We start from the raw sequence: 72,089 nt of genomic DNA on the forward strand, positions 1-72,089 counted from the left end.
TTTCTGTTATTCCTGTGAAGGCCTTGTGGTCTGAGTACTTTTCCATTGTTTTTGGGATCTGAGGAAATCTGCACATTTTGTGAGACTTCCATGTTAAGCTGTTTTGTAAAAATCTGTGCCTCATGTCAGAAGTCTGTGAGAGTAAAAGTGCAGGCATTGGGGTTTGGTTCACATATTTCAGAAAGTCCAAGGACAAAGGTTTCTTCTTCATAATTTTCAGTCCTATGATTTCAAATGTGATCCTGCAAAAAAATTGGAAAAAAAATTATCAGAGCCCAAAGCACCTTAGCACATATGATAAAGTTGAATCTTCTATTTCACTTTATTCTTTTTTTCATCTCTGGTAATGTAGGTCAAAATGTTTTCTTTCCCTTAGTAGAAACTAACTTAGAAATGTGAACTCTCTATGCCAAACGTCTCACCTGTGGAATAGTTTATTGTATCTACTCATCTCAAAGAAATTTTAAAGAACTTGATGCCATAGAAAAACTTGGAAACTTGCGAGGAATAGAACAAATTCTTAATTGTCACATGATTTCTTAATGAGTTATTTTATTAATTAATCTTATATGAAGCTTAGTGAGACTGTGATCTGTACGTTTTCCCTGTCCTGTTTTTGTGTATGTCAAATTAGCCTGTAATTTTAGCTTCGGGGGTTTCAGAATAGCATACTTGAATTTATGTGTTATACAGAAAGTGAAGTAGATAGTATGCACATCACATTAAGAAAAGTTTTAGTTTGTGTCTAAGTTCACTGCATAGAAAAACTTATCATTAGTGTTTCCATTTACTTTCCTCAACATCTATCTGAATGATAGTATAATTTATTTCTAATTGCTTATTATATTGTAGTGTTCCACAGCATATTTTACAATATTCATGTTTTTCCCATATGTAAAAATGTAAGGCTTTTCTTTGCTTTTATAAAAATAAATTATTGGCCAGTGCTGTGTCTCATGCTTGTAATCCCAGCACTTTAAGAGGCCGAGATGGGTGGATCACAAGATCAGGAGTTCAACACCAGCCTGGCCAACATGGTGAAATCCCGTTTCTACTAAAACTACAAAAAATATAGCCGGCCAGGTGCGGTGGCTGAAGCCTGTAATCCCAGCACTTTGGGAGGCCGAGACAGGTGGATCACAAGGTCAGAAGATCAAGACCTTCCTGGCTAACATGATGAAACCCCATCTTTACTAAAAATACACAAAAACTTGCCAGGCGTGGTGGTGGGCACCTGTAGTCCCAGCTACTCAGGAGGCTGAGGCAGGAGAATGGCGTGAACCCAGGAGGCGGAGGTTGCAGTGAGCCGAGGTCTCGCCACTACACTCCAGCCTGGGTGACAGAGCGAGACTCCGTCTCAAAAAATTAAATAAATAAATAAATAAATAAATAAATAAATAAATAAATAAATTATAGCCTTTGCATTTGTATAAAAAGAGGAGTAATAAATATATTAAGAATATAATAAAAAGTGTCTCTAATATCATTGAAATCTCTATTAAAATTTTCTTCTAAATGCTCTTTATGGGAGATTATAATGTATTTGTTGTGCAATTTTGTTACTCTAACCATATGCTAATAATTCAAAATCTGATCTTTCTGGGTGCCCAGTTATGGTTGAACATGCTAGTTACCTAGAAAGAGTCTTCTTCCGTTGTATGCTTTGTTTATTCAGTATTTCACAGGTTAATGTTTATTTAATTTTATTTTCTAATATTATATATTCTTGTATTTCCTTGTTAGGATAGGCTGCCTTACATCATTTGTGTTTTTAGATTCTGCCTATATATTATAATTTTGCACGACTATATTCAACTGTGTACAGTTTCAAAGAGTGTAGAAAATAAGTCAAATGTGAATCAACCATATGTCTATTGCCAACATAATTCTCTGTTCATTTGCCTGTATAAACTTTACTCATACTTTATTTATGACTTGTGTATTTGTTTTATTAGTTGGTGGTCAATTACTTTTTTAATCCTCTCTGGGTGCGTAGTTGTGGAAATTGTCTTAATTTCCACTTCTATGTATTAATGATTCTATATTACTTTTGTGTGAAGGAAACACTTCTGTGATTTGAAGGTAATTTTTTTTGACCTCTGAACTTTTTACTGGCCTCCTGCTCCCCAAAGGGACCTTGCTTCTGCTGGCTCAGCACCTCAAAACGTCGGTGTTACTGGTCTCAGACACCACTTTGCCGTCCATTATCCTGCAGGGGTGTTCTTTTGGATGTTTTTCAGGTATTTGTTGCTGTCCAGAGCATCGCCAAGATTGAAGTTCTCCCCGTCTTCTAGCAGGCGGCAGTAGGTGGCAATCTCAGCCTCCAGCTCGACCTTGATGTTCCACAGGTCCTCGTGCTCTTGGGCCTGGTGCCTCTCTTCCCGGGTTTGGGTCAGCTCTGACTCCAGGTGCAGCAGGATCCTGTTGAGCTCCTCCATCTGCATCTACCTCCCTCAGGCTGTTCTCCAAGGTGGCCTTCAGATATCTCATTGAGTCCAGGTCTATATCCAAGGACTGGACTGTACATCTCAGCTCCCTGAGCATCCTCTCGGCAGCTCCGATCTCAGTGGACAGCACGGTGAATACTGTGGTGCTCTCCTCAGTCTGCCGGCACCAGTACTTGTCCAGCTCCTCTCGGTTGTTCTCAGCCATCTCGTCATATTGGGCCTGGATGCCTGCCATGATCTTGCCAAGGTCCTGAGACTTGGGGACATCTACCTCCATGGTCAACCAAGAGCTGGAAATCAGGTATTATAAACCTTTGACTTCCTCCTCATGATTCTTCATGAGGAGCAGCTCTTCCTTGAGGGCCTCCATCTCTGTCTCCAGCAGAGGCTGAGTGATACTGGTGTTATCAGTAATGTCGCTCTCCACAAACTGGCATATGGCCAGCTCTGTCTCACACTTTAAAGTCATCAGCAGCAAAATGATCATTTTCAGTCTGCAGGATGATGCAGGCACTGTCTGCAGAATTGGCAAAGATTTTTTTATTAGTCTAGTTTTCTGTCTTTATGCCAGTAACAAACGATTTTGATTACTGTAGATTTCTAACATGTCTTGAAATCAGGAATTGTAATGCTTCCAACTTTTTTATGTGGTCCCCTGAAATTCCGTATACTTTGGGGAGTCACATTCTCTGTTTCTGTCAAAAATAATCTTAAGAATTTCATAGGGATTGTATTAAATCTGTAGCTCACCTTGGGTGTTATAGACACGTTCAAAATACTAAATTTTCTAACTCTTGAACAAAAACATGTTGAAGAGTAAATTGTTTAATTTTCATGTATTTGTGAATTTTATGAATTTTCTTCTGTTATTGATTTCTAGTTTTAATCCATTTTGGTCAGAAATTATAGTCTGTAACCTTCAGTTTTTATTATACTTTAAGTTCTAGGGTACATGTGCGGAACATACAGGTTTGTTACATAGGTATACATGTGCCATGTTGGTTTGCTGCACCCATCAACTCATCATTTACATTAAGTGTTTCTCCTAATGCTATCCCTTTCCTAGCCCCCCACCTCCAAACAGGCACTAGCATTTGATGTTCCCTGCCCTGTGTTCATGTGTTCTCATTGTTCAACTCCTACCTATGAGTGAAAACATACAGTGTTTGTTTTTCTGTCCTTGTGATAGTTTGCTGAGAAGGATGGTTTCCAGCTTCATCCATGTCCCTGCAAATGACATGAATTCATCCTTTTTTAAGGCTGCGTAGTATTCCATGGTGTATATGTGCCACAGTTTCTTAATCCAGTCTATCATTGATGTACATTTGGGTTGGTTCCAAGACTTTGCTCTTGTGAACAGTGCCACAATAAACATACGTGTGCAAGTGTCTTTATAGTAGCATGATTTATAAACCTTTGGATATATACCCAGTAATGGGATTGCTGGGTCAAATGGTATTTCTGGTTGTAGATACTTGAGGAATTGCCACACTGTCTTCCACAGTGGTTGAACTAATTTACACGCCCACCCACAGTGTAAAAGCATTTTATTTCTCCACATCCTCTCCAGCATCTGTTGTTTTCTGACATTTTAGTGATCCCCATTCTAACTGGTGTAAGATGGTATCTCATTGTGGTTTTCATTTGCATTTCTCTGATGACAGTGACGATGCACAATTTTTCATGTCTGTTGGTTACATAAATGTCTTCTTTTGAGAAGTGTCTGTTCATATTCTTTGCCCACCTTTTAATGGGATTGCTCATTTTTTCTTGTAAATTTGTTTAAGTTCTTTGTAAATTCTGGATGTGAGTCCTTTGTCAGATAGGTAGATTGCAAAAATTTTCTTCTATTCTGTAGGTTGCCTGTTCGCTCTGATGATAGTTTCGTTTGCTGTGTAGAAGCTTTTAAGTTTAATTAGATTTCATTTGTCTATTTTGGCTTTTGTTGCCATTGTTTTTGGTGTTTTAGTCATGAAGTCTTTGCCCATGCCTATGTCCTGAATGGTATTTCCTAGGTTTTCTTTTAGGTTTTTATGGTTTTAGGTCTTTATGGTTTTAGGTCTTACATTTAAGTCTTTAACCCTTCTTGAGTCAATTTTTGTATAGGGTGTAAGGAAGAAATCCAATTTCAGTTTTCTGCATATGGCTCGCCAATTTGTCCAGCAACATTTATTAAATAAGGAATGCTTTCCTCACTGCTCGTTTTTGTCACATTTGTCAAATATCCAAAGGTTGTAGATGTGTGGTGGTATTTCTGAGGCCTCTGTTTTTTTCCATTGGTCTATATATCTGTTTTGGTACCAGTACCATGCTGTTTTGATTACTGTAGACCTGTAGTATAGATTGAAGTCAGGTAGCATGATACCTCCAGATTTTCTCTTTTGGCTTAGGATTTTCTTGCCTATGCAGGCTGTCTTGTGGTTCCATATGAACTTCAAAGTAGTTTTTTCCAATTCTGTGAAGAAAGTCAGTGGTAGCTTGATGGGGATAGCATTGAATCTATAAGTTATCTTGGGCAGCATGGCCATTTTCATGACATTGATTCTTCCTTTCCAGGAGCATGGAATGTTCTTCCATTTGTTTGTGTCCACTTTTATTTCATCAAGCAGTGGTTTGTAGTTCTCCTTGAAGAGGTCCTTCACATCCCTTGTAAGTTGGATTCCTAGGTATTTTATTCTGTTTGTAGCAATTGTTGAGTGGGAGTTCATTCATGATTTGGCTCTCTGTTTGTCTGTTGTTGGTGTATAGAAATACTTGTGATTTTTGCACATTATTTTGTATCCTGAGACTTTGCTGAAGTTGCTTATCAGCTTAAGGAGATTTTGGGCTGAGACGATGGGGTTTTCTAAATATACAATCATGTCATCTGCAAACAGAGACAATTTGGCTTTCTCCTTTTTCTAATTGAATGTCCTTTATTTCTTTCTCTTTGCTGATGGCCCTGGCCAGAACTTCCAATACTATGTTGAGTGGGAGTGGAGAGAGAGGGCATCGTTTTCTTGTGCTGGTTTTCAAAGGGAATGCTTCCAGGTTTTGCCCATTCTGCATGACATTGGCTGTGGGTTTGTCATAAATAGCTCTTATTATTTTCAGATATGTTCCATCAACACCTAGTTTATTTAGAGTTTTTATCATGAAAGGCTGTTGAGTTTTGTTGAAGGCCTTTTCTGCATCTATTGAGATAGTCATGAGATTTTTGTCTTTGGTTCTGTTTATGTGATGAATTATGTTTATTGATTTGCATATGCTGAACCAGCCTTGCATCCCAGGGATGAAGCTGACTTGACTGTGGTGGACAAGCTTTTTGATGTGCTGCTGGATTTGGTTTGCCAGCATTTTATTGAGGATGTTCGCATCGATGTTCATCAGGGATATTGTTTTTTTGTTGTGCCTCTGCCAGGCTTTTGTATCAGGATGATGCTGGCCTCATAAAATGAGTTAGGGAAGATTCCCTCTTTTTCTATTGATTCAAATAGTTTCAGAAGGGATGGTACCAGCTCCTCTTTGCATCTCTGGTAGAAATCTGTTGGGAATTCGTCTGGTCCTGGACTTTTTTTAGTTGGTAAGCTATTAATTATTGCCTCAATTTCAGAACCTGCTATTGGTCTATTCATAGATTCAACTTCTTCCTTATTTAGTCTTGGGGTGGGGGTGTATGTTTCCAGGAATTTATCAATTTCTTCTAGGTTTTCCAGTTTATTTCCGTAGAGGTGTGTATACTATTCTCTGATGGTAGTTTGTATTTCTGCGGGTTTGGTGGTGATATCCCTTTGTCGTTTATTACTGCGTCTATTTGATTCTTCTCTCTTTTCTTCTTTATTAGTCTTACTAGCGGTCTGTCTATTTTGTTAATCTTTTCAAAAAACCAGCTCCTGGGTTGATTGATTTTTTGAAGGGTTTTCTGTAACATGCAATTTTTTTTTAATTCTGTTAAAAATTTTTTTGCCTAATATTTATTTTTAGGACAATGTTTTATGAGCTTTTGACAAGACTGTGAGTTTTGTTGTTGTGTAGAGGGGTCTCTATGCATCTGTTAAATCTAACTGCTTTATAGTATTTTCATGTCCTCTGTTTTCTTTTTAATATTCTATCTGGCTTTATTATTAATTACAGAACTGGTGTATTAAAATATTGTTCTCAGTATATTGCAGTTTTTTGTTTATGTTCTGACAAAATGTTGTTGATTTATTTTAAAATCCTCATGTGAGGTGCATATATATATGTGTGTGTATACATAATTAGATAAATACAATTATATAAATGTATATAATTGTCCTAGGTTTCCAGTGAATAAACTCTTTTATTAGTTTGTCCTTTGTTTTCTTTGACAGTTTTAACTTACAGTATATTTTATAAACTAAGACAGTCATTTAAAAAGTATTTTGCATAATGTAATTGTGACATTGTCTTCATTTGTTTACGATTTGCATAAAATTGTTTTGATGCATCTTGCCACTTTTAGTCTGTTTTTGTTACTATATAGTATGATGGCTCATATCTGTCATCCAAGCATTTTAGGGGATTGAGGTAGGAGGTTCACTTGAGGCCAGAAGTTTGAGACCAACCTGGGAAACACAGCAATGCCATGTCTCTAAAATAAATAAATCAATAAATAAATTGAGCACCCTGTAGACAAATGTAGTTAGATTTTATTTTATTTTTTATCTCTGTACTCAATTTATGACTTTTGGTTGAGAATTTTAGTTTGTGAGTAGCTACATAATTTCCTGCATTTGAAGGAATTACTTTTGACACTTTGTGGAGTAAAAGTTAAATATTAAATTTGAACTCAATTGAACATTCAAACAATGTTCACCAAGTCCCAGAACAGGTTGTGTGAGCCCCTTGAAGGCTTCATCCGGCTCTGTTTCAGATAAATTTCTATTTCAATTTATTCCTATATGTTAGTTATTGAAAAACAATAGATAATCAAAAAAACAAGTTGACCTTTTTGTGTTCCTTGAGCCCAGTCGTGAAGGGCCCTCCTGACTGGACTTCATGCCAAATAACTCATTACAAAAAGAGCTAGGGTTCCAGACTGCGCCAAAGCTTCATGAGATCTCTCCTCGTCTGTGCACGGATGAGTGGCCAATCTGGAGCCCAGGCTGTTGCTTCACAGTCTGGTGGTGAATCCTCCATAGTTTGGTGAGTGTAAATATATATATTTTATATATATATATATACACACACTATATATATATAATATATATACACTATATATAATATATATACACTATATATATTATATATACACTATATATATAATATATATACACTATAAATAATATATATACAGTATATATAATATATATATACACTATAGCTATAATATATATACACTATAGCTATTATATATACACTATATAATATATATACACTATATATTATATATACACTATATATAATATATATACACTATATTTAAAATATATATACACTATATATAATGTATACATACACTATATATATATATAATATATATACTTTCCCTTCTCCCCTTCCCATTGCAACTTGCTTATATATTTGCTTATTATATCTGCATTGCCTTTTAAGTGGGATAAAGTTTGTTTACCCTTAAAGCTATTGTGTGTGTGTGTTTTTTTTCTTCTCCCTTTGGGTGTTTCCCGCACAGTACATTTTTGGCGTCATGAACAGGATTCAAAAGCAAAAGCGTGCCATTTTTTTGGCAGCAGAAACCAGACAGGGAGCTCAGGAACTTCCCATGTATTCAGATGGAAACTCCTCCAGTTCTTCCCCTTGGCCTTTGACTGGTCCAAGGGAACTGGCCTTTGTGAAAATTGGGAATCTATATTAGTGCATTTTGAATCATTGGCTGTGCGTGAGGTGCTGCAGGGAATCCCAGTTGGTAATTGGAATGCTGAGGGAATTTCCCAGCATTGATGATGCTTGCTTACGGCTTATGAGTTAAAGTGTCAATATAGGGACTGGTTGCTACAAGAGAAATGTAAGCTGGAAAAGGAAAATTTTAATCTGACTTCCAGACTGGCCCTGGCCCCATGCCAGGCCTATGTCTTGACTGATCAGGCTCAAAGCTACCAGCCTATTGCAGAAAAAGCAGCTGTCCCAGTGGCCCGGTCAGGGTAAAACTGAAGAACTAGTCAGTTTTCAGGGCTTGGAGAGGGTAAAAACCCAAATCCTGTCTCAAGGATGGGAAGTTAACTCTAGTAAAATTCAATGGCCTGCACAAACTGTAAAGTTCTTGGCATCCTATGGAATGCAGGGAAACGGTCCATTTTACCAAAGGCTAAGGCTAAAATACTAGAATTTGCAGCCCTACCACTGAAAAGGAGGTCCAAAATTGTAGTGGCTTGCTTGGATTCTGGAGACATCATATTCCCCACTTGGGTAACATTTTACAACCTCTGCAGGCAGTCACTTGAAAACGCTATGAATTTCACTGGAGACAGAAAGACAGCCTGGCTTTTCAGTAAGCCAGACAAGCGGAGCAACTGGCCCTGGATCTATGGCCCTTATAGGATGGGTCAACAGAACTGCAAGTAACTGTCCTAGATCAACATGCTTATTGAAGCCTTAGGTAGAAACAAGATGGGAAGAAGATACCTTTGGGGTTTTAGACCCAGAAGCTGCCAGAGGCTGGCAAAGCTTATATTCTCTTTGAGAAGCTGTTGTTGGCCTGCTACTGGGCTTCACAGGAAGCAGAACACCTTTGTTTCAATCATGATGTTCTTATGAGGCCCCAAATTCCTATTATGACTTGGGTCATGAGCTCCCTCAAAACTCACTGGATAGGGTACACTCAAGAAAGTAAATGGAAATGGTACATAAAAGACCAGGCTAAGCTGGAACCAAAACATGTATCATTTTTACATGAGGATGTGCAAAACTTGCCAGCTCAGCAAACAACTGAGCAAGTCCTGCAGATAGGGAAGGAAACCTTCCTTGCCCAATGGGGCAAATCCTTTAAAGTACTAAGCCCAGAGGATCAGAAACACGCTTGGTTACTGATGGTCCCACCAAATACATTGATGGTACTCGATGCTGGGAGGCTGTGGTTTATAATCCTGTTAAAAACATAAACATTTCTGATGAAGGGAGGGGTGTGAGCAGCCAGCTGGCTGAACTAGAAGCCATCCCCTGAGCTATTTAAGAGGAGGCCAGAGCGATTTGTTGCTTGTATACCGACTGTTAGTCAGCAGAAAATTGTCTTACTACCTAGTTGCCCAAATGACCATGAAATAAATGGTGAATTACAAATAGAGAGGTTTGGAGAAAACAATATTGGAAGATACCTGAATCCTGACGCACACTACCATTATTGCTGTTTTCCATATTGATGCTCATGCATCTCTGCTTTCTCTTGACAGACTAAACAGCAGGCAGATCGACAGGCGAAAATTTCCAGCATAAATGCAAACTTGAATGTGGGTGAATGTATTACAACACGTTCAAGCCTGGCAATGAGACACATTATAATGTATGGTGGTATAACTGATAATGATTACCGGGAAGAGTTATAGTTCACTTTACACAATACCACTCCACATTCTTTTGTTACAAGACCGCAGATGCAGGTTGCTCAATTGTCATTGGTGCCTGGTACCTTGTTAACAATTAACCCCTGAGGAAATCTCTGCCTCAACAGAGGCTACGTACAGAACTGGGAAATTCAGATCCACTGGTATAGGTAGCTTAAATCCTGGAGCCAAAATATGGATACAGCCTCCATCAGAACCCGCCCCTAAGGCTGGTGACCTTGTAGCTATGGGAGCAGAAAATAAAGAGGTAGTACAATTTCCTAAAAATGAAAAACAATATCATGTTCCCCTTCATTTTTGTTGTTACAGAGAATAACCTGTCTGCTAGTATTCAGCACCTGGGTCATCTTGTCTGAGGCTGAGAATGAGTTCATCAACTGGGCAGCAACCACTGCAACAGAAGCCAACTGCAGTCAATGCTGGCTATGCATCAAATTGACAGAGGCCACAGGAAATGGACTACCTTGGAGAGTTGTCCTTGCCAATATTTCTGAATGGCTCTGTCACTACCAATGGGGCCAAAACAACAACACTTGCAATCCAACCTGGACTTCTTTGCTACTTTAATAACATCTTAATGCACTATAATTATAGTATAACCATTACTGTCCCCTGGGGGGCCCTCTGGGTATGCAGACACTATGGGTGGCTGTACCTGCCCCCATGTTGGATGGGGAGATTCACTTGGGGGTGCCATTAATTCCGTTCAGCATCTGGGATAATATTCCCCTCCCCAGTAATTTAGATGCTTACGAAGAGAGCTGGTTATGAACGTGCCAGACTCCCTGGTGGTGGAAACTTATCACAATATTCTCCCTTGCCCCTGGTACAATCCTGCTTCAGCAACAAATTAAAATATTAAGTCTACATGTAGAAAAAGCGCCTAAGATAGTAGCACTAGACTTCTGTTGTTATCAGAAGAATTTGCTCAGCTGTGTACTGTTGTGTTGCAAAATCGAATGGCATTAGGTATGCTTACAGCAGCCTAAGGAGGGCTTTGAACCTTGCTGCATACTGAATGTTGTGTGTATATCCCTGACAAGTCTCACAATATTACTCTCCTTGACCAAGACATGCAAGGACAAGTAAAACAGTGAGAATCTAACCGTCAGGACCCCATCATGGACTGGCTGTCAAACCGGCATTGGCGTTGGCCGTGGTGGGTGTGGTTTCTATTAATTGTGCTTTTAATTCTCCTCTGCTTTATCTGTAATCTATACCAGTTGTGCCTTCCCCGTATATCGGTAAAAATATTTTCCTGTGATTCAGTGTCAAATTGAGGCTGAATGAGGAGGAAAAGTTAAATATTAAATTTGAACTCAATGAACACGGACAGACACAATGGTCACTAAGTCCTGGAACAGGTTGTGTGAACCCCTAGTGGAATTCATCCAGCACTGTTACTGAGAAATAGTTATTGAGAAACAACAGACAATCGCAAAGACAAGTTGGCCTTTTCGTTTTCCTTGAGTCCAGTCACGAAGGGCCCTTGTGAGTGGGCCTCATGTCGAACAAATCGTTACAAAAAAAGCCAAGGTCCCAGACTGTGCTGAAGCTTAATGAGACCTCTTCTTGTCTGTGCAGGGGTGGGTGGCTGGCTCTGGAGCCCAGGCTGATGCTTTCCTATAGGCAAAGCCCAGGGAAGTGAGGAGAGTGACATCAAATAGTTGATGAGTCAAGAGATATGTCACAGACACTCCTGTATGCAGGGTCCAGACAGGAAACTTACATCGTTTTGGTGCTGAGCCCAGCAATATGTTACAATGTCTTCTGAGGGAAGAACCAAGGCAAAAAACTAATGTCACTTTGGTGTTAAGCCCAGTGACATGTCACAATTTCCACTGCAGGAAGAACCTAGGCAGGAGAGAATAGTTACATCAGCTAGATGGGGCCCCCATTGATATGTCACAATCCCCACTTGAGCAGGAATCAGTCAGCAGAAGAAAGTCACATCACCTGAGTGATGGGTGCAGAGATAAGTCACAGTGTCCCCTGTAGGCAGAGCCCAGGCAGGAGAGCTGCATAACCTGGGTGTTGGACCAGGCAATGTGGCTTATTTGGTAGGGCCCTGGCAGAAAAATTACAAAACATGGGTGCAGCACCAAGTATATGTTATAATGTCCCCTGCGAGCAGCACCAAGGCAGGAGAGGAGACTCGCATCACTTGGTTGCTAGGACAAGTAATCTGTTACAATCTTGTTAGTAGGCAGGGTGCACGCACTTTTTCTAGGTGGTGAATGCAGAGAGATGTCACAAGGTCCCCTGTGAACAGGGCTCAGGCAGTAGCCATCAATTCCCTAGGTATTATGCCCAGCAGTATGTCACAATATCTAAAATATGCAGCGCCCAGGCAAAAGAGGAGAGTCACATCATGTGGGTGCTTGTGTCCCATTGGTTTGTCACAATCTCTCTTTTTGACGGGACCCAGGCAGAAGAGGAGGGTCATAGGTGCTGGGTTCAATAATGTCACAATTTTATATATGGGCTGGGCTAGGCAGAAGAGTCAAGTCCCTCAGGAGCTGGGCCGAGATATATTTCACAGTTACACCTCCAGGAAAGTCCAGGGTTGAGACTGACAACCCTTCACATGTCCCATATCTAGGTGTGAGAGCAAACACATTCTGTATGTTGGGTCTAAATATACAAGTCACAGTCTCAATGGTGCGCTGGATCTGTGCATGGCAGCTTCAGTCTTTCCTAAGGACTGTGGACCCTTAATGGAGTCACAGCCTCACGTGTTTACTGAATGTTAGTTTTAGAGTCGCTAACTCAAACCTGGATCGCATCCACTTATGAGAGTCAATTTTTCATCTTTCAACTGCCTCTCGGTGTGAGATTCGGAACCTCAACAGTGGGCTGTGTTCATGTGAAAAGATGACAGTTTTTACTCTCGGCTCAGAGTAGATATGAGTGTCACAATCTACCTTTGTTCTGGGCCCTGTCAGGACACTCTCTTCACCACATGAAGTCTTTATAGAGTCTGCATGAATATAACAATCCTCTCTGAAACCTTAAGCAGGCACGGACCCCTCCTTGTACCTTTAGCTTTAAGCCCTGGCATGACAGTCAACATCTTTCTAATTGGCAAGTTCCAAGTAAGAGTTCTTAACTGCCTATGAGCTGTGTTTAAAAATAAGTCACCATCCCACCTGTGGCTGGGTGTTCACATATGAAAGTCAGAATCCCCATTGTGGACTGTGTCTGCATGTGTAATTCAGGACCTCAAGAGTGGACTCTCTCCACGTGTGATAGAGACCATCCTGAATATTGGTGGGGTGTGCATCTGAGAAGCATAATCTCACCAGTGTGCTGAGCCCTGTGGTGACAATTTCTCTACCATAGTTTACACAATATGCATGACAGTGGTACTCCTCCATGTGACCTATCACTGGGTCTTGCACACAGGTGATGTGAGTCTCCTCTCCTGCCTTGGAATGCTCACAGGAGGCATTGGGACATACCACTTAACCCTATATTCAGGTTATATGACTGTCTTTTCTGTGCTCTGTCCATGAGCTCTTGTGACATATTTCTGGGTCCAAAACACAGGTGACATAGCTCTCCTGTCTGAACTCTGCCTACAGAGGGCATGGTGGCATATCTCTGCACCAGTCACTAGATGATGTGACTCTATCTTCTGTCTAGTCTCTGCCTACAGGGTGAATTGTGACTTATCACCAGGTGCAGCATTTAGCTAATGTGACTCTTTGCTTTTTTTCAGGTTCGGCCCAAGGGGGAGATTGTGACATATCGATAGGTAAAACTCCAAAATGATTTTACTCTTTTATCTTGGCTCTGCCCTCAGAAGGCATTGGGATATATTGCTGAACAAGCACCAATGTAATGTGATTGTCCTACCTGAACCGTGCCCACAGAGAGCATAGTGACATATCTCTGAGCCCATGAACTATTTGATATGGCTCTATTCCCTTACCTGGGTTTTGCCCATAGAAAGATTGTGATGTATTTTTTGGTCCAGTGCTTAAATGATGTGATTCTCCTCTCCAGCCTGACACATGCCCACGGAAGTAAGAGTGACATCTCTGGGCCTAGCCCACAGGTGATGTGACTCTTATCCCTTGTTTCTTGTTTCTTGTTTCTGCCCAGGGGAGTCATTGTGATGTATCTCTGAGACTATTATTAGAATGATAAGACTCTCCTGTTTTTACTGAGACCTGTCCACAGTGAGGACGATGACATATCACTTAGGCCAGCACATATGTGATGTGACTCTCTTCTCATGCATATGCCCTGCCTCCTGGGGTAATTGTGACATATAACTGGGCCCCTTCCCTAGGTTGTGCAACATATCCCTGTGATAATACTCTTTGTACCATTTAAGGGCTTTATATAATATAAGAGAGAGTGGTATTCCCCTCAGACCTTCATACAAAAGGAAAACTTAGGACCTACCTGTTTTCCAAAGCCTCACTATGAAAAACAATGTTTCTCTTAGTGGCAGGTTTGAGGTATGAGAGTCATTACACCTGTGAGCTGGCCAAGATATATTTTTCAATCTCTCCTCTGGGTAGGGAGGTAGCAGGAGAGTCACATCACCTGGATGCTTGGCCAGAGATTTGTCAATATCTTCCCTGATGGCAGGGACCATGTAGGAGAGTCACATACCTAAGGCTGGGCCAGGGATATGTAACAGTGTTTTCTGAGGTCAGAGGTTAGGAAGGGAGTCCCATCACTTGTGTGCTCACCAGGGATATGTTACAATCCCCTCCTGAAATCAGAGTATATGCAGCAGAGACAAATCACCTGAATATTGAGCTCAGTGATATGTCACTACACTCCCTGTGGGCAAGGCCATAGCAGGAGAGACACATCACGTGATTACCGATTACTGGGCCCAGTGATATGTCAGAATCTTTCCTGTGGGCAAGGTGCAGGCAGAAAGGAGAGTCACATCATCTGGCGTTGGAAGCAGAAATAGGCTACAAGGCTCACTGTGGACAGAGTTTGGGCAGGAGCCTCTAATCTCCTAGGTGTTAAGTTCAGTGATACGTTACAATGCTCCCTGTGGGCAGCATGAAGGCAAGAGAATAGAGCCACATCACCTACGTTCTAGGTCCAATGATATGTCCCAATTTTATTTGTGATCTGGACTTAAACAGAAGAGTCTAATCACTCAGGTGCTGGACAAAAGTGTATATTTGTCACAATGCCACCTGGAGGAAGGTCCAGATATGGGATTAATCCTGCACATATTCTGGTTTTAGGCACGAGAGTGAACACCTTTTGTATGTTTGATCTAAGTACACAAGTCACTATCTCAATAGTGGACTAAACTTGTGTGTGGCAACCCTATTTTCTCTTGCAGACTTTGTCCCCTAATTGAAATCACAGCTTCCCAGGTGTGCTGACTCATGATCTCAGAGTCATCAACACATCTGTGACTCTCACATATGAGAGTCAATTTTTCAACTTTTGAAACTGCCTTCGGGTGTGGGATTCAGAGCCTCAAAAGCGAACTATGATCATGTGAAAGAACGACAATTTTTAATGTTGGCTGGGTGTGCATCCCAATGTCATTATATTACTGTGTGCTGAGCCCTATTAGGACTATCTGTGTTGCACCTGAGGGCTTTATATGTTATGCATGACAGTCTCAATTCTTTCAGAGATTTTCATGCTGACATGGACCCATGATCATACCTATGGCCCTAAGCCAATATATGAGTCAACACCTTTACAATTGGCGGGGTCCAGATAAGACAATCATCAACTTTCTATGCGCTGGGTTTTTAACGAAGTTCCCATTCCAACTCTGGACAGATGATTACATATGAGAGTCACAGTTCCAACTATAAACTGATTCATGTGTGCAATTCAGGACCTCACCAGTGGGTTCTGTTTATATGTGAGGGTGAAAATCATAATGGTCAGGAGGGTGCAGGGTGTGCATACGAGAAACAAATTTCACCTGTGTGCTGGGCCCTGTGATAAGAATCTCTACCACCTGAGAGCTTTCTGTAATATGTGAGAGAGTGGATGATCCTAGCGTGGAGACCCATGTTTTTTTTTTCATTTCCCTAAGTGTAGCTAGGAGAAGCAGTATCTCTCCTATTGGCTAGTTTGACATATGAAAGTCATCATTGCACCTGTGTGTTGTGTTCCAAGATATATGTCATAATTACACCTGCGTATAGGAAGAGAGCAGGAGGGTAAAATCTGTTGGACGCTGGGCCAGTGATATGTCACTTCCCTGAGAGCAGAGACCAGGCAACAGTCACATTATCTGAATGCTCAGGCATCAGTATGTTGCAATCCACTTCTCAAATTAGGACCCAGGCAGCAGAGACACATCACCTGCATGCTGGATCTAGCAATATGTCACCATCCTCTCTGTGGTCAGGATGCAGGCAGAAGAGTCACATCTTCTTGGTGATGAATGCAGAAATATGTTACAAGTTTCACTGTGCATAAGATAGAGGAATAAACCTTTTATTCCCTAAGTTTTGGGCCCAGGGATATGTCACAATACCCAAAATATGCAAACCCAGGAAAAAGAGAACAATCACATCACCTTGGTGGTAGGGTCAGTGATATATCACAATCCCCTCTTTTGGAAGGGCCCAGATAAGAGTGGAGAGTCACATCGCCTAGGCAATGAATATAAAGGTATGTCATAATACCCCTGTTGGCAAGACTTATGCAGAAGAGTCACATCACCTATTTGTTCAACCCAGACATATGTTACCATATACCATGTATGCAGGGCCCGGGCAAGACAAAAGGATACATCACCTCAGTTTTGGCCCAGCAATATATCACAATACCCCCTAAGAGGAGGTAACAGACAGGAGAGTCACATCACCTAGGTCAGAGGAGCAGAGCTATATGGTAATGCCCTGTGTGTGTGGGCCCAAAAACAGAGGAGAGTTACATCACCTGAAGACTGTACCCAGCTATAAGTCACAATGATGCCTGTGGGCAGCGCCCAAGCATGAGAAGAGAGTACCATCATGTAGGTGCTGTGCCAGGCTGTATTTCAAAATCTCCATATTTCACAATATGGATAGGTTTCAGGGAGAAGAGGAGCATCACATTATCTAGTTGATGAGTCTAGAGATACGTCAAAATGACCCCTCTAGAGAGACCAGGATGCAGAATCATATGATCTGTGTGCTGGGTCTAGGAATAACCCACTCTCCCTTCTGTAAACATGGCCAAGGCAGAAGATGAGGGTCAAATCTGTTAGGTGATGGTGTGGAAAGATTTTACAAGGCTCCCTGTATGCAAGACCCAGGCAGGAGATTCCCTTCCCTCAGTTGCTGAGAACAGGAATATATCACAATGTGGGGCTCAAGCAGGAAACAAAAGAAACATCACCTATTTTCTGGGCTCAGAATTATGTCACAATCTCTCCTATGGGCAAAGCCTTTGTTAAAAAAGAAGAGTCTTGTCAAATAGTTGATGGGCCCAGAGATATGTCCCAATGCCTTATGTCACAAATTGCTGTAGGCAGGGTTCAGGCAGGAGACTCACTTGGGTGTTGGCCCCAATAATGTGTCACAGTGTTTTCTGCTTGTAGGGCAAAGTCAACAGAGTAATGTCACCGAGAAGGTGGACCCACCAATGTATTACAATCTCTTTCCAAACAATTCCTAAAAAACAAAAGAAGAGTAACATGAGCTAGGTGCTGGGCAAAGTGATATGTCACAATACTTTCTTTAAGCAGGGACTAGGCAGGAGAAGAAAATCACACCACACGGGTGATGGGCACAAAGATATTTCACAACATCCTCTTGGGCAAAACTCAGGAAGGAGAGGTAGATCATCTAGCTTTTGGATGCAGCAATATGTCAAAATGGCCATTGTGGACAGGGCACTGGCAGAAGAGTCACATAACCTGGATGTGGGTCCCAGCAATACATCACAACGCACCTGTGAGTAGCACTAATGCAAGACAGAAAACATACATTACTTAGGTGTAAGGCCAAGTGATATGTCCCAATGTCCCCTGTGGGCAGCACCAAGGCAGGAGATAAGAGTCACATCACCTAAGTGCTGGCTTCAGTGATATATCAGAATCCCATCTGTGAGCTGGACACAGGAAACATCTAAAACACTCTGGAGCTGGGCAGAGATGTATGTCACAATCCCACCTGCAGAAAGCGACAGGGATGACATGAACAACTTCACACATGTCCAGATTCCAAGTATGAGAATTTGTATGTGGGGCCTAAGTACGCCAGTCCCAATCTTAACAGTGAACTGGATTCATAAATAAGTCTTCTCTGGCTGAGAAGAATTTCTCCCCTTAGGAGAGTTACAGTCTCACAGATGTAATGAATTTTGGTTTGAGAGTCACCCACCTACCTGTGGACAAGATCCATATATGAGAGTCAATTTATTTTCTTTCTTTCTTTCTTTCTTTCTTTCTTTCTTTCTTTCTTTCTTTCTTTCTTTCTTTCTTTCTTTCTTCCTTTCTTTTTCTTTCTTTCTTATTTCTTTTAGTCCCTTGAGATGCAGTCTCACTCTATCTCCAGGCCAGAGTGCAGTGGGGCGATCTCGGTTCTCTGCAACCTCTGCCTCCTGGGTTCAAGCAACTCTCCTGCCTCAGCTTCCCAAGTAGCTGGGATTACAGGTACATGCCACCACGCTCAGCTAATTTTTGTATTTTTAGTAGAGATGGGGTGGCCAGGTGCAGTGTCCCATGCCTGTAATCCCAGCACTTTGGGAGGTCAAGGTGGGTGGATCACCTGAGGTCAGGAGTTTGAGATCAGCCTAACCAATATGGTGAAACCCCGTCTCCACTAAAAATACAAAAATTAGCTGGGCATGGTGGCATAAGCCTGTAGTCCGTGCTACTCAGGAAGCTGAGAAAAGAGAATTGTTTGAGCCCGGGAGGCGGATGTTGCAGTAAGCCTAGGTGGTGCCACTGCACTCCAGTCTGGGTGACAGAGCAAGACTCTGTCTCAAAATAATCATAATCATAATCATAATCATAATCATAAATAGTAGAGAGACGGGGTGTCACCATGTTGGCCAGGATGGTCTTGACCTCCTGACCTCATGATCCACCCACCTTGGCCTCCCAAAGTGCTGTGATTACAGGCGTGAGCCACTGCGCCCAGCCAGTTGTGCCCATTTTTGAGGATGGTAACTTTTATTGTCACCAGAGTGTGCATGAGTGTTACAATTTCACCTGTTTGCTGGGCCCTGTTAGGACACTATGTACCTCCTGTGGGCCTTGTACAGTATGCATTAAACATAATCCACTCTGAGGTCTTCGTGCTGATATGAACTTATGATTGTACCTGTGGCCATAAGCCCAGGTATGAGAGTCAACATCTCTCCAGCTGGATGGATCCAGATAAGAGGATCTTTACTTGGCCATAAACTGGGTTCAGAAATAAGTCACTATCCCAACTGTGATCGGATGTTCACATATGATAGTTACAGTTCCAACTGTGGACTGATTCAGGTATGAGATTTAGGACCTCCACAATCACCTCTGTTCCTGTGTAAGAATGACAATTCAGATGATTGGTGGGTGTGCACACAGAGAACACAATCTCACCTGTGTTCTGGACCCTGTGATGACACTGTACCATCTGAGTGCTTTATATGATATGCAAGAGTGTTTATTTTCTCTGACCTTCACAGTAAGAGAAGACCCATAATTTTGCAAGTTTGGTTAAGCCTGGCTATGAGAGAAAGTTTCTCTCCTATTGGTTGGTTTAAGGTATGAATGTCATCATCACATCTACGTGCCAAGCCAAAATATATGTAACAACTTCACATTTGGGTAGTCACGAAGCAGGAGAGTCTCATCACCTGGGTCTGTGTCAGGGATATGTCACAGTCTCCCCTGAGGACAGGGACAAGGCAAGAGAGTCACATCCCTAGGTGTTCTGCCAGGGATATGTTCTTGCTCCCTCCTGAAAGCACGACACATGCAGCAGAGTCACCTCACCTGGGTTCTGGGCCCAGCGATATGTCACAATTTTCCCTGTGAACAAGGCACAGGCAGGAGAAACACATCACCTGTTTGCTGGGCCCAGAAGTATGCTACAATTTTTCTTGTGATTAGGGCTCAGGCAGAAATGAGAGGGATCACATTTTCTAGGTGATAAATGCAGAGCAATGTCACAAGGCCCCCAGTAGTCAGGGCCTTGGCAGAAGCTTCCTATTGTCTAGGCTATTGGCCCAGTGATACATCACAATAGCTAAATTATGCGGGGCCGAAGGCAAAGAGGAGGGTTGCATCGCCTAAGTGATGAACAAAAAGATATGTCATCATATCAGGTGGAAATGGCCCATGCACGTGAGTCACATTACCTAGGTGATGGACCCAGGGATATGTCACAATACACAATATATGCAGGACGCAGCCAAGAGGGGAGAGTCCAATCACTCAGGTACTGGGCCTGGTGATACATTGTAATCTCTCTTTGGTCAGAGCACTAGCCATAGAAGAAACTCACATCACCTCGATGCTGAGGTCAGCCATATGTCACAATGCCCCTGAGAAATGGGCCCAGGCAAAGAGTCACCTCATTTAGGTGAGAGGCTCATAGATATTTTGCAATGCCTCCTGTGGGTGGCGCTCAGTAAAAAGACAGTCACATTACCTACAGTCTGCCCTCAACGATTTGTAACAATTCCTGCTATGAACAGGCAGCAGTCAGGAGAAGGGAGTCCCATCACCTGGGTGATCAGTGCAGAGATATATCACAATGCCCCCTGTAGGCAAAGCCTAGACAAGAGTTACATCACCTGGGTGCTGGACCCAGCAATATGTCACAATGGCTCATATGGGCAAAGCACAGGACAGAGTCACATAACAAAGTGCCAGGACCAGTGAAAGATCAGGATACCCATTATGGGCAGTGCCAAGACAGGAGAATAGAAGCATATTACTTAGATGCTGGATTCAGGGATATATCCCAATCTCATTTGTGGGCTACACCCAGGCAAAAATAGCAAAACATTCAGGTGCTGGCTAGAGGTGTACGTCAGAATCACACCTGCAAGAAGGTCCGTGGATGAGATTAACAATCCCACATAAGTGTCAGTTCTGGGTATGAGAGTGAACGCCTCCTGTATGTTGCATCTATATGCATAAGTCACAATCTCAATGGAGGAATGGATTTTTTCCATGAGAGCCTTAATCCCTTTTGAAAACTGACTTATCTTAGTGTAGTCACAGCCTCACAAGTGTTTTGGATCTTGGTCAGGGTGTAACAAACCCACTGGCAGACCATATCCACTTATAAGAGCCAACTTTCCAACTTTTGACTGCCTCTGGGTGTGAGTTTCAGAACCTCAATTATGGTCCATGTTCGTGTGGGAGAATGACAATTTTGACTGATGGCTGGGCTCAAGCAGGAGACTTTCATCCTGCAGGTGTTGAGACAAAGGATATGACACAACACCTAAAATACGCTGGGTGCAGGCAAAAGAGGAGAGCCATATTAGCTGGTTGCTAGGTCCAGATATATGTCACCACCTCCCTTTTTGGCAGGGCTAAGGAAAAAGAGGAGAGTCAGAGCTAAAGAAATGTCATAAGGTCCCTGTGCGTAGGTGCTATGCATAAGAGTTGCATCACCTAGTCATTGAACCCAGCCATATATTATAATACACAATGTATACAAGGCCCAGGCAAGAAAGGAGAGTAATATCATGAAGGTACTGGGTCCAGCAATATGACACAATACCCCCTGAGGGGAGGCTCCAGGCAACAATGTAACATTACCTAAGTGAAGTGCCCAGAGAGATGTTTCAATGCCCCTGGTGGGTAGGATTTTGAAAAACGAGAAGTTATAGAACCTAGGGGCTAGTCCGAGCTATATGTCACATTCATCTCCAAGAAGGAGCCCAGACATGAGAGAAATGTCACATGATGTAGGTACTGGGCAAAGTAATATGTCACAATCCTTACTGTGAGCAGGCCCTAGAAGTAGAGAGTCACATAGTCTAGATCATGGGCCCAGAGGTATTTGACAATGACTCCTGTATGTAGGGACGAGGCAGAAGAATCACGTCACCCGTGTGCTGTGCCCAGTTATAAGTCACACTTCCTTCTGTGGGCATGACCCAGGCAGGGAGAAGTCACATCATCCCACTGCTAGACCCCGAGATATGTCACAATCTCTCTTATGGGCAACGCTCAGGTAAGAGAGGAGAGTCATATCAAATAGGTGATGGACCCAGAGGTATTTTACAATGCCTTCTGTGAACTCGATCCAGGCAGAAGATTCACATCAATATCATCTTGGTGCTAAGCCCAGCAACATGTCACAATCCCTTCTGTGTAAAGGGACCAGGCAGGAGAAGAGAATCACATTACCTGGCTGATGAGCACAGAAATATATCACAATGCCCCTGTAAGGCAGGGCACAGACAGGGGAGTTACATCGCCTGAGTAGTGGACCCAGCAATATAACACAGTGTCCCATATGGGCAGTGCGCAAGCCGGAGAGTCACATAACCTGGGTGCGAGGCCAAGCTATATATAACAACGCTTCCTGTGGGCAGCACCAAGGCAGAAGAGGAGACGCACATCACCTGGGTGCAAGGTCTAGCGATATATCAAAATGCTCACTGTGGGCAGTGCCAAGGAAGGAGAACAGAGTTACATCCTCAATATGCTGGATCCAGCAATATGTGAATATCGCATCTGTGGGCTGGATCCATGCAAGACCGTCAAGGCACTCAGGTGCTAGGCACTGGCAAATTTCACACTGAAAGCTGCAGAATGGTCCAGGAATTAGATTAACAATCCCACAACTGTCTCAGTTGTAGGCATGACATTCAACATCTCCTGTATGTTGGGTCTAAGCCCACGAATAACCGTCTCAACACCAGACTGGATTTGTGTATGAGAACCTCAATTCCTCCGCAGACTGACCTGTGTTCCCGTGAGAGGTTGACAATAGTTACTGTTGGCTGGGTGTGCATATGAGTGTCACAATCTCACCTATGTGCTCGGCCCAGTTAGCACGCTCTATGTACTACTCAATGGCCCTATACAGTATGAATGAGAGTTGTAATCAACTTTGAGACCTTCCTAATGGTAGGGACCCAAGATCATACTTGTAGCATTAAGCCCAGGTATGAGAGTCAACATCATTACAATTAACTAGGTCAGGATAAGAGAGTCCTCCCTTGCCTATAAGCTGGGTTTAGAAATGAGCCACCATTTCAACTCTGGTTGAATGTTTATATATGAACACGGGCCTAGCACCAATGTGATGTGAGTCTTTGGCCTAGACACTTCAAGCAGGAGGCAATGTGACATATCTCTGGGCCTATCAACTATTTGATGGGACCTTCCTTTTTCACCTGAGATTTCCCCACAAAAGAGATGTGACATAAGTCTAGACCCAGCACCTGGGTGATGTGACTCTCCTTTATTGACTGAGCCCTGTGCATTTTGGGCATTCTGACGTATCCCTGGACCTAACTTCTGGAAGATAAGAAGATCCAGCATGGGCCCTGCCTAAAAAGTCTCTTGTGACAAATTTCTACATGAATCATCTTGGAGATTTGACTCTTCTCTCTTACCTGAGCTTTGCCCATAAGAGAGATTGTTAAGTACCTCTGCAGCAAGCACCTAAATGCTGTGGCTCTTCTTTCTTGCCTGGGTCATGCTCACAGATGAAAGGGTGGCTTATCGCTGTGTCCAGCACACCAGTTATGTGATTATGCTGCTGGATCTCTGCTCACAGGAGCCATTGTGACATATCCCTGAGCCCAGAAACTATTTAATACGACTCTCCTCAGTGACCTTAACTTTGTGCATGGGATAAATTGTGACATGTCTCTGGATCCAGCACCTAGGTGATGTGACTCTCCTTTTCTACATGGGCTATGCTTACAAGAAGGAGGCTGACTTATTGCTGTGTTGCCAACTGATGTGATACCTCTGTTCTTGTCTTCGTAGTTTTTAAGAATTTAAAAAAGAGACACAAAGAAAAAAAGTACAGCATAATTTATTGGAAAAGAAAATATTTGAAAGTTAAGTGCAGAATACAGTACACCCTGAGAGAGATATTCCAGGGTGGGTTGCTCATAAGAGTGAGACAGCGTGGATTGTCGCTGGAGAAACCCCTTTATGGCAGTTTTACATTATTGTTAATAAGGAGGAGGGAAGAGGAGTTGCTAGGAAGCATGTTCTGAGTGGTATTCTGGGTGCACATGCTCAGTAGCTGTACATGCTTGTTCATATGTTGCATGTCTCGTTAGCATCTTAGATTTCCACCCAAGAGTGTATTTCTGTTTGTTTGTTTGTTTGTTTGTTTGTTTGTTTGAGACAGAGTCTCACCGTGTTTTCCAAGCTGAGGTGCAGCGGTGTGATCTCTGCTCACTGCAACCTCTGCCTCCTGAGTTCAAGCCATGCTCGTGCCTCGGCCTCCTGAGTATCTGGGATTACAGGCATGCACCACCATACCCTGCTAATTTTTGTATTTTTAATTGAGACGGGGTTTCACTATGTTGGCCAGTCTAATCTCGAGCTTCTGGTTTGAAGTGATCCATCTTCCTCAGCCTCCCAAAGTGCTGAGAGTAGAGGTATAAGCCACCGTGCCTGGCTAGGCGGTGTATTTTTTTGCTATTAAAATAAGCAAAATTTAAGTTTGAGGACAGGTAAAATCAAAATGCACATGCTCTCTAGAACAGAAAGTCCTTAATGAGGATAGCTTTGCTTGAATAAGCCCAATTACAATGCGAATGCTAAGGCTTATTGTGTTGGCTGTACAGTCACCATGGTTTCTGTATCCCGAGATCATGGTCATTTTCTGGACTATCTATTCTGCCTCAATTTCCCCCTAAGAGATTTTAGGGCAATCATCTTATTGGAGGTTGAGGGGTTAAGCCACTTTTTCTGGAGCTGTTTCCTGCTGAGACGGGTGTTACTTCTGCCTAGCCTGGGCCTTAAAGTTTCTTCCTGTGTGATCTAACTGGGTGTAAACAACATCATTCACGGAGCCAGTGGGCAAGATGCTGGCAGCCAAAGGTTGAAAGCCTTGCCAACCATCATGCAAACATGGAGCTGCTGCAAGCAAGAGAGCAAGAAATCAGTTAACATTTTAAACAAAATTGGAATAAAAGTAAAAGCTGAAAGTATAATAATGTCTGGTACTATTAAAGAGAGCAAGGCAGGCAATGGACATTGCTTGCATGTTCCCATGGAAGTTCCTAGAGATTCAATTTTGTCTGCCTGGATGATGATATTATTAATATTGTCTTGGACTAAACCAGACTGATTGATCTCAAAAAACAGCATTCTTCTTTTAGATATAAACATGTTCCTCTTTGCCTGGCTAGGAGAAGATCCCAGGCTCTTTGGTTTTGTTGGACTACAGTGGCCATAGAGTTCAGATGTTGTTGAAGTCTATTGAGGCCCTCTGCTGCTCGTTGGGGATACATTGAGATTTTCTGAGATAGTTTGTACTGGATTCCCAAGGATCCACCTTATGGTGACATTTGTGCTGCAAAAGTATTCTGCATTAAAATGGTGAAAGCAGCAAAAGTTTTAAGTCTTTACTATTTTTTGCCAATAAGAAAAAGTTTTGTGCAGCTATGTGGTCAGCAGTCATTGGGTCCATTTATGGATGGTGAAGTTGAATTGTGGTCAAAGTTAGAGCCTAGAAGGCTTCAGTAAATGCGCTGAAGTTCTCTGAGAGCCATCAGAGCTGTTGCTTACATTGGATTAGATCATTTATTGAGAAGAGAACAAACACTCTGATGGTCCTCTCTCCATTTGGTACTTTCTGTAAGGGAATCAAATTATCTGGTCCTGCATGGTGTGAAGCTCCACTGTGAGTAACTACAGATGGGCTGGTCTATATTTACCTGGCAAAGGCCGAAAGAGGAGCATAAGGAGGAGATGAAACAAGCTTAGATTCTACAGAAGACTGATAGTGTGGGGACGCTGGGGATTCTAAAGGAGGTGTAGGCCTCTGAGGGCCCCTATCTGGAGCTGGTATTGGGCTGTGGTGTCTGGGGTCCCTTCCCCTTAAAACAGACGATCTTCTAATGGTTCTGAGGGGCTTTGTGGCTTACTAGGCTTTAGCCCACAGGTGCTGCGTAGAGCTGGGTTTTGTTGTCAGCCCAGAAAGGCTTGCACATGGGATACTTCAGACCATTTTCCCTGATTTCTACAGAAAAGATCTAGCTGTAGAATGGTGTTAACGTTCACAGTCTCATTCTCCAGCCATGTTTCGTGAACTAATCTCTATGCAGGCTAAATAGTGTTACAAAAGAAGATAATTTTTTTTATTCATCTAGCCAAAAGCTGTTTCAATTTTTAAATATACATCCCAGGTGTGTTTCAGTGTCAATAGAGGAAGTGACTCCCATGGTGCTGAGAGAATCCTGCAACGAGAGAACATGTACTAAAGTCCAGGAGACTATGGGCATCCCCATGGGCCAAGTGGAACCACCAAGGTGTCCAGTGCATCCCCTCGAAACCCCATTAACTGAAGCTCTAGGAGGTCATAGGCATTTGCCATACACCGTCCTATCTCACCAGCGGTGGACATCTCCAGCCCTGCCGAGATGACCCCCACTGCTCGCTGGGGAGCAGATGTCTGGCTGACAAGCCTTTCCCTAATTCACTGGCTTGCCATTTATGATGCCCAATTATAACACTTGCAATGCTCAGATTTAAACCCTACGACTGGGCATCTACATGACTGTGCATCTTTTGTTCAGCAAAGAAAGACTGTTGAAGAACAATTTCAAGGAGCTGGGAAATCCATAAAGCCTGAAGGGACAGGGTTTCCCCAGAACGTTAGTGAAACAGCGCTGGAACAACCAGCGATAGTTACCCAGGTAGTCTGGAAGTGCCATAGTATTCACTGCAAGTAAAATGAAAGTGAAATTAATGAAGCGGACAGACATCTCTCCGGGCCATGGCACAAGAAATGTTGATGGCTGAGGTAATACCTTGGTTCTTATTTTCTTAGTTTAAAAGAATTTAAACAAGAAACACGCAGCAAAAGAAGTACCGCATAGAGTAATTTATTGCACACACACACACAAAAGAATACTTTGAAAATTAAGTGCAGAATAGACGGTACATTCTGAGAAAGAGATTCCAGGGCAGCCTGCTCATAAGAGTGAGACAGCATTAATTGTTACTGAAGAAACCCTCCTTCTGGGACTTTTACGTGATTATTCATAAGAAGGTGGAAAGAAGTGTTATAGGAAGCAGGTTTTGAGTCGTTTTCTGGGTGCACATGTGCAGTAGCTGTACATATTTGTGCATACATTGCATGTCTCATTAGCATATTAAGTCTCCACCCAGGAATGTGTTTTTACTATTAAAATGAGCAAAAGTTCAGTTTGAGGATAGATAAAATCAAAATGCACATGCTGTCTAGAAGTAAAAGTCCCTAATGAAGATAGCGGGTTTCAAAGGACCCCAAGTGCTCCACATCTTAAATGTCGCTCCAACAAACCTGGAACACTATCTGTTCCTGAGAGATCAGGTCCCATCTGTGTTTCTGAGACACTGGCAAGTCAGGCGTGACTTGAGATGAGACTGATGAGTTCAAGCGTAAAATGCCTAAATAATCAGCAGCTTCAGCTTGCATTTTGGAGCTTGTCCGCTTAAATGGGTGGATGAAAATGGCTCACAAGTCTCACTCCTCGGAAATGGGGTCTTCTCCTTTGCTCTTAGCAGATTTTGTGCCACCCAATAATTAACCTTCCTGATGCCTTGACTTTCACATTCGTGAAAAAGGCGCCATTGAGAGTGACATTTCCAGGGAGGCACAGACGTTGTCACCCCCTGCAGAGTTCTGAAGCTGTTCATAAGCAGGCCACGTGGAAGATTTCTCTCAAAAGCTGTTGAGCATGAGCTCTGGCTAGAGTAAAAAGAGGGCTGCGGCACAATGGACAGTGTCTCAGACATCAGGACAGTTTCCACAGAAGTTTAGGAAAGAAGGCAGCGCCCTGGGCTGCAGAAGGCGCAATGCTCTGGAAAGAACCCTGGGTACAGCTGAAAGAAGAACCTGAGAAGGATAGGGCCAATCGGTTGAGGACAACCCGCCTGATTTGGGCAAAGGTAAGGTGTCTACGTAGGGTAATACCCTTCTCAATGCTCAGCGCAGACCTGTCCTCCAGGTCCACCTCTGTACTCATTCTCCTTGGCAAAGAGTCGGCATAGCATAAGAACTCAGCAGTGCTTTGCACACCGGGAAGTCCACACCCACACCGCTCTCTCCCTCCCTCCAGGGCTATGCACCCCGGTTCTTGGTACATGCTGGGATTATATTTCTGAAGCCTACCGACAAACAGGCTGAGAGCAGTTAACAGACTACAGCTCCCAGCATATTAGGTGGGGCGTGTAGCACTCTGCCCCTTCTTCCAGAACTGTGCCTCGCCCCGGAGACTGGCGCATGCTGGGATTCTAGTCCTGTAGCCCTTTGACCAAAGGGTTGGGAGTGTTTATGAAAATACATCTCCCAGCAAGCCTAAGGACACGCATACCGCCCCGCCTCTTTCTCCACTGACGGGCCGTGTCCCTGACCCCAGTGCATACCTGGTATGGTAGTCCTGCAGCCCTGTGATGAAAGTTCTGGAAGTCTTTATGAAACTACATCTCCTAGCAAGCAGAAGGAGGTGTCCACAGCCTAGCCTTTTCCTCCAGTAATGCGCACTGTCCCTGAGCCGGGCGCATGCTGGGATTGTAGTCCTGCAGGCCAGTGATGAAAGTTCTGGGAGTGTTTATGAGACGGCATCTTCCACCAAGCCTAGAGAGGCGCGCACAACCCTGCCTCTTCCTCCAGTGACGCACACTTTCCCTGAGCCCGGTCCATGCTAGGATTGTAGCGCTGCAGTCCTGTGACCAAAGGGCTGGGAGTGTTTATGAGACTGCATCTCCCAGCAAGACCAGCCAGGCGTGCAGAGCCTAGCCCCTTCCTCCACTGATTAGCGCACTCTCCCTGAGCCCGTTGCATGCTGGGATTGTAGTGCTGCAGCCCAGTGACAAAAGGGCTGGGAGTGTTTATGAGAATACATCTCCCAAAAAGCATAGCGAGAACAGCACAGGTCCACCTGTTCTTACAGTGACGCGCGCTGTCCCTGAGCAGGGTGCATGCTGGGATTGTAGTCCTGAAGCCCTGTGACCAAAGGGCTGGGAGAAATAATGAGACAACATCTCCCAGAAAGCCCAGCAAGGCGCTCACACGCCTTTCTCTTCCTCTAGTGACGCGGACTTCCCCGGCGCCCCGTGCATACTGGAATTGTACCCCTACAGAGATGTGATGAAAGGGCTGGGAGTGTTTATGAGACTACCTCTCCCAGCAAGCCCAGCGAGGCGCACACAGACCTGCCTCTTCCTCCAGTGACTAGTGCACTCTCCTTGAGCCAGAGGTATGCTGAAATTGTAGTGCTGCAGCCCTGTGACTAAAGGACTGGGGTAGTTATGAGACTGCATCTCCCAGCAAGCCCAGCGAGGCACGCACAGCTCCAAGTCTTCCTCCAGTGACACACACTGTCCCTGAACCCGCTGCATGCTGGGATTGTAGTCCTGCAGCCCTGTGACGAAAGGGCCAAGAGTGTTTTTGAGACTACATTTCCCAGAAGACCTAGGGAGAGGCACAAAGCCCCGCATCTTTTCCCCGTGACGCATACAGTTTTTGATCCCGATGCATCCTGGGATTGTAGTCCTGCAGCCCTGTGACAAAAGGTCTGAGAGTCTTTATGAAACAACATCTCCCAGCAAACGCAGCGAGGTGTGCACAACCTTCCCCTTGTTTTCCAGTGACGCGAGCTGTCCGTGAGCCCCATGCATGCTGGGATTGTAGTCTTATAGCACTGTGACCAAAGGGCAGGGAGAGGCCATGAGACTACATCTCCCAGGAAGCCCAGCAAGGCGCACACTGCCCTGCCTCTTTCTCCTTAGACTAGCGCGCCGTCACTGAGCTGGGTGCATGCTAGGATTGTAGTCCTGCAGCCCTATGACCAAAGGGATGGGAGTGTTTATGAGAATACATCTCCCAGTACGCCCAGGAGGTGCACACAGATCTGCCGCTTCCTGCAGTGACTAGCGCACTGTCCCTGAGCTGGGTGCATGTTGGGATTGCAGTCCTGGATCTCTGTGACCAAAGGACTGGGAGGGTTAATGAGACTACATCTCCCAAAAAAGCACAGAGAGAAGCGCAAAGCCCTCCCTCTTCCTCCAGTGACACGCGCTGTCCCCGAGCCCAGTGCATGCTGGGGCTGGAAGTGTAGTCCTTCAGCCCTGTGATGCAAGCGCTGGGAGGGCTTATGAGAATACAACTCCCAGCAAGCCCGGCGAGTAGCACACAACGCCGCTTCTTCCTTCAGTGACGCACAATTTCCGTGAGCCCGGTGCTGGCTGGGATTGTAGTCTTCCGCCTCTTCCTCCAGTGACAGGCACTGTCTCTTAGCCAGGTGCATGCTGGGATTGTAGTCCTGCAGCCCTGTGACCAAAGGGTTGGGCATGCTTATGAGAATACATATCCCACCAAGCCCAGCGAGGCGTGCACAGTCCCGCCTCATCCTCCAGTTATGCACACTATCCTTGATCTTGGTGCATACTGGGATTGTAGTCCTGCTGCCCTGTAATGAAAAGTCTCGGTGTCTTTATGAAACTACATCTCCCAGGAAGCCAAAGGAGGCGCACAAAGCTTTGTGTCTTCGCCCAGGCACATGCGCTATCCCTGATCCCGGTGCATGATGGGAATGTAGTCCTGCAGCCCTGTGACCAAAGGGTAGGGAGTTTTTATGAGACTGCATCTCTCAGCAAGAAGAGCAAGGCCTGCACAGCCCCGCCTTTTCCTCCAGTGAGGCGCACTGTTCATTAAGGAGTGTTCATGAGATTACATTTTCCATCAAGCCCAGCGAGTCACGCACAGCTCTACCTCTTCCTCTGCTGGCGCGCACTGCCCCTGATTCCGGTGTATGCTGGAATTGTGGTGCTGCAGCCCTGTGACCAAAGGGCTGGGAGTCTTTGTAAGACTACATCTCCCAGCAAGCGCAAGAGGTGCCCACAGCCGCGCACCACCCTCCCCGCCCCACTCTTCTTTCAGTGACCGCGCACTGTCCTGTGAACCTGGTGCATGCTGGAATTCTCATGTTGCGGAATTCAGGAGGATGAGAGAGACCTCGGGTTGAAACAGGAGAATTTTTATTGAGTGCACTCAGTGTCAGGCCTCTCAGCCTAAGCTAAGCCATCGTATCTTCTGTGACCTGCATGTACACATCCAGATGGCCGGTTCTTGCTTTAACTGATGACATTCCACCACAAAAGAAGTGGAAATGGCCTGTTCCTGACTTAATTGATGACACTGTCTTGTGAAATTCCTTCTCCTGGCTCATCCTGGCTCAAAAGCTCCCCCGCTGAGTACCTTGTGAGCCCCACTCCTGCCCGCCAGAGAACAACCCCCCTTTTTCCTTTACTTACCCAAATCCTATAAAACGGCCCCATCCCTATCTACCTTTGCTGACTCTCTTTTCAGACTCAGCCCGCCTGCACCCAGGTGATTAAATAAGCTTTTATTGTTCACACAAAGCTTGTTTGGTGGTCTCTTCATACGGATGCGCGTGAAACTCTGGACCAGCTAACTCACATCAAAAAGACTGGGCCCGGAAAAAAGACAGAACCTGACTTTTAGACACACTTCACAAAAGGGGGTGGGCCAGCTTGAAGCAAGCTTACAGTGGCGTGAAGGCAGGAATACAGAGGCAGGACAAAGACAAGATTGCACAAGACCATTGCCAAGCAACCCACATGTCCATTTTCTAGGTTTCCCTCGGCAGGGGCTTATGCTATAACCCTCACTATGGTGCCTAAGCAGCTATAGTTCAGCCTACTCAGGCTTCTCATGACTTTCATTGTACTTCTTCGATAAAACAGAATGCTTGAAGTCACTAGTTACAGAGAACAAGAATCTATAAACTCATTTCGTAAAACAAAGGAAATTTGTTTTTCTTTTCCCTATGTTGGGGGAGTGTTGGGAGAGCCTCCAGAGCACATAAGATAATATTATCAAGACTTTTCCTGGGTCTGGGCTGTGCCTGTTGATGCCTCTGGGACAAGTCAGCCTAATACAAGAAAATGTATTCCTCTTGCTTTTTAATTTTATTTTTCTTTAATTTCCCTCCTCAGTCCCACAGCCCTGTCACCAAAAGACTGGGAGTGTACAGTTACACATCTTGTCACTTGTCATGAGACTGTTTTCCTTTACCCCCATGAACGTACTTACAATAGCTTCTTTCAAATCTTATCTACTGATTGCAGCATCCTGCACATCTTGGGAATAGGTTCTATTGTCTGCTTTTTATCTTGTGAATAGATTACATTTTCATGCTTCTTCACGCATCTCATGAATTTTTAAATTGTGTAAATAGGAACTACAGGGACTCTGGATTCTGTTGTATTTCTTTGAAAATTATTATTTTAAGAGGGAGTTAATTTGAATAGATTCAAACCCCAATCCTTATCTCTTCTACAGTGACATAGATAAAATCTTCATTCAGTCTTTAAACAGTGCGCGTTTCTATATGGCAAAATGTAGTATTTTATTAAGCTTTATTATAGTTATCTGTGAAACAGTTATTCAACGAACTAGTCTGCTTCATTATTACTGGAAGCCAGAACCTCAGTTGTGTTCACTTTCTGGATTTTATATAAGTGAAATTATATGATATGTATACTTTTACATCTACTTTCCTTATTGCAACTTTATATTTATGATATTAATTCATGTTATTTCAGATAGCTATAGTTTATTTAAATTTTTTTTTTATATTTTGGCAAAGTATACATAAAATTAACCATTTTAGCTATTTTAAGTGTGCAGCTCAGAAAAATTAACTACATTCACGTTGTTTTCCAACTATTATTCCCATTCATAGGGACCTTCTTTCAACTTCCAAAACCAAAATTCAATACACATTAAATAAAAGCTCCCTGTTACTCCCCCTCCAGCTCCTAGGAACCACTCTTCCACGTGGGTTTCCAGAATTTAACTACTCTCAGTATCTCATAAGTGGAATGATACAGTATTTGTCCTTTTATGACTGGCTCATGTCACTTTGCACAATGTCCTTAAGGTTCATGTGTGACGTACCATGTGTCAGAATTTCCTTATTTTACATAACTGAATAATATCCCACTGTATGTATGAATCACATTTTATCTATTTATTCATTGATCATAATTCAAACGACACGGGTAATTCAAAAACCTTTTGGGTGATGTGAGTAATGCTGCTATGAGCCTAGGTGTATGTGTACTATTTTGTGTCTTTGCTTTCACATATTTTGCTACATACCCAGATGTGAAATTGCGGAATCGTATGGTGATTTTGTGTGTAAATTATTTGGTTACTATGCTGTTGTTTTATAGCAGCTGCAGCATTTTACATTTCCACCAACAGCGTACAAGTGTTCTAATTGCTCCACTTCCCCACCAACACTTGTGATTTTCTGTTTTGTTTTTTTCTTTTGGTAGTAGTTATGCTGATGCGTATTAAGTGATATGTCATTTGGGGTTAGCTTTTCATTTTACTAATGATTAGTTTTGTTGAGTACATTTTCATGGACTTATTAGCCACTTCACATAATTTTTAGAGAAATGTCTGTTTAAGTAAGTATTTTGCCCATATTTTAAACAAGTAGTTTGTTTTATTATTGCTGAATTGTTCTTTGTATATTCTGGATACAGTCCTATTTATCTATTTTTCTTTTGTTTCTTGAGTTTTTGGTGTCCTGTTAAAAAAAATCACTGCCAAATCCAGTGTTATGACATGTTTTACCTACATTTTATACTAAGAATTTTGTAGTTTTAGCTCTTACATTTAGGTCTTTGATCCAGTTGGTTAATTTTTTTTTTATAGTAGAAGTTAAGGGCCCAGCTTCACTCTTTTACATGTGGGCTCTCAATTTCCCCAGCACTAATTTTTGAAAGGCAGTTCATTTCCCATAAAAATCATTTGACCATATATATGAGGGTTTATTTATATTGGCTTTCTGTATTACTCCATTAGTCTCTTTGTAGCATGCTATTTGGGAATTTTGTAGTAAGTTTTGAAATCATTAAGTGTGACTTCCCTAACTGTGGTATTTTTCAAAATTATTTTTGCAATTTAAGGATCTTTGAGATTCCCCATAAACTTAAAAATTGATTTTTTTTTATATCTACACGAAAGTAATTGGCATTTTACTTCTTGGTTACTTCCTAAGTACTTTCTTCTTTTGATGCTATTGTAAATTGAATTGTTTTCAGAGTTTTCTTCTCAGATTATTCATATTACTACAAAAATACAGTTTGTTTTTCTATGTTGATTTTGTATGCTACTACTCAGCTGAATTTATTAGTTGTAATATTTTTTTTCTGTGGAACCTTAAAGATTTTCTACATATAAGAATATATTTTCTGTACCAACTTTGATGCAGTTTATTTCACTGTCTTTTTTAATTTCTCTGAATGAAACTTCTAATATAGTGTTGAATAAAAGTGGCTGGCAAGAGCAGACATTCAGTCTGTCTTCTGAGCTTAGAGGAAAGAATTGTGATCTTTTTCTCTAGAATATGCTGTTTGCTATGGGTTTTTATATGTGAATTTTACAATGATGGTTTCCTTTTATCCCTAATTTATTGTTTTTATTATAAAATATTTTGAATTTTGTAAAATACATTATCTGTATTAATGAGAGAATATTTTTAAAAATGTTGTTAATGTGGCATATGCATTGATTAATTTTCATATGCTTAAACATTTGTTAAGAAAGGCTAGCTAAGTGAACCAGTGAGAGTGGAAAAAGAATAAAGAAATCTATACTGGTTGTGATCAATTATTTGTAAACACCACTGCACTGAAACCAGCCATATGCTAAAACTTCCTTACATTCCAATAATAAATTCCCCTTGGTCGTGGGTTGTAATCTTGCTAGTATGCTGCTGAATGTAGTTAGCTAGGATGTTGCGGAGTAGTTTTGCATCTGTGTTCATAAGGGATATTTGTCAATGGGTTTTTGTAGTCTCTTTGTCAAGCTTTGGTGTGAGCTAATGCTGGCATCATGGAATAAGTTTGGAACTGCTCTCTTCGGGCTTTTGGTAGACTTTGGAAAGGATTTTTGTTCTATAAATGCTTGATCTAAATCACTAGTGAAGCCAGAAAAACAAGGGCTTTTCTTCGAGAAGAGATTTTTAATTACTGATTCCATTTCCTTAGTAGTTTTGTATCTATTCAGATTTTGTATTTATTTGTAATCAAGTCATGTATACGTAGGAATCTGCCCACTTTATCTAGGTTTTCCAATTTATCATCCTATCGTAGTTCGCAGTACATTTTTAAAAACATTTTATTTCTTTGAATTGGTAGTAATGTCCCACTTTCATTTCTCATTTTAGTATGTGAATATGCTGTTAATTATTTTTGTGTGTAGCTGAAAGTTTGCCAATTGTTAATTTTTTGAAGAACTGAGAATGAACTTCTGTTTTTTTTTGGAATGCTGTTGTTCATATAACCTGTATTGCATTTGTCCCTGCTAAAATCTTTAATATTTTCTTCCTTCTCTTTGCTTTGCATCTAATTTGGTCTTATTTTTCTAATTTGCTAGGTGATAAAGTTATTATTTATTTAAAATCTTTGTTCTTTTAAAATTTATTTTAGCTGCAAACTTTTCATCTTCGCACTGTTTTTGCTGTTTCCCATAACTTTTGATCTGTTTTGTTTTCATTTTTCTTCCTCTGTAAGTATGTTTCTACTTCCTCTGTGATTTCTTCCTTTCCTTATTGGTTGTTTAAGGGTATGTTGTTTAATTTATACAATTTTGTAAACTTTCTAGCGTTTCTTCTGTTACTGATTTAATTTGAGATCTACTATACAGCCCATCCTGGAGAATTCCCCATGTGCATTTGAGAAGAGTGTGTAGTCTCTTTTGTTGGATGGAGTATATTGTATCTGTCTGTTAGATCAATTTGGTTCATTGAGTTAGTCAAGTCCTCTATTTCCTAATTTATCATCTATCTCATTTTTCTATTCATTACTCAGAGTGGAATATTAACATCTTCAACTATTATTTTAGAACTGTCTATTTGTCCCTTTAATTCTGTCAACTTATGCTTTTCATATCTAAATGTTTAATTATTATATATGGGTTTAAACTATTTCTATCTTCCCTCCAAATGGATATTCTATGACTATATGATGTCTTATTGTCTCTTGAAAGTTTTTAAGTCTATTCTGGCTGCTATTAATATAGTCATCTGCAGTCTCTTTTTCATACTATTGGTATAAAATAATTATTTTCCTCCTTTTTTTAAACCCTCAAGTCCTGTGGAAAGCTAACAGCAGCATTACTTAATTTAAAAAGCAGATAAATCTTAAATCAATAGCTTAATGTTTGTAAAAGCATTTAAATGGAAATGAACTACACAGTCCACCAGGAACAAAGGATATCAGTTGGGTCTAAGAATAATCATGCCAAAAAGCTCTAGGAGGAAAAGCTGCTGGGAATTGGGACTGTGGTAATGGTCTTCGGGGTCAAGAAGGAAATGGGGAAATGGCGATGCTCAGGGTCAGGCACATGCTTAGCAAAAGACCCAGAAAACCCTAAGCTCTCACCTCTGTATTTTAAACTCTGCACAAGTAGAAAGTAGAAGCTAAAGGAGAGTTGTAACTTTATGCTGATTGGTAAAGGCATGCTCCAACACACATACATAGATCCCAGGTGAAAAAATCAGATATTTATTTTTAGTGAGGATTAAAAAATCTGGAGTCTTACTATCCAATCAAGGTTGAGTAAAAATATTTGGGGAGATTTGCATTGATCAATTCATCCTGAGGTCAAGAAAATCTTGATTTTGACATTTGGAGCCTCCAGTAAAGGACTAGACTCCACCTAGAAGTGTTCTTTGGCCTTTTGGACTCAGTGACACACTACTGGTTACACTGATTTGAAAGTCAGCTAAGAGCTTGCTGCAGAACTCCTGCCAAACTCAGTTTCACCCATAGAGGGCTAGAGCATCCCTAGCTGGTAGAAATTTTGTGCCTCCTTCTATCCTCTGAAGCAAAGCTGCTGTCTCTGTGGGGCCCCCAATTTACTGAGCATTTCCTATATGACTGGTCCTGGTTCATAGATGAGTCAGGGAAGGTGAAACCTCATGATGTCCACTGGGCCACTGTGGCTGTTTAATCTGCGCCAGCCATACAGAACCTGACATGAGTGGTTGCTCCTCTCAAAGGTCAGAACTCAGGGTTTGGGGTAATTGCACATATTCTATCTGTTTGGTTGTCTACAATGGAAACTGTAGACTGGCTGAATGTCTTTTGGGCTGCAAACCAGAAACAATCTCAGATGCTGATCTAACTGGATCACTCATCTAGAAATCCATGGTAAGGGTTTGTTTTCTAGAGAGTGACCACAATCAAGCTGCAGATTGAGCCTAAATCCGTGTCTAATGCAGAGTCTAATACTGCAAGCCAGACTTGGGGTTGCTGGTGAAAGCTGACCTGTTTGTCTCATGGTTTAAGAATTCCTACACCATACCTAGCAGAATAACCAGAAGTGGACTTTTGGCCCACTTCTTGAGATATCAGTCACCACTCGCGACATCTTCAGCATAACAGTAAGCCGACTCCAGCCACACCATGTGTCCCTTGAAGCTAATCTGTGCCATCTTTTAGGCTTTTGAGACCAATTGAGCGCTGACTTTGTGGCGTTTTTCACCACATGTACTAAAATGAGCCAACTCTATGATGTTCTCTTCTTTTCCACACATGTTGGTTAGATAATTTGTTGATTAGATATGGTTTATTATCTCTTCCTGATTGCCTCCAAGATGAGGATGAAATGGTTGGGGGATCTAGGAATCTATTTCACAAAGTTGGAATTTCATGCTAATAATTCCTGGGTGAAATGTGACTTTCTTTCCGATAACTGCAATTCTAGGCAAGCCTGGCTTTTGTATCCTCTTAGTTGCATCCCAGCCTAGTAGCAGTTATGGGACTCCAACTTAGTTCTAGTTAAGTTTTATGTAAATATTCTTGTCTCTATTTTACCTGGCTCTACTAGATAAAATGTCTAGAAAAAAGTAGAGGGTGACTAGAATAAAAGTGAGATTATAGGTACCGGAATGAGATACACTGATTCTGTGGAAGTAGTGGGAGAACAACAACCTGTAACCTGGGGAATGAACAACACAGACCTCGGAAGCTACGGGAAATGGTGGGACATTAACAACTTTTTTCCTTTCTGAATAACCCCTGGTGCAGCCCACAAAAAGGTCTGGAAGTACTATTCGTTAGATCAGACGGTAAGGCAGAGGCTGCGGATTCATCTCCTTTTGGTCTCCACATTACCCTTAAGAATCCTTTGAGACTATTCTATCTCTCTGCGATGTAGGCTTGGAACTCTAGCGGGCAGTGTGCACTCTCAGTGCCCCTGGTTCAGGGCCACAGTTTTTCAGATGATGGACAACCATTGCTTTTTCCTGAAGAGACTTAGCACCCTGTGGCTGAGCTTAAGTGGGACTCTAGACAGCATTGATTGCATTTTCTTCTTCCTCTATGAACTGGGATTTCTCCTTCTGTTTTTCTACCACGTAGAGATGAATCTGTATTTGTCAATATTTAAGTAAGTCAGAGACATAAATCAGGTAAGGAACCCTAGACACTGCTTCTAGCCTAGCTGGACTCTTGCCTATTTCCCTTCTCACTTTATGAGATCAATTATATTGGCACAGGGAGATACCCTTAGATAGTGTGTCTCAGGAGCAATTAGAGAAGCATACTTCTAGAGAATCTGGTAGGACAGGTCAGGAGGGCCAATGAGGATCAAAGTTTCTGTTCAAATTTTGAGCCTAGCTGTGTGTGGCCGACGAATCCAGGAAAGATCCCAGATCCCTGGAAGGGATTGTTAAGAGAGGATCCATTACATTAGAACCCTAGGGTGGGTGTTCATCCGTCACCTTCTGAGTCGGATTATCAGGGTTAAGACTGTGGTAGGGCTGCAGAGAAATTCTATCCTGAGAAAGCCTCTGATCGAGTGCAACATAGGTGGCTCCAGCACAGGGAGATGTCTTCTATTTGAGGAACATTATACTTGTGTGGATGTGTCTGTGCCCTTCCTCAGCAGAGCCCCACTGACTGGATGATTGTTTGAGAATTACGTGTAAAGAGCCCTATATTATTTTGAATTTAGTAAATATCGGAACAGAAAAAAACAATATTATCTACTTTCAAATTGAATAACAGCATGAGCAACTTTCAGGAAAATGTCACAGGATGAAACTCCGGGGCCTTGCTCATCCCCTGAAACCTTGAACATCGTGATGCAAACTGTAGGGTTAACCTTATCAACACTTAATTTTTTGCCATATAGATTTATCTTTATAAACAATATTTTCATTGGACCTTTATTTTGATATATGCCATGAAGAATAAATCATTTATTTCCTTTGTGATAAGAACGTCACATTTTTACACCTCATGTATAAATGATGCCATCCCCCATGTAGTTTTTATTGCTATAGCCTGAATGTTTATGTCCTCTTTCAAATTCATATGTGTATAATTTTAGGTGTGAGGCCTTTGGGAAAGTGTTGAAGCCAAGAGTTCTTCATCTTCATGAATGGAATCAGTGCTCTTTCAAAGGAAGTTGAAGGGAATGCCCTTATCCAGTCTGCAAGATGGTACCATCTATGGGGAACAGGGCTCTCACCATATACTAAATTTGCTGCTGCCTTGATCTTCCACTTTCCAGCCTCCATAACTGTGAAAAATACATTTCTGTTATTTATCCTTTACCCAGTCCAAGGTATTTTGTTATAGCAGCCAGGATGCACTATGACACTTTCTTAGGCACTTTGGTTTATTTCTGAATTTTTAGTTTCAGTGATCTATGAGATTTTTAATCAATCAAGATTTTTCACAGGGCTTGCCAGTGTTTTTTTTTTTTTTTTAAGAATTTTCTTGTCTATTCTTATTTGTGTTTTCATCTATCTAATATTTTATAGTAACGTCTACTTGCAATATTAAATGGTATCAGTATAGGAACAAAATTGAATTTATAAATAACTTTAAGGACAATTGATAATATTGAGTTTTTCTGCCTAAGAATATGATACAAATTGTCTATTTGCTTATGTGTACATTCATATATTTCATAAACTTTCCATGTTTTTTCCATATTATGTACATATTTTTCTAATATTTATTCCTAGTTTATTTTATTCTGCTAAAAAGTAATTTGAGACACAATGAATTTGCAAAGTGTTTATTTGAGTAAGAGCAATTGATAAATTATAAAATATCAGACAGAAAGATATTGAGTGCTTATTGACAGTGTAAGAAGCAAGTATTTATTTGAAAAATGTAGAAACAAAGAAAACATTTGATTGGTGGTAGCACAAATTTTTTTTTTTTATTGTTTTTTGTTTGTCTGTTTACCTTGTTGGACACTTTCTATTTATATAAGGTTGTTGGCTACTCCTGATTGGTTGAGCTTCATTTCTCTTTTTTAAATAGGCAGCTACAAGAAATAATTTAAGTTTTGCTTGTATTTGCAAATCAAGCAAGGTTGAAATGACTTATGAGACCTAACTAATTTTGTCTGCTCAGAGATTATTGAGATGTGATCTCCATTTTAATTTACTTTAACAAATTTTCAGTACTTTTACTTTCCATCCAAACTGTAACTTATAAATTATTATTGTTGTACATATGTAGACCCATGTTGTGTATGCTTTGAAGACCTGTCCTGCATTCAAATTCATTTGTATTATGTTATTATTGAATTTGCCCCATTTATTGGAATTATAAACTTCAATCCCCCAACTGCAAGAGGTATGAGTTCTGAGGAGATAAGAGTAAAGATGAATCAGAAGTGAAAACAGTTCTCCAACCCGCACATGCAGTAAAAACAAATTTCACATGAATACAATGAGTAATTATCTAAAATTTAAAATACCCTGAAAACATTAATGTTTATTTCATTACTATGTAATATGGAAATTACAAGACAAAAAAACCCAAAGACTTACTGTTTAAATATAAATGAAGCTTTTTATATGATGAAGTGCTCCATAATTTAAATGTAAAATGCCAATAGGAAATACATGAAATAAAATAAAATTATATGTAAAAGTGACAATGCCTGTATTAGATTTAATAATATCTTACAATAAAATAAGTTGAAACCTACAAAATGGAAGAAAGTTTAAAATTAGGCAGATATTATCAGCCAGGTGAAGAATAAATACATATGTCAATAAGCATTTAATGTATTTTGTCTTAGATTTTATATGAAATAATAAAAGGTAAGCAACCCAATAGCATGGTAGTTTCACCCTGATTGCATTAAACTGAAAAAATATTAACATTTCTCCATGAGAAGTTGGATTCATGGATTGGCCTCATGCTGCATTCAAGGCGCTTTAGCCAGGAACCAACACTCACTGCAAGAGTCAGCAGGCTAGAAGTTTGCTTCTAAGATGTTCCCCAGCCTGCGACCAAGACACTTTGTCCTGACTACTTCTTCAACTCTGACATAGGTTTTGCTGATATAAATGCAAACCCAGCTTTATACCTACCAAGCATCTACGTGGCTAGAGCTGCAAATGGAGCATTTAGGCACTAGGCAAGAGCTCTTCCCACGTTTCCAAGCAGACTTTCTAGAATTTCCCAAAAATACTGACATTGTCTTTTTCAGACCCCATCTCCCAAAGAGAACCAGAGAGGCAGTCTGGAAGCCATTTAGAATCTCCAGCCTCCAACCTAGTAACAATGGACTTGGATACAAAGAGGCAACCTACTGACCTCAAAGACACCAGCCCAGATTCTGGGCATTGAATTCCTGCCTCCCCATGAAAGATCTCATCTGAGTCACAGCAAAGCCCACATTCTTCGTCAATGTTCACCTTGCAGACACGTTCCAAAACAGCCCCTCAGAACTGTCTTGAGATGAAACAAAAGGTGATGAAGCTCCAGGTTTGGAATGCCTGCCTCATTCCTGACTCCTGAAAAGTCTACACCAGCTGGTTAGAACTCTCACACCTTAGGAAGCCTGGCCTCTCAGAGTGCATCCTCTAACAGGACCTCCTGGCCTTTTCCTCCTTGGAGGAGAGTGCCCAAAAATAATAGGGAATACATGGCCTCCACTCTCACATGACTTGATTGACTGACGAACTGATGTCTGAGGAGGAAACATATGTAGGGAACAGCCTGGGTTTTTTGAATCCCTGTTTCCCAGCTATGATGCCTGTGCAAATGGAGGGAGAATCCCCAAGTATTATTAGGTAGTAGACAGATACTGGCTAATAAAATTAAGTAAATGTAAGGTGACTTGAAGGCGAATTTATCATATGTCACATACAAAATTTTAGTTAGTGAGCTTTATTTAAAAATAGTCACAATTTGTAAGGGCATTCAAATATAATTTTAATAGGGAGTTATGAGAATTATCTGCACTTGCTGTGTAAATGATTGAGTTAGGGGTAACTATCTGAACGTCATGAGCTTGATATGTGCTACTTAATTTCACAAGACATTTACTTGCAAATGGTTGCCATTTTTGCTCTCACTATATGAAAATTTTTTCTTGCAAAGAGCATTTTTATGAAAGAAAAACTAGAAATTTTGCCAATTTCGGTTATTAAAATGATAAAACTGGTTTGTTTGTTATTCTTAACCAAATGCTCTTACAGATAGCACATAGTACCCATGCTTTGATTTTTTGTTTTTGTTTTTTTTTTTTCACCTTAGGTCAATTGCCTTTCATTTTATTCATCAAACTGTATTTACTGTAGATAGACATTGCAGTTGTCATGTGTGCCCTATGGATTTGTACGTTGTTAGAAATATGAATTCTCAGGCCAAGTATATTGGCTCATGCCTGTAATCCCAGCACTTTGGGAAGCCAAGGCAGGTGAATCACCTGAGGTCAGGAGTTCAAGACTAGCCTGGTCAACATGGTGAAACCCCATCTCTCTACTATTTACAGTTCACATTGTACCTTGCAATGAATATACATGTTATCCAAAAAGCCTAAAAAATAATGAAGTTGGGGTGAGAATGGCTGGAAGTATAGGTGAAACAAAAATGATACATGACTAGTAGCTGTTAAAGCTGAGTGACTGGTCTGTTATACTTTTTTTGTATTGTGTATACATTTTCAATGATCTGCAATAAAACACTTGTAGAAGATGACAAAGTTTATCTGCACTTAGCTCTTAAGATCTTGGTTACCTTTGGGAAGGAGAAAGTGTCAAGGGCATGAACAAATCTGATTCTTAGACACACAAGTGTATTTATTTTGTAATAATTCATCAAGCATTCCATAAATATTTTGTTCCAATATTGCTGTATGCATGTTATTCATCAATAAAAATTTAAATAGTACATATCTGCATAACAGTCCTAAATTAATATTTTAGAATAATAGTAATGTTTTGTTTTGTTTTAAAGTGGAGCATGTTCACTCAGGACATCATCAGGTGTATATTAATGTACCAAGATATTTATTTATGTTTTAACTTTTGGATGAGTCCCCTAGGTCTTTTAATTTTTACCTCAATACAGTAAGTAGCATGGTTTTAACATTTTGGAATGCAGCTTTGTTTTCAGAAAGGTTCCCCCCGAAGAATGATGCTCTCCCAGGCCAGAGCACACAGCACAGTGACCCATGCACAGGATGCATTGAGCACACACGGCACTGGGTGAACCAGGAACAAAAGGAGAAGCGAGCCTGGGTCTGCAAAATATGCTTTGTAGGAAAAGCAGATAAAATTGAAGGGTCACAATTCAGCAGCAAACGTTTTTACATTCATTTGAGAAATCATTTCTAACAAAAGCTGCTGGTTAAAGCCATGGTTTTGTGGCTTGCCTCCACATTGTAATCACCTGCACAACTTAAACCATATTTTTTTCAGATCCAACTCCAAGGATTCTGATTTAATTGAGCAGTTACAACTTGGGTTTAAGGGATTTTGAAAGTTTTCCTCCCCGTAGGTGATTCTCTTGCACCAGGGGTAAGAAGCGCTGGATGGGGGTGAGGAATGCTTTAGCTGTGAGAGATATCCATGTACGCTTCAGGATTTGCCCCATTGCATATCTGGAGTTTGGGGTCTTAGAAAACATTCTTGCCTTGTTAAAAATTAAAGGATGGCTTCAATACATACTTAGCTATTTGGCTACGTTGCAGAAAAAGAAAATGCCTTTCCAGAGATGAGTTTTTTGAGTCAGGGTTTTGTTCTGTCAGTGAGGCTGGAGTGCAGTGGTGTGATCATGGCTCATTGCAGCCTTGACCTCCCAGGCTCAAGTGATCCTTCAGCTCCAGCCTTCTGAGTAGCTGGGACTGAAGTCATGCACCAGACCTGGCTAATTTTTCAATTTTTTTTTTTTTTGTAGAGATGGCTTTCTCTATGCTGCCTGGGCTGGTCTCAAACTCCTGGCCTCAAGTGATCCTCCTACATCAGTCTCCCTAACAGTTCGACCTACAGGCACAGGCAAGCATGTCTGGCGTATTTATTAAAATGTAGCTACTAGAATATTTAAAATTCACATGTGCCTCACATATTATTTCTTAGAGAATTGCCTCATTTTTGAAATCTCAGGCTGCCTGCTCTAAAACCTGGATGTGCCAGGAAGGTAAAAAAATCTGAAATTTTAAAATAATAGTCATTATATTGCTTCCATGTATGAATAACACATATATATTATTCATAAATAAAAATAATCTTACACACAAATGTAAATGCAAGTATTTTACAGGCAGGGCCAGTGTCCAGTGTATGGAGGAAGCCCTGCCAGAAAAGGATCCAGAAAAAACCTGTAATTCTTGCTTTATTCAACCCAGTGTCAAATCACATATATCACTCATGGCCTGAGGGGGCGTGATGGGGAATTGAACTATATCCAATCATGGGTGCTGGAGTGGAAAGTATCTAATCAGGTGCACAGCTGGAGAAGAATGGACAGCTTTTTGGATCTAGGGAGGCCTTTGCCTGTCTCTCCACTCAGAGCTCAGGACACTAGAGCCACCTCAACACAATCGCCTGTTTTTTAGTTGTTTTAACACTCCAAAAGAGAATTCGTTTTCTCATGCATTTTCCAAATGCGTGGCAAGCAGAGCCTTAAATCTACCTCCCTGTTACCCCAGCCTAACTCTGGCTTGCAGTCAGATTTTAAATTTCCGGTTCTTTCCTGACACTTGCCAACACTAACTAACATTGTGTAACTCACAGTATTATCAACTGTTCTTTATTGTACACTTTAGACACAGTATTTTAATTCTTCATTTTTTCAAAAAGCAGTGGATGACCCTTAAAAAATATTTTTCATTTGTAAACATTTTACAGGAGATGAAAGCAGATAATAATCCCCTGTCACTCCACAGTACAAAAAAAAAAAAAGAAAGAAAGAAAGAAAGGAAAATATTTGTGCCCCTTTCTTTAATCTTCCCTTGGCACAGACACCCCATCAGAATGTCTTTGGGTTGAGGTTTCATTTTGGAAACTTCACAGGGCAATACATCCTCAGCCATCCTGTGTTATTTTCTTGGTTTTGAGTTTCAAAACTGTTTGAGGATTCCCCAAGATGCCAACACTGGCCATGACTCTTGAAGTGTCTAGTAAATAGCATCCCTTGTGTCATCTCCTCTCAGGGAACAGCCCAAGGTCTGAGAACGCAGCCTCTTTGTGGAGTGATTGGATTCACTGTACCTGGAAGGAATCTCCAGGTATACCCTTGCGCTAAAAGCAAACCCCTTAGGACATTAAGAATTTCTTAGCCCAACGCTTAGTTTCCATTCCTTAGATACACATTGCAGTCCAGACAACTGGATGCTGATATTGAGGAAAAAATGTCCTCAGATTGGTGAAGGGAGAGAAAATATTTCAAAGGACAAAGAAACCCAACCTAGTGCGTCAGTGCAAAAACCTGAAAAGTAAAATGCACCTCAGGGACACAGTGGAGCACAGCATAGTGGCTCCTGGTAGGATGCTGATGACCCACTTCACTGAAACAGATGGGAGCAGGGAAAATATCCCAAGTAATAGAATGGGCTGACTTGACCCTTGGGTAAGATATGTCTGTGTTTCAATTGGCATTGTCACCTCTTAATTTTGTCACCCTGAATATATTATTGTATTCATTTTAACTTCACTTTTTCATTAACTCTAAATTATGTTTTATCAGTAGAGTTTCAAAGGTATGAAAATATTTATAAAGCACATTAAGTTGGTGAATTTTGAATAAAATTAAGTAGTAATATATTTCATTTGTTAAAAATTGTTACTTACCTATTTCTTCAGCAGAATGAGTGTAGCACGTTTTCCAGGTCTGTTTTTTATTTGTTTGAGAGGGGACTTCAAGCAGAATCTCACAGCTTAGTGTTGGAAATGCTTCTAGGTGTAAAGACAGGGACAGTCTGTCTTCCACTACGGTGGTAGGAAATGAATACATATCTGCAAGCCCATGAGGTAGATTAATTGTCAAATTACATAAATTTATCACATCAGTTATTCTTTTTTTCAAAACAGAGAACTTGTGAAAGTGAATATCTCTATTCCATATGCTGCCATCTGGGCGTTTGAGGGTAATGCTAAGTTTTAGGAGCTGGGAATTGGCACCTACTGGAAGTGTTCACATATGATTAATTGTTTACTAAATGATTTGTTATGAACATAATTAAATTACATGTTTATTTTCTGAAAGGGATAGATACTTTGGCTTTTCTTAATGAGTTATAAGATGTAAGCCTATTTTATTTTATTTTATTTTATTTTATTTTATTTTATTTTATTTTATTTATTTTTTAGATGTAGTTTCACTCTTGTTGCCCAGGCTGGAGTGCAATGGCAAGACCTTAGCTCACTGCAACCTCCACCTGCCGGGTTCAAGAGATTCTCCTGCCTCAGCCTCCCGAGTGGCTGGGATTATAAGCATACACCACCACACCTGGCTAATTTTGTATTTTTAGTAGAGACGTGGTTTCTTCATGTTGGTCAGGCTGGTCTCAAACTCTTGACCTCAGGTCATCTGCCTGCCTCGGCCTCCCAAAATGCAGGGATTACAGGCATGAGTCACCATGCCCGGCTGTAATTTCCTCTGTTTTATACCTTAGATTTGAATAATTTTTGCTGGATTCTTCAAACATGAAGTATTTTTTAAATTGAAAACTAACTGAATGACTAACTGGTAAGTAGAACTCTTAGACCATTGACTAAAAGCTAAGGCCCACCTTGACCCTGCAAAAGAGGACCACTGAAGGCCCAGTTGATTATTCCTGGGTGTCTGCCCTGCAGGCATCCAAGCCTGCTCACACCAACCATGGAAGGAGCCTTTGTTACTGCCAGAAGATATAAAACGTTGGTAAGCCGGAAGTTCACAGACAGATGCAATTGAGCTTGAGATAGAAGAAATGTTGGGAGATTCTTTCTAGAATGGAATTGTTATTGTCCTGAGACTGTTTCTAGACTTGGTCTAAGAAGTTACCTAAGAAATATTGCAACAAAGAAAAAGTACAAATGATTAGATCTTTGAGGGTCTCAAAGGTTAGGCGGAAAAGGGTCTTATTTCATAGGGACGAGAAAACAAGTTTACAAGGAAGGTTGGAAGGGAAGCACAGGATGGAGGGCAGCAAAATCAGATCCCAGATAAGATAATGTTTCACCTTGAAGTCAGCCTGTTCTTAGGAGGGTTATGTATAAGGGTTGTAGGTTTGCTGAGGTGGTGGGTGAGTCAAAGTTCAGGGGCTGGTTGGAAGAAGAGAAACAAGCAAAGTTCCTGTAACGAATATGTTATTTTGACCACTGAAGACTAAATTACTGAATGGTTGTTCATTTTTAAAAATGGGAATTTTCAATCTGTGTCCATCTTGTGATAGGTTAAAAAGACAGCGGGGAGCATTCTCAAAGTCATAATGGGAAGCACGTTTCTCTTCACTAAGCTGTTCTTTGAGAATACAAAGAATGGGGGAATTTCTTTAAATATAGCTATTTCCAGGATTACCTTCACCCACAACTGTTCCTTGCCCTAGACATCTCTTCCATTTGGCTGTTTCTGAGTTATATTTTTATAATAAAGTGGTAAATATAATTAGAGTTATTTGTTGAGTTTTTTTTTTTTTTTTTAGTAATTCTATCAAATTATTTAACTTGAAAAGGGGTTTATGGGAGTCTCAGATTTATAGGCAGTAGCTGAGAAGTATAGATGGGCTTCAAGGAAATGTGACTCTCCTCTGCAGTGCAGATGGCGATGTGAGACTGAGCCCTGAATTTTTAGGGTCTGTGCGAACTCTAAGTTGTGTCAGAATTAAATTTGGGGGCAACAAATGGGTGTTGGAGAATCAGTGGGTTTTCAGGGAACTTTACACATTTAGGATCAAAAGCATTGTAAAAAGAAAGACAACGTGGGGGCCTCCGCTGGAGAGAGACTCCAGGTGTGTCGGGGAAGGTAGGCTCTGCTCTGCACACAGGCTAATACACCATGAACTGCCCTGTGGTTCCAGGCATCCTCCCAGGGTGAGAAGGACCAAGGACTCTGAGGGAAGAAGTTCCGAGAACAGATGACTTCTACCCTCCTGCCAACCTGAGGCCACAACATGTTTTTCACCCACTGAACTTACGCACTGCAGGTTGATGTGGTCAAGCCCTTCCCAGGACAGGGCTTCGGCATCAAGATTGTTGCCACGCTACCTTTCCTCATAGACTTTCCCACCAAAAACCCACACATGTGCCTACAACACCCCTGGCATATGCTCTACCTTAGACACCGAATCTGCAGTGGCAACCTGGTTTTTTCACCATTCCAGGTTTCTGTGCCACCTGATCATAATCTCATCTTCTTGCATGGACATAGAAATAAGTCAGAGCAAAGTTTCACCTAGGTCAGTATCTGTAGCATGAACCCGTCCTTCCACCAACACTTTACTGTCTCCCAATTGTGGGTTCTTAATAGCACCTTCCCCTCTTTTACCTTTTAGTTCACCTCAAACCCTTTTTTAAGTGCACTCAGTGTGTCCAGGCCACCCCTCAGTTGCCTGAATCCAGCACCTACTAAAATTCAGATGTCCAGTAGTTCAAGACCATGGGCCTAGACCATGTTTTTGCAGAAGGAAATACAAGTTAGAAATGAGAGGCTCTATTCTCCCATTTGAAAATTAAAAAAGATATTTTTTCCTTTTCCCTTTTCTTAAACAATGTAATTTAGAAAACTTGTATCACTAATTTTTTGAGACAGAATCTTATGCTTTTGCTTAGTCTGAAGTGCAAGGGCATAATCATAGCTCACTATAACCTTAACCTCTTGGGTTTGAGCAGTCCTCCTGCATCAACCTCCTAATTACCTAGGACTATAGGCATGCACCACCATGACTGGCTAACTTTATTTATCTATTTATTTATTTTTTTCAAGACAGTGTCTTACTCTGTGGGCCAGGCTGGAGTGTAGTGGCATGATCTTAGCTCAGTGCAACTTCCGCCTCCCAGGTTCAAGCAATTCTCTTGCTTCAACATTTTGAGTAGCTGGCATTACAGGCACACACCACCATGCCTGGCTAGTTTTTTATTGTTATTATTTTTAGGAGAGAAAGGGTTTCACCACTTTGCCCAGGCTGGTCTCGAACCCCTGACCTCATTATCCACCTGCCTCCAACTCCCAAAATGCTGGGATTACAGGCATGAGCCAACATGCCGAGCCATATTTATTTTATTTTATTTTTTTATGGTGACAGAATTTCATCATGTTGCCTGTAGTGGACTCAAATATTTGGCTTCAAGTGATCCTCCTGCCTTGGCCTCCCCAAATGTTGGGATTACAGACATGAACCACCGTGCCTGGCCTGGAAAACTTTTATATGTACCTTTTTCTCTCTGCTTCTTTGAAATATAAGCAAATCATTTTAACAGCTAAATAAGCCTTTCGCCATTCTTCATGACACAGAATTGTCTTTATCTAAGACCTGGAAACTATTGTTTGTTTTTTAATTTGGCAAAGATTTATTGATTTTTTTATTTTCAGTCTTTTGAAGTAGGCACAGCTCAGTACAGTGGCTCATGTTTTTAATCCCAGTGCTTTGGGAGGCTGAGATGAGGGAATTGCTTGGGCCCAGGAGTTTGAGACCAGCCTGGGCAGCATAATGAGACTCCTTCTTTATAAAAAATTAAAATCAACTAGCAGGGCATGGTGGCACAGGAGGCTGAGGTGAGAGAATCATTTGAGCCCAAGAGTTTGAGGGTGCAATGAGCCATGATCACACCACTCTGCCACTGTACTCCAGCTTGAGTGACAGAGGGAGACCCTGTCTCTAAATAAATTAATTAATTAAAAAATGTGTTTTTCCATACATAAAAATAAGTAAATAAACAAATAAATAAAATAGACATGGATTTGCTTAGAATAAAGCTAATTATAAGATAACAGAAAAGTGAACAACAAAGATGGGGTTCGCCCTAGCAAATGATTCCAGCATATTAGGAAACTCACAGAATTTTTCCTGCAGCATGACCGACATGAAAGTAGAATGTCATCATGTCAGGCTGTACCAGCGTTGGAAGACTAAACACTGTGGGGAAGAATCTCCCTTATGGAATATTATCAAAAGGTGAGAGCCCAGCTCCTGCCCTGATGGGCTACAGAGATGAGTTCTTGAGATAATACATTGCAGAAATATGCATAGAGTAGTTTAACCTTTTTTGTGTGTAGCACTTTCTCCATTTTCCTGAGAAATCTTCCCTGGTAATAGTGTCAGCTTTTAAGTTTTGAGGGTCTGGTAGGACTAAAGCTGCATGCTGCAGGTGATTCCTGGGGCAGGAAACTAATAAAAATTGCAGCCACAGGCATAAATAAATACTCATGGCCTAATGTAAAGTGAAAACAATACAAAAGTCTTTACTGTTATTCGCACAAGTGTGTGAAGAGAGACTTTCCACATAACCAACTTGCCACTGAGACTAATGAAGGCCAGATTCCACTGGAACAAGACTATGAGTTACTCATGGGAAGGCCGTAGGACAAAGCCCAGAGATTTTTCATATTTGAGTCTGGGTCCTGGGTCTGTCCCGGTCTTCTCAGGTCTCTGTCTGTAGAGATGCCTATGTGGCTGCTCTCAGCACAGGAAGGTGCTGGCTGTGGTTGCTGGTTTAGTGCACCTGCTCTTTTTCCAAAAAGAGAGAGGAGTTGGCCACATCAAACAGCTCCTCATCAATCTGAATGCAGCTTTGTAAAAAGTGCCTAGAAACCACGCAAAGAAAAGTCTGTGGTCTGCCTTGTTTTCACTGTATGTGACACCTCCATTAGAAATTCTGCTTTTCTCTGCACTCCAGCCTGGATGACAGAGCGAGACTTCATGAAAAAAAGAAAGAAAGAGAGAGAGAAGGAAAGAAAGAAAGAAAGAAAGAATAAGAAAGAGAAAGAAGAAAGAAAGAAAGGAGAAAGTAAGAAAGAAAGAAAGAAAGAAATAGAAAGAAAAGAAAAGAGAAGAGAAAAGAGAAGAGAAGAAAAGAGAAGAGAAGAGAAGAGAAGAAAGGACAAAAGAAAAGAAAAGAAATTCTGCTCTTCAGATTAGGCACATAAGGACAATCTGTATAAATCTCCATCAAGGAAGGAAACCAGAGGACAAGTTAAAGTCTTGGAATTCACATCTGAGTACATAGACTCGTTCTCCAAACCTCTTCTTTTTATTCTGCCAGCTATGGCCTGGGTATGAACATGACAGACACTCAAGAGTTCCAACACTCGACAATCTGCTTCAGTCCAAGAAGAGTGCCCTCCCTCTTGTTCCCCCTACAACTCATGGTATAAGAAGTGGTGTGCCACTGCCCAGATGAGTTGAGAAGAGACGCCTGGCCTGGAGTAGTCTTTTCTGGGCTGCCCTGCGTTATTTGTAGGTGCAACCAGCCAGTAGCCAGGAACATCAGTAATGAGGGCTGAGTTGACATCTGTGTTATCAGATAAGACTTTTATATTGAACCTTTGTAAGGCTGAAACTCAGAAATTTCAGGGCACAATGAAAGAGCATCTCACTCTCTTGAGCATCTCTCACCAACAGAGGTGGATACAGAGCTGTCTCAAGAATGTGAATTCCTGGTTTCTTAACTGCTGTTGGGTTCTGTCACCAAGAAAGTGTGTTAAACTCTTCAAGGTTCCATCTACTGGTCCGCTTGTTTCTGTAAGACATACCCAAAGGCCCCACTATGCTACTGATTGCTCAACTTTTTATTTGTACACAATTATGCAAACACAACTTCCCCTTAATTCCCTGGAAAGACCTAAATGCAGCCTGGGTTCCAGGATAGAAGAGATAGCTGGAACATAACCGTGTTTTTCTTACCATCTCTGGGAACCAATAAAAGTCACTGTGTATTTGAGGCTTCCCCAGCCTCCTAGCATGCACAGTGGGGATGATGCTAACATCTACTTCCTAGGGAATGTATTAGGTGTATATAAGATAAGACATAAAAATAATGATGTGGTGTCACCTGTAGATAATGCACACACTTAGAGATGGAAGCATTAGGAGAATAGGTGGGAGGTAGCATGGGCCACAACTCAAACAGGCCTGGGGTCTGCCAGGGTGATCTTGGGAATGTCACTTCTCCGCTGGGCCTCATTTTCATTCTGCTCCAGTATGAAGTTGAAATTAAATGTAGATATTGTCCTCTGGCATTCATATAGTTTAGCTGTGTGTCCCCACCCAAAACTCATTGTGTATTATAACCCCAGGTGTTAAGGGAGAAACCTGAGGAGAGATGATTGGATTATGGGGACGGGTTTTCCTCATGCTGTTCTTGTGATAGTGAGTTCTCACGAGATCTGATAGTTTCATAAGCATCTGATATATCCCCTGCTCTCACTCACTTCACTTGTCAGCCACTGTAATTGGAAGGTTTCAGAGGTGCCCCCCCCCAATTATGTGGAACTGTGAGTCAATTAATCTTCTTTTCTTTATAAGTTACCCAGTCTCAGGTACTTCATCATTGCAGTATGAGAATGACCTAATACAGGCTTCAACTTTCTAGTGCTTTCTCTTTATATTCAGAATCATATCCATGTGCCTTATCACACCTATGACAGGGGAAGTCTTCACAAAGTCTCCCAGTACTAGGTGGTTAGTGACTCAGTTTTTTATTGAATAAAATGGAATACTTCCTGATGCCAGTAGTATGGCCCTTCGGTTTTGAGGAAAATATTATCTTCTAGGTTGGCTAACAAGGAGATAGGAGTTCAGATCAAATTTGTTTTGTTATACTGGCTTTAAGGCAGTGATTAGAAAAGGCCTAAGAGGTGGTTTCTGTAGGGGATTGCTGGAAGGAAAGTAGGAATATGGAAAATCATGAGACATACACAGTCATCTCTTCTTGCTTCCTCACAGGTCACATGTAAATTCAGGGAGAGTTAGTATGAAACACACAATGGAAATTTGGGCTCTAACATCTGCAAACTGATTCTTCACGGACTTCAGTTGGCCATATCGGTTCCAACAATTTCAGCCAGTGTTTAAAAACCTTATAAGCAGTTAAAATGTTAGTGTTTCAACAAGCCGTTTCCTATCTTTCATTCTGAAGATCCATTTTTTATGTCATTTTTTCTAACAGTGTAGGGGGTACAAATTCAGCTTCTGTCCGGTGAAATACAGAAAAGGATATCATTTTTGCATTAGTTCAGGCTGCTATGCCAAAGAACTACAGATAGGCAGCTTATAGACAACAGGACTTAATTTCTCATACTTCTATAGGTTTGAAATTTGAGATCAGGGTGTCAGCATGGTTGAGCTCTGGTGATGACTCACTTCTGAATTTCAGACTGCACACTTCAGGTTTTACCCTCATTTTGCAGAAGGAGGATGAGAGCCCTCTGCGGTTTCTTGTATAAAGCCAGTAATCTCTATTATGAGGGTCCCACCCTCAGGGATTAATTACATCCTACCTCCTTATAGCATTATGCCGAGGGCTACAAAGAAAAATTATTGTAACTCTCAAGCTTTTTTTCTTTCTTTTTTTTGAGACACAGTTTCACTCTTGTATCCCAGGCTGGAGTGCAGTGGTGTGATCTCGGCTTATTGGAACCTTCGCCTCCCAGGTTCAAGTGATTCTCCTTCCTCAGTCTCCCAAGTAGCTGGGATTACAGGCATGCACCACCACACCTGGCTCATTTTGTATTTTTAGAAGAGACGGTGCTTTCACCATGTTGTCCAGGTTGGTTTCAAACCCTTGACCTCAGGCGATCCACCCGTCTCAGCATCCCAAAGTGCTGGGATTACAGGTGTGAGCCACCGCCCCCTGTCAAGATTTTTTTTAAGTTCTCATTTTTCTCCTACTGGGTTTTTCCTGTTTGCACCCTCAATCTTTCTCTCTCTGTCTCTTTTTGTGTAAACCTTTTTTGTCTAATTCTCTCTCTCTATTGTATTCCTCAAACACAGGAAGCAAACTCCAATGCTATGAGATGCTCCATGTAGAGACCCACATAACAAAAGGCTGAGAGGGTGCTCAGACCAGTAGAGAGAAGGAAAGTCAGGCTCTCTGTCCACACATGAGTGGACTCCCTGCCAATTTTCACATGAGTCAGCTTAAAGGCTCATGCTTTCCCATTCCAGCTTCAGTTAAGACCACAGCCCCAGTCTCATAAAAGACCTGAAGGCAGAGGTAGCCAGCTGAACTGTGTCCAGATTCTTGTCCACACAAATTATGAGATATTATATGTTGTTGAAAAGTGCTGAGTTTTAGGGCAATGTTGTCAGAAAGGAGAAGATATCTAATCTCATCTCCCAGGCCCTAGGATTCTCCATCCCTCTACTTATATCTTCCTCAGGCTGTCTGCAGCCAAACTAGTCCCTTTTTACCTCTGCCAAACTCACACCTATGAGTCTCTTCACTAAGGGTGGCTTGCTTCTCCCTGACACATGCTTGTGCAGATGCCTCCCTGCTGTCATCCTCATCATGGATTAAAAGTCACCTCAGTGAGGCCTGAGGTCCTCTCATGCAATAATTTTCCAGCTTTTCTTCTCAACAATCTACTTTATATTATAGTCCTTGATCTTTTTTTTCACATATACTTGCTTTAGTGCTTTTGTCCAGTGGTCCTCAGGCTGTTTGGTCCTGGGTTGGGGGGTGCAGACATCATGTAATAATTTTCTATACCACATGTTGGACCCACCAGGGTAGCTGGCAAAGGGTGAGTGCAAGGGAAAGAAAGACTGGCTAGGTGATTATATGGAGGATTTCTAATATCCCTTCCTCTTTTGACCACATGATAATGTGGAGATCACTGATAACAACATGAGGTGTATGACTCTTACTTGTTTCAGCTGCTCCAGCAAAGCTCAGTGGGCACCAGAAACACAGCAGGCTGTAACCACCTCCAGGCCATCACTAATACTACAGCCCCATGCAGGAGTACTACGGAACAAATCTGGCACCTTGATTTTCATGTCCTCAAGACACTGGTTCTTCAAGGTCCTAGGGGATAAAGTAGCAGGATCTGAAGGCCCCAAGTATGATAAGTGACCTAGGAATCCCCTTTTGCCTTCTCTTTGCCTCCACCTTTTTGGTTGTGCTATTTACTCATGAGGTATCCTCCCCTTATCCAGTGAAATTATTTTCTACCACTTTCAGATGAGGACCTTAAGAACCCAACAGTAGCTGGGATTTTCCGTGGATGTCAGCCTCAGAGTCCAGTGCTCTGGCACATTTAACTCTGTCTCATGTTCATCTACCCAAGATGCCTCTCAAGTGGCCATGCCTCCCTCTGATTTGAAGGACCGGCAGAGAGTGGATGCATTTTTGCAGTCTCAGAGCAAGAACCCAGGCTGGAAGACACTTATGAGTATGTGAAATCATCGAGGTCACCCACTTCAGGCACCCCTATTGATGAGGAAGAAAACAGGCTTTCCTGTAGGCACTGTCTACATTAGGCTGAGGTGGAGCATAGCTCATTTTACTTCCAGTTGCCCTCAGAGCTGGATGCAGAACCCCAGCCCTGTCATCTTGAAACTGACATGGAGAGTTAGCCATGTGGACAGAACCCTGAATCTGCTCATTTTTTGTGCCCTTGAATGTGTAGCTACGGACTCTAATTTCCAAAACAAACCTGATAGGTGGGACGGAGCCAAGGCCTAGGAAGCTGCAGTCCTCCCTAATGCTCTGGAGCCTGCCCACCTCCTGAGATCTGGACCAGTCTCTGCCTCTTCTGGGGCCTCAGTTTCCCAATTGTAATGTAATGAGAAATTAAAGATAAAGCTGCATAAAGATATGCTCTGTGAGAATTTGGTGTCAGAGTCCTCAATACTGGATGATATATTGGGGTGGGGTGGGTTTGGGCCCCATGGGTTCTCAGGCCTCCTGTCACACCCACTGCAGTAGGTGTAGAGCTCTGGACAGCCAGGTGTTCTTTCCTGAGCCAGTTGATTACAACACAATGGACCAAGGGCTCTGATCTTAAATATGGTTTCACAGGATACCCCACCTTCAGCCACCACCTGCTCTGTGCTTCCCATATTTTGGGGAGCTGAGGACAAACCCCATTATAGTGAGGGAGACCAAGAAGCTAGACTTGTGGGCTTTGAGGAAAGTAAAAACACTTTTCTATTTCTCCCAAACTGTAGACTCTCTTGTCAAATATTTAATTTTGATTATATTTGAGCTTGATAATATGTTCATGTGTAAACAGCTGCTTAAATTCATTTTTGCTGTGAAGTGTGGGATAATATCTTTTCCATATTTTAAATGAACTTCTAAAAGCTCCCTTTAGAGTGGAGATGTGAGCATCTTTGTGACATAAACTGCCATATTTGTTGCCAGTTTGTTCTTTTTGTTTTTGTTAAAATGTTTTGTTTTATTCTGGTTTGGATGTCTTTTGGGGTTTTGTTTTGTGGCTGTTTATTACTACAGTGTAACGTCTCCTCTAATTGACTGACACGTTTGTACATTCTCAATAAAATATTTTGGTAAAATCTTTGTAAAAACTGTGTAGTCAATTTTACATTACATAAACATAAAACAGTCAAGACTATCATGATGAAAAAGAAAGATTGAGGGCTTAAAAAGTAAAATACGACACAGCTAATGTAGTGTGTAAAGGGAAATTTACAGCACTAAATGCCCACAAGAGAAAGCAGAAAATGTCTAAAATCGACACCGTAACATCACAATTAAAAAAACTAGGGAAGCAAGAGCAAACAAATTCAAAAGCTAGCAGAAGACAAGAATCAATTAAGATCAGAGCAGAACTGAAGGAGATAGAGCCACAAAAAGCCCATCAAAAAAATCAATGAATCCAGGAGCTGGTTTTTTGAAAAGATCAAGAAAATAAATAAACTTCTAGCCAGACTAATAAGGAAGAGAAGAATCAAATACATGCAATAGGAAATGATAAAGGGGATATAACCATTGATCCCACAGAAATAAAAAGTATCATTAGAGAATATTATAAATACCTCTTTGCCAATTAACTAGAAAATCTAGACTAAACGGATAAATTCCTGGACACACATACCCTCTCAAGTCCAAACCAGTAAGAAGTTGAATCCCCGAATAGGCCAATAACAAGTTCTAAAATTGAGGCAGTAATCAGTGGCCTACCAACAAAAAGAAGTCCAGGACCAGATAGATTCACTGCCAAATTTACCAAAGGTACAAAGAGGAGCTGGTACCATTCCTTCTGAAACTATTTCAAACAATAGAAAAAGGGGTACTCCTCCCAAACTCATTTTATGCGGCCAGCATCATCCTGAATCCAAAACCTGGCAAAGGCACAACAAAAAAAGAAAATTTCAGGCCCATAACCCTGATGAACATCGATGTGAAAATCCTCAATAAAATACTGGCAAACCGAATCCATCAGCACATCAAAAGGCTTATCCACCAGGATCTAGTCAGCTTAATCCCTAGGATGCAAAGCTGGTTCAACATATGCAAATCAATAAATGAAATCCATTACATAAACAGAACTAATGACAAAAACCACATGATTATCTCAATAGATGCAAAAAAGGCCTTCAATAAAATTCCACACCTCTTCATGGTAAAAACTCTCAATAAATTATGTATTGATGGAACCTATCTCAACATAATAAGAGTTATTTATGACAAATGCACAGCCAATATCATACTGAATGGGCAAAAACTGGAAGCATTCCCTTTGAAAACCTGCACAAGACAAGAACACCCTCTCTCCCCACTCCTATTCAATATAGTATTGGAAGTTCTGGCAATCAGCCAAAGAAAGAAAGAAAGTGTATTCAAATAGGAAGAGAGGAAGTCAAATTGTCTCTGTTGGCAGATGACATGATTGTATATCTGGAAAACCCTACCATCTCCGCCCAAAATCTCCTTAAACTGATAAGCAACTTCAGCAAAGTCTCAGGATACAAAATCAATGTTCAAAAATCACAAGCATTCCTATACACAATAATAGGCAAACAGAGAGCCAAATCATGTGTGAACTCTCATTCACAATTGCTACAAAGGGAATAAAATACCTAGGAATCCAACTTAAAAAAGATGTAAAGGACCTCTTCAAGGAGAACTACAAACCACTGCTCAAGGAAATGAAAGAGGACACAAACAAACGGTAAACAATCCGTACTCATGGGCAGGAAGAATCAATGTTGTGAAAATGGCCATATGGCCTAACGTAATTTATAAATTCAGTGCTATCCTCATCAGGCTCCCGTTGACTTTCTTTACAGAATTAGAAATAAAACTACTTGAAATTTCATATGGAATCAAAAAAGGTCCTGCAGAGACAAGATAATCCTAAGCAAAAAGAACAAAGGTGGAGGCATCACGCTAGCTGTCTTCAAACTATACTAAAAGGCCATAGTAACAAAGAAAGGATGGTACTAGTACCAAAGCAGATATATTGACAAATGGAACAAAACAGAGGCCTCAGAAATAACACTGAACATCTACAACCATCTGATCTTTGATACCTGACAAAAACAAGTAATGGGGAAAGGATTCCCTATTTAATAAATGGTGTTGGGAAAACTAGCTAGCCATACGCAAAAAACTGAAACTGGACTTCTTCCTTACTCGTTATACAAAACATAACTGAAGATGGATTAAAGACTTAAACATAAGACTTAAAACCATAAAAACCCCAGAAGAAAACCAAGGCAGTATCATTCAGGACATAGGCATGGGCAAAGACTTCATGAGTAAACACCAAAAACAATGGCCACAAAAGCCAAAATTGACAAACGAGATATAATTAAACTAAAGAGCTTCTGCACAACAAAAGAAATTATATCAGAGTGAACAGGCAACCTAGAGAATGGGAGAAAATTTCTGCAATCTATCCATCTGACAATGGGCTAATATGTAGAATCTACAAAGAACTTAAACAAATTTACAAGAAAAAAACAAACAACCACATTGAAATTGGGCAAAGATTTGAACAGACACTTCTCAAAAGAAGACATGTATGCAGCCAACAAACATATGAAAAAAAGCACATCATCACTGGTCATTAGATAAATGCAAATCAAAAACACAATGAGAAACAATCCCACACCAGTTAGAATGGTGATCATTAAAAAAATCAGGAAACAACAGATGCTGGAGAGGATGTGGAGAAATAGGAAGTATTATACACTGTTGGTGAGAGTGTAAATTAGTTCAACCATTGTGGAAGACAGTATGATGATTCCTCAAGGATCCACAATGAGAAATACCATCTGACCCAGCAATCCCATTACTGGGTATATACCCAAAGGATTATAAATTATTCTATTATAAAGATACAGGCATACGTATGTTTATTATGGCACTGTTGTTCACAAGAGCAAAAACTTTGAAACAAACCAAATGACCATCAATGATAGACTGAATAAAGAAAATGTGGCACGTACACATCATGGAATACGATGCAGTCATAAAAAGGATGAGTTCATGTTCTTTGCAGGGACATGGATGAAGCTGGAAGCCATCATTCTCAGCGAACTAACACAAGAGTAGAAAAGCGAACATCGCATGTTCTCACTCATAATAGGGAGTTAAAACAAAGAGAGCACATGGACACAGGAAGGGGGACATCACACACTGGAGCCTGTCGGGAAGTGGGGGACTATGGGAGGGATAGCATTAGAAGAAATATTTCTGGCCTACGCCACTATTTAGATTTTCTAAATTTTGTTTCAAAAACATGATATGTTTCAAAAATTGTTATTTCAACAATTGTTATTGTTATATAATTATATAAATACATAGTTCAGAGAAAAGAATCAACATTAATTATGCTTTTTCCAAAATACTTCATGGTTTTGAGCTCTTCTAGCAGTGACATTTTTGCTGTAGATAGTTGCTGTATATCTGGTATATTCATCATAGCATCCTTTGTGCCCTTTACACTTATCCTTCAATTTCCCACTCTCCTTAAGTGTAAATGTTCAAGGCCAGAGCTCCCATATCTTCCCGATATTACTTTTTGAAAAGAAGCTCCTATGTACTGTTTTCTCTGGGTCTTGGTTGGATATAAAGCTAAAAGAGCTGAAAAATAATAATTAAAAAAAAATTCGGTTATGAGATTAAGGTAAATATATTTTACAAATCTAATGTACAAAATTAGATCAGCTGAGAAGACAATGATAGTTGAAGCAGAACCTGAGATCCTGTTTCTCTCAATTGATATATGAACTTAACTACAATTGGGCGAGCAAAGTCAGTTGAGTTTGTAGCACCCCACAGGAGAAGAAAGCCAACCATAACCACATTTAGAAGAAAGAAAATTTGGTTACATTTGTGTACTACAGAACAGTGCAGTTAGATAAAAATCTGTCCATTCCATGATTCTCCCTCGGGAAAGAAAAAAGATTGAAATGTGTATGCAAACTTCTGACCTACTGAGTTGTACCGGGGTTATCCAAAGACTGGAAATTGCTTCCTTTAACATTTAGTGTTGACAAGAATATAGACAGAGTTTAAATGACAACTTGGGTCAACTGACAATAAAGATAAATGCTTCTTACAACAACAGAGACTGTAGTGCCTATAACAGTGATGAAGGGAAGAGACTAAAGGCTCCTAACAGGAAACAGAGGTAAACCTTATTAAGAAGAAAATACATACAGTAGCCCAAAGAAGACACATTTTGACAACAGATTGGAGAAGCTCCCAGAATGACTAGTGTGGCTGAATGTTGTCAATTTTCCCATGTATAAAGCTATTTCATAAAGGATAAAATAGGTAGTGGTTTCTTAACTGATCGAAACCTTAACAAAACCACAGTATGTAAAAGCAACCAGGAAATATAGCCTAATCAAAGGAGAAAAATATATACTCAAGTGAACCTAAAGAAGTGGAGATCTATGAATTATTTTTTTAACTTAAAATCATTTTATTTTTCTTTACTTTTTCATTTTATGCACAGGATCTTACTCTATCTCCTGGGACAGAGTACAGTGGTGGAATCACAGCTCACTGTAACCTCAAATTTCTGAAGTCAAGCAGTCATGCCACCTATGTCTCCTGAGTAAATATGACCACAGTTGTGCACACTACCACTCCTGTATAGTTTCCTTAAAAAAATTTGGACAAACAGTATATTGCTATGTTGCCTCAGCTGGTCTCAAACTCCTGGTCTCAGGCAATCCAACTGCTTCAGTCTGAAAGTGCTGACATAAGCCACCATACCTGGAATTTTTCTCTTTTAAGAAAAAAGGACATTAAATCATTAATAGTAAAATAAAACAAAGAAAGACATTGCATAACGATAAAGGGTTCAATTCAACAGGAAGACTTAACTCTCCTAAATGTAGATGCACCCAACTTTGGGGAACATAGAGTTATACAACAAGTACTGCTAGACCTACAATAAGACTCAAGTAGACACACAATGATAGTAGGGGAATGCAACTCCCCACTAAGTGTTTGACAGATTATCTCCGCAGAAACTTAACAAAGAAATTCTGGAGTTTGATTTCACACTTGGTCAATTGAAACTAATAGGCATTTACAGTATATGCCACACATCATCTAAGCAAAGTAAATTCTTCTCATCTGCTCACAGAATATACTCTAGGATTGACCACTTCCTAGCCATAAAGCAATTCTCAATACATTTTTAAAAAATCAAAATTATGCCAATCATACTGTCAGGCCACAATGGAACAAAGATAAAAATCAATACCAAGAAAATCTCACAAAATCACAGAATGATATTGAAATTAAACAACTTGCTCCTAAATGAATTTTGGGTAAACAAAAAAAATTAAGGCAGAAAATTAAAAAGATTTTGAAATAGAAGAAACACAATATAACAAAATATCTGGGATGTAGGAAAAGCACTGTTAAGAGGAAAGTTGAGAGTGCTAAATACCTGCATCAAGAAGTTAGAATGATCTCAAACTAACAATTTAACATCACACTTAGAGAAACTAGAAAAATAAAAACTAACTAACCCCAAAGCTAGCAGAATGGGAAAAATATTCATAACCTATGAATCTGACAAAATCTAATACTCAGAACCTGTAAGAGACTTAAAGAATTCACAAGCAAAAAATTACCCCATGAAAAAGTGGGCAATAACAGACACTGTTCAAAAGAATACATACAAGTGGCCAAATAACAATAAAAAGCTTATCATCACTAACCATCAAGGAAATGTAAATAAAAACCACAATAAGACACCATCATACACCAGTTAGAATGGCTTTTGTTAAAAAGTAAAATGATAATAGATGTTGATGAGGTTTTAGAGGGAAAAAACCACTTATACCTGTTAATAGGAATGTAAACTAGTTCAGCCACAGTGGAGAGCAGCTTGGAGATTTTCCAAATAACTGAGAATTAAACTATGATTCAACCCGGCAATTTCACCGCTGGGTATATACCCAGAAGAGAATAAATTATTCTACCAAAATAGCACAGGCACTTGTTGGTTCATCACTACACTATTTATAAGAGGAAAGACATGAATCAACCTAGGTGCCTATTAATAGTAATTTTTTATTTTTTTGAGATGAAGTCTCACTCTCTTGCCCAGGCTGGTGTGCAATGGCACAATCTCAGCTCACTACAACCTCCACCTCCCAGGTTCAAGCAATTCTCCTGCCTCAGCCACCCAAGTAGCTGGGACTATAGGCACATGACACCACGCCTGGCTAACTTTTGTATTTCCAGTAGAGAAGGGGTTCCATTATGTTTTCCAGGATGGTCTCGATCTCCTGACCTCATGATCCACCCGCTTTGGCCTCCCAAAGTGCTGGGATTACAGGTATCAGCCACCGTGTCCAGCCTATTAATGGTAAATTGAATTTAAAAAGTGTCACATGTACAGCAATACTACTTAGCAAAAAAAAAAAAAAACCCAAACAAACAAACAAACAAACAAACAAAAAACAAACAAACGAAAGAAAACTTGTCCTTTGCAGCAATGTTAATACAACTAAAGGCCATTATACAAAGCATATTAATGCAGAAATGGAAAATGAAAATACTGCATATTCTCACTTATAAATGGAAATTAACACTGGCTACACATGGACATAAAAACAAAAATAATGGACAACTCTTAGAGGGTGGAGAGAGGGAGGGACCAAGAACTGAAAAACTGTCTATTTAGTACAATGCTCACTACCTGAGTGATGGAATTACTTATACTTCAAACATCAGCATTATACAAAATACCGATGGAAGAGACCTGTGTAGGTACCTCCTAAATCTAAAATAAATTTGAAATTCTAAAAAGAGGTCTTACTCTCTCACCCAGACAAGAATACAATACCATGATTATAGTTCAATGCAGCCTCAAATTACTGGGGAACACAAGGAATAATCTTACATCAGCCTCCAAATTCCTGAGACTACAGGAACATTCCACCATGCATGTAAAAATATTTTTTACATATAGCTTCTCACAATATTGCTCAGGGTAGTCTCAAACTTCTGGCCTTAAGTAATTAATAGGGTATGGCTCTGTGTCCCCAATCAAATCTCATCTTAAATTGTAATAATCCCCACATGTCCTGGGAGGGACCGTGTGGGAGGTAATTGAATCATGGGGGTGGGATTTTCCTGTGCTGTTCTCATAATAACAAATAAGTCTCACGTTATCTGATGGTTTTATGACTGGAGGTTCCCCTGAACAAAGTCTCTTGCTTGCTCCAATAATGGTGAGACCTCCCTAACCATGTGAAACTGTGAGGATATTAAACCTTTTTTCATGATAAATTATGTAGTCTTGTTTATGTCCTTATTATCAGCATGAGAATGGATTAATACAGTAGTCCTCTTGCCTTAGCTTTCAAAGTAGCTGGAGTTACATGCACATGTCATTGTGCCTGGCTAAAACACCTAGCTTAAAGATGCTCAGTCAGCTAAAGAAGAACATAGAAAACTAAACAGAAAAAGAAAGCAATGCATGAAGATAATGAGATTGTCAACGAAGTGATTAAAAGTACAAAATAGAAACAAAGTGTGGAGCTGAAAAGTAAAATACCTGAATTTAGAGATTCACTAGAAGATCCAACAACAGGTTTGATCTAGCAGGAAAAAATCCAGCAAGCTTGATAAGAAGTCATTTGAAATTATAGGGCGAGGAGGCTAAAAATAATTTAAAAAATTAAGAGAGCCTAAGGGACTTATGGGATACCATTAAGATGGCCAATATACTTATAATGGGAATTCTAAAATAAAAAGAGAGAAAAGAGAGCAGCAAAGTTATTTCAAGAAACAAACAGTGACTGAGAACTCTCAAAATTTGAGGGAGAAAATGACCTAAAATTTAATGAAACTTTACCAACTCTAACTAGTAACAACACAGGGAGACCCATGACAAGACACATTATAATCAGAGATTCAAAAGTTAAAACACCGAGAATCTTGAAGCCAGCAAGAAAAAAGTGACTTAGCATGTAAAATGTTACCACTGCAGGATGACCGGCAGATATCTCAGCAAAAAAACTTACAGGCAAGAGGGTGTAGGATGACATACTCAAAGTGCTGAAAAAATGGCAAGTACCAGCCAAGAACACTATGTCTGCCAAAACTATCATTTCAAATGAATTAAAAAATAAAAATAAAGAATATTCAAGATAAATGAAAACTGTATAAATTTATACACACTAGGCCTGTCTTTAAAAATGCTAAAAAGTCATTCACATTAAAAAATGAAATGATGAGAGCAACACAAAATTATGTAAAATATGACATTTTCTAATAGAGAAAATTATGTACACAATCATAATGTTCTTTGTAATTATAATGAAGATGCACAGAATACTTTTAATTCTGCTATATATTTGAGATAACAAAGACTTAAAAATGACTATAAATCTGTGCCAATGGATTCACAATACAAAATAATATAATTTGTGACATCAGTAAAACACACAGGGAGCCATAAAGAGGCAGGGTTCTACATGCTATAGTAGTTATTCTTGGTAATATCTGTAGCAACAACAAAGAAAATACCTACAGTAGTTAGGATTTTGAGACTAGTCTGCGCAACATGGCAAAACCCTGTCTCTATGAAAAATAACAAAAATTAGCCAGGAGTAGTGGTGCCCATCTGTGGTCCCAGGTACTCAGAAGACTGTGGTGAGAGGATTGTTTGAGTTGAGCCTGCGAGGCAGAGCTTGCAGTAAGCAGAGATTGTGCCACTGCACTCCAGCCTGGGTGACAGAGCAAGACCCTGTCAAAAAAAAGAAAAAAAAAGGAAATACCTATAGTACACACACACAAAGACACCCACACACACAGAGAGTAGTGAGAAAAGAATTAAAACTTGTCACTGCAAAAATCAAGAGTACACTAAGAAAGAGAACAAGAGAGAAAAACAGGAACAAAATTGCTACAGGACCAGCCAGGAGCGATGGCTCACGCCAGTAATCCTAGCAATTTGGGAGGCTGAGGTTAGTGGATCAACGAGGTCAGGAGATCGAGACCAACCTGGCTAACACGGTGAAACCCCGTCTCTACTAAAAGAAAAAAGAAAAAATAGCCAGGCGTGGTGGCAGGCGCCTGCAATCCCAGCTGCTGGGGAATCTGAGACAGGAGAATGGCATGAACGCAGGAGGGGGAGCTTACAGTGAGCCAAGATCTCACCACTGCACTCCAGCCTGGGTGACAGAGCGAGACTCCGTCTCAAAAAAAAAAAAAAAAAAAAAAAAAAAAAAAAAAAAAAAAGCTAGAGGACCTAAAACAAAAAAGAAACAAAATGCAATAGGAAATCATTCCGTTTTAGTAATTTTTTAATATAAATCAACTATGTCAATCAAAAACATACTTTCACTAAATAAATTCATGAAACAAGATTCAACTCTCTGCTTCCTACAAATAACCAAATTATGATCTGGAACACATATAACCCGTACATGAAAGAATAAGAAAAAATATTAAATGCAAAATCCAATACTGTCATGGTAGACAAAATCAATATTATATCAAAAACTTCCTCAAGAGACAAGAGGAAAAGGACAGTAAAAACAACAACAATAAAAGCAACAATAATAAAGCAACATACAACAATAAAAGCAGCAACATTAAAACAACATACAACAATAAAAGCAACAACAGTAACGTATGTGCCTTACATCACAGTTCCCAAATATATGAAGCAATATTTTACAGAATTGAAACATGAAGTAGCCAGCACCTGATAACAGGAGATGACTTTTATATTTGACTTTTAGTAATGTAAATTAAAAAAACAAACATAAGATTGATAAGTAAACAGAGGATTTCAACAACACAATAGAATAATTAGACCTAACATTCACATTTATATCTCTTCACTCAACAGTAGAATCTGCAACACTTTTAATCACACATGCCACAATATTCCAGATAGACCACCTGTTAAGTTAAAAAACAAATCTTAGCAAATTTAAGCAGAAGGAATTACACAAATTATTGCTAACTATGATACAATAAAACAAGAAGTTAAAAACACTAGCATGTCAAAGAATAAGTAAAAATTAAACAATAAATTCTCAAACACACTCTTGTTCAAGAGGTTATAGACTTAATATTGTTAATATGTCACTACTACAGAAAGCGGTTTACTGATTCAATGTTCTTTCTTTTTGTTTCTTTCTTTTTATCTTGAGATGGAGTTTTGCTCTTGTTGCCCAGGTTGGAGTGCAATGGTGTGATATCAGTTCACTGCAACCTCCACCTCCCGGGTTCAAGCAATTCTCCTGCCTCAGCCTCCTGAGTAGCTGGGATTACAGGCATGTGCCACCACACCTGGCTAATTTTGTATTTTCAGTAGAGATGGTGTTTCTCCATGGCTGGTCTGGAACTCCTGACCTCAGGTGATCCACCTTCCTCAGCCTCCCAAAGTGCTGGGATTACAGGCATGAGCCACCACCCCCAGCTGATTCAATATACTTTCTATCAAAATACCAATGAAACTTTTGGCAGAAGTTTTAAAATATTCTATAATTTCTATGGAATTTCAAGTGACCACAAACAGCCAAACAATATTGGGGAAAAAATATAAAGATAGAGGCATCATACTTTCTAATTTCAAAACATACTACAAATGTATAGTAATCAAAACAGTTTGGTACTGACATAAAGACAAATGAATGATGAAACAGATGAGAGAGTCCAGACATAAGACCTCATGAGTCTAGTAAACATATTTTTAAAACGTGTTCCAAGAATTCACAATAAGGAAAGAACAGTCTCTTCAACAAACAGTATTGGGAATAATACATTTTATAAGGAAAAAATAACAAAGTTAGACCTTATCTTGCACCAAATAAAAACATAAACTGAAGGCCAGGTGCAGTGGCTTATACCTGTAATCCTAGCAATTTGGGAGGCTGAGGCAAGTGAATCACAAGGTCAGGAGATCAAGACCATCCTAGCCAACATGGGGAAACCAAGTCGCTACTAAAAATACAAACAAAAATTAGTTGGTTGTGGTGGCACATGCCTATAGTTCCAGACACTCGGGAGTCTGAGGAAGGAGAATCTTTGGAACCCGGGAGGCGAGAGTTTCAGTGAGCCAAGATCACACCACTGCACTCCAGCCTGGCGAGAGAGAAAGACTCCACCTCAAATAAAGAAATAAACTCAAAATAACTAATTTTTTATAGTTGTTAAAATGCAATTTAAAACTGTATTTTTCAGACAGTTTGCTATCAGCATACAGAAAGCTACTACTCTGTTGATTTTCCGAAATGTTACTGAATTTGTTTAGCAGTTCTCTTAGCTTTTGGTGTAGTGTTTAGAGTTTTTCACATATAAGATTATTTTGTCCACAATCAGAGACCATTTGACTTTGTCCTTTCCAATTAGTATGAGTTTTATTTCTTCCTCTTGCCTAATGTCCTTGGCTAGTACTTCCAGTACTATGTCGAATAAGAGGTCTCAAAGTGGGGATGATTTTTCTTGTTCCAGATCTCACAGAGAAAGCTTTCAGCTTTTCCTTATTCAGTATAATGTTAGCATTGCTTTGTCATAAGTGGCCTTTATTGTGTTGAGGCACATAACTTCTATTCCTAATTTGTTGAGAGTTTTCATCATAATGAATGATGAATTTCATCCAACGCTTCTTCTGCATGCACAAAAGCTACAAAAATTAAAATACTTAATGTGATGGTTGATACAGTGTGTCAAATTGATTGGATTGGAGGATAGAAAGCGTTGATGCTGGGTGTGCCTGTGAGGGCATTGACAAATGAGATTAACATTTGAGTCAGTGGGCTCGGAAGGGGAGACCCACTCTTAATTGGGAGAGCACCATCTAATGAGCTGCCAGTGAATATAAAGCAGGAAGAAAAACGTAAAAAGGAGAGACTGGCCTAAGCTCCCAGCCTACATCTTTCTCCTGTGCTGGACGCTTCCAGCCTTCAAACACCAGACTCCAAGTTCTTCAGCTTTGGGACATGGACCGCCTCTTCTTGCTCCTCAAACTTGCAGACAACCTATTGTGGGATCCTGTGATCTCTCTAGGGAAGCCCGACTAATACACCTAGCAACAAACTTAACTAAAAAGATAAAAGATCTCTACTCTGAAAACGACAAAACATGGATAAAAAATATAAAATACAAATGAATAAATGAAAAAATCTTGTGTTTATACACTGGAAGAATACTGTTAATATAGCTACCCAAAGTAATCTACAGACATTATGTGATTTTTATCAAAATACCAATGACATTTTTTCACAGAAATAGAAAAAATATTTTAAATTTATGTGGATCCACAAAAAACTCTGAATAGACAAACAACATTGAGCAAAATAAGCAAAGCTAAAGGCATCGCTTTCTCAAACTTCAAAACTTCTTATAAAGCTATAGTAACCAAAACAGCACTGTACTGGCATAAAAACAAAAACATAGACTAATGTGCCCAATAAGCCCAGTCGTTAGTTTATGCACCTAAAGCCAACTGATTGTCAACAAAATTGCCAAGAACACACTTTAGGGAAAAGCTAATCTCTTCAATAAATGGTGCAGGGCCATTTAAATATTTACATTCAGAAAAATAATCCTAGACCCTTGTGCCTTGCCATATATGAAAATCAACTCGAACTAAAGACTTAAATGGAATGCCATAAATTATGAAACTATTAGAGAAAAACTTAAAAAATGCTTTATAACATTGGACTCGGAAAGGATTATTAAAATAGATGTCAAAACATAGGCAACAAAATCAAAAATAAGCAAAAAATATTATGTCAAACTAAAATGCTTTTTCATATTAAAAAAACAACTAAAAGATTGAAGAGACAGCTTAGGCGATGAAAGAAAATGTTTTCATATACATATGACAAAAGGCTAATATTCAGAATATATAAGAAACTTTAAAATCTCAAAATAAAATACACTTATAATCTAATTTTAAAAATGCAAAAGATCTTAATAGATGTTCGTCAAAAAGAGATACAAAAATGGCTAACTGGAACATAAAAAGATGTTCTACATTACTAATCACCAAGGAAATGCAAATCCAAACCACAATGAGATACCGCCTCACTCGCATTTAGAATGGCTATAATAAAAATACATAAATAAATAAAACAAGTACTAATGAGGATATAAAAAAGAGTGAACGTATACATTGTTGGTGGAATTGTAAATTAGTATGGCCATTATAGAAAATAGTATGGAGGTTTCTGAAAGAAATTTAAAATAAATCTATTATATGATCCAGCAATTTTACTCCTGGCTGTATATCCAAAAGAAAGCATATCACTGTGTCAAAAAGATATTTGCATTCCCGTGTTCATTACAGAACTATTTATAATAGCTTATATATGGAATCAATTCAAATGTACAGCAACAGATAAATGGATAAGGAAAATCTACTGTATATACACAGCGAAATACTATTCAGCCGTAAGAAAGGATAACATTCTGTCAGTAAAAGAGCATGGATGAACCTTGAGCATACCATATTAAGTAAAATAAGCTACATAGAGAAACACAAATACTTTATGATGTTATTATCTCACTCATTTGAGGAAGCTGAAAAACAAGGTTGATATCAGCAAAGAGTACAACAGGGGTTACAAGAGACTGAAGCAGTAGGATAGGAAAAGGCTGCTTAACATGTATTGTGTTACAATTAGATAGGAGAAACAAGTTTTTGTTTTTTGTTACACAGTAGAATAATAATAATTATGAAAAGGTATCGCATATTACAAAATAGCTAAAAGAGACCAGTTTTGGTGGCACATTCCTGCAATCCATACATTTTGGGAGACTGAGGTGGGAGAATCACTTGAAGACAGAAGTTCAAGATGAGCCTGGACAACATAATGTGACCCCGTCTCTGTGAAAAATTAAAACATTATGCAGGCATGGTGGCAGGTTCCTGTAATCTCAGCTAATTGGGAAGCTGAGGTTAGAAGATTGTTTGAGGTTACTGTGAGCTAGGAGTGCACCACTGTATTCCAGTCTGGGTGTTAGAGCAAGATCCTCTCTCTAAAAAAAGTTAATACATAAAGATAAAAAAATTAGCTAGAGAAGAAGCTTTTGAATGTTCTCACCACAAAAATAGCAAATGCATGAGGCAATAAATACACTAAGTACTCTGATTTTTATTGCTATATGACATATATACATGATTGTTTCCCCAAAATATGTACAATTACATGTGTCAATTTTACAAAATGAAGACTATAATGTAAAATCTATAGCTGTAAAATTCCTAGCACCATACAGAAGGGTGAAGCTTCATGACAATTGGTCCTGGCAATAATTTGGGGGATGTAAAATCAACGGACGAGACAACAAAAGCAAGGGAACACACATGGTACTAAATCACCGTGTGAAAAATATCCCAAACAGGCAAAGCAGAACATGGAATAGATATATGCTCATTTATGTACATTGTAGTATTACTCACAAACATACTACCTGGAAGCAAATGTACCTTTAAGGATGAGTAGATTCAACAAACAGGGCACGTATATTCACTGGGATAGCATTCAGCCTGAAAAATAAGGAAATCTTGAAAAGTACTACAATAAGGACAAATCTTGAAAACATTCTGTTAAGTAAAACAAGACAGTCAAAAAGGAAAACTGTATAATTACACTTACGTAAAATATTTAGTCAAACTCAAAGAAACCAAGTGTTGTAGTCTCAGCAGTGCACCAAGATATAACAGTCTCTCATAGTCTGAGATAACACCCAGAGTTCTTTGTTCTACCTCTAAGGAGTTTAAGGAGCGTGAACACAAAGGTGAGGTTGGAGTGAAAGTTTGATAAGCAAGAGAAGAAAGCTCTTTGTCAGGAGAGATAGGTGTCTGAACGGGGTGCCCTCTGTGAGGCTGGGGTCCAGGGATTTTATGGACTGGGAAGGGAAGGGAATGTGCCTAGTTCACAGGCTGTCTTGAAAAACGTGTGGCTCAGCTTGGCCCAGGACTTTGGCCCGGGACCAATCAGGAGCTGAAGGGATGATTCATAGATGCTGCTTAGATTGGCCCAGGACTTCTCAGAAGCTAAGGTGAAAGCTTGGTCCAGGAGCTTGGTCCAGGAGCTTGGCCCTGGAGCAATCAGGGGCTGAAGTAATTATTCATAGAGGTCAGACTTACAGTCCAAATAAAGGAGAGTGTCGACCGGAATGCACCAGAGCCCACTGTGCTTATGCCCACAAAAGGAGAAGAAACTTCCTGGGAGCCCACTGACTGCACAAAGGACAAAGGCGTTTCTTTTTTTCTTTTTCTTAAATTTCTTTCATTTTTTTTTTTTTTTTTGAGATGTACTTTCTTATTATTTATTTATTT

The 72,089-nt window shown here is 40.4% G+C and overlaps 1 long non-coding RNA gene across 1 annotated transcript; it reads right to left on the reverse strand.

Moving 5' to 3' along the window:
- Window positions 1-26,928: 26,928 nt before the first annotated feature.
- Window positions 26,929-28,891, reverse strand: LOC134809398 (uncharacterized). Its single transcript, XR_010154981.1, has 2 exons — window positions 28,470-28,891; window positions 26,929-27,939 (listed from the first exon to the last, which is right to left on the reverse strand). It is a non-coding gene; the product is annotated as an uncharacterized LOC134809398 (long non-coding RNA).
- Window positions 28,892-72,089: the final 43,198 nt, after the last annotated feature.

The sequence above is a fragment of the Pan troglodytes genome, chromosome Y, assembly GCF_028858775.2.
Source record: "Pan troglodytes isolate AG18354 chromosome Y, NHGRI_mPanTro3-v2.0_pri, whole genome shotgun sequence".
Classification (NCBI taxonomy): domain Eukaryota; kingdom Metazoa; phylum Chordata; class Mammalia; order Primates; family Hominidae; genus Pan; species Pan troglodytes.